Below are 72,089 nucleotides of genomic sequence, written 5' to 3'. Positions count from 1 at the left end.
AAAAATGACTTTTCCCAGTGATAGAGCCCCTTTAGAGTATTATAGCTGGCACTTTTCACTCTAGCCACTAAGACTCACCAATTCTGTGTTGGAGTTTCCATTGCAACAGTCACTTCATTTACATCACAGATAAGACAGAATTGCAATAGCAGATAACACCCAATGCAACCCATCATAGCTTACCCTATAGGGTTATATATGGGTTAAAATGTGACCAGTCTTTTTTTTTTTTTCTTATAAAAATACATCAGTTGTCATTTCTCTTCTGTACAAAAATGAAAGGCTGCATGTTCATTCAGCAGGAGTGAAACCCAGAAGATACTGATAGAGGTGCCACACACTGCCAGTCCAGGCAGTCGCCTTATTTTACAGTCATGCTTGACCAGTCTGTGAATGCAGAGGGTAACAGATGGCTAGTCGCAATATGCAAGTCATGAGGAATTTATTCAGTTCGTTGGTTAATCTGGAGATGACTGACTGCTAATGTCTAGTTATAAATGTGACCCAGCCCTGAATCTACTGCACAGGCAGACAAACGCAGATCTAAGTGTGCTGTACGGGCAGGCAAACGGACGTAGACCTGTATGGGCAGACTGACGAGGACCTGTATGGGCAAGCAGACGCAGATCTACATGTGATGGGCAGGCAAAGAGACACAGACCTGCATGTGCTGAATGGGTTGGCAGACAAAGACCTTGCATGTTCTATATTGGCAGACCTTGCAGGTATACTTCCAGCCTGTGAACTCCAACATTACAAACTTTAGTTATATTCTATTCTCCATCATTTTGGTGTTTTTTAGAATTCAGGTCTGCCATTTTTTATGCATTTGCTGTCATTTTTAGCCCTAGCCCTTTCATTCTCAAAATCCCTGGTGGTGACCATATAGACACTTGTAATGTGATTCTATGACATCACATCGTTTTTTTGGTGGCGTTAACTGGATGTCTAAAAATAAAAAAATATATATATAATACACTTACAAACCGTGAAGTGGTTTTTAAAGTTCTATATCCCCTTCCAGTCCTGGTACTTGCAGTACCTTGTAGGATACTGTCCGATCCCTTCCCAAGAATACATCTACTTTTCTCTTGAGACTGTAAGTAAGAGCAGGACTATATTGTGTTTTCTTCGTACAGATAGTGACCTTTTTATATGACTAGTTCATGTCCATGGTGCACCCTGTAGTAAATACAGTAGATCTTAAGTCTCTTCCATGTACTTGGCATGCGGCCGAGGACACAATGTTATGTTGCTGTGACGCGGATGTTGGAGACAATCTGCAGCATGTACTTGTTCCCTACATCCAGTGTAATCTTTCAGCCACATGAATTACTAAATATAGTCATCCATGATTTGATACAGTGCAGCTGCTGCATTGGTGTCATTCAGAGACCGTAAAAGACAGAAATATACCAACTGTGCGAGACGGATTAACCTGCAATGACACCAATCTTAGATGAATGAAAAGCGAAAAATCTATCCTAAAGTGACGAATCGCCTTACGTTTCCTGATGTCTGTTCTCATGGATCTCTATTAAATACTAGAATGAAAGATCCCTTGGAGCCTTATGCACATGACAGTGACATTTTTCATGGATCTATCATTTGTAAAACGCAGACATACATGAACATTTTTACCGACTTTTTTTGCATTTGTTCCAGTCCATTTTTGATGGCTGAGTTTAATCCACTTTGCATTAAACCCCCCCAAAAAAGATTGGTCTTTCTTTCTTGACCCGACCCTTAGATCTTTTTTTAATGGATGGAAAACGACGTAAAAAAAACAGATCCATTGATCCCATGTGTCCTTGAAAACAAAGATAGAGCATATCAGCTTGTTGGCCGCTATTAAAAACGGACATGTGAATAGGCACATTGAAATCATTGTATTTTCAAAATGGCCGCGTGACAAGCATTGCAATTCACTAATATAATCTTATTAAAGATTTTCTGTCGAGATCTCAATCAAAAGCATTGACCTCTCCTGTTTCAGATTAAATGGAGCTCCAATGTTGTAATGGCGACTCATAGAAGGTCATGTGATCAGACGCCAATGAAAAACACTACGTGAGGAGGTCGAGGAAGGGTCTGATCACAAGAATGTTTTATGTCACAATTTTTAAAGTATTTTCTGCAAAGAATATACATACAGTATGCTTTATGTTAGTGGGCATGCACCTTATATGGATTGCTACTTCTGACCCCCCATGTCTTGAAAGAATGTTGAAATTAAATGAAATCTGTCCCTGGGTAACTCAATACGAATCCAGCCATAATGCTTTGCAGGGGACATTATTCTGAGCACCATTGTACCTTTAAATAGTCCCATAGAGGCACTACTAAGATGTTCCTATAAATGCAAATGAGGCTCAAGTGCAATGTGGGTGGGTCACAAATTTATTATAATTTATAGCAGAAAGCTGGCATATATTTCAGATTCAGATGCATGGACATTCTGGGATGTGCTGAAGTTATTAAGACACATGCCTCTTAAAGCTCTATAAGGGTGCATTCACACGTAGATCATTGCTATATCCGGGCCATTGCCCTTTTTTTTTGGAAGCCACTCCTGAAACCTTCCATCCATTGATACTGCCATGGACGGCCAGCCATTGGATTTGAAACATGAACAAGATGCCCCCTCTATCATATCCATATGATAAATAAACATGTCAGTAAATTATATTGGCGCTAAGGGTACGATCACTTTGGTGCAGTCTCCATAGCACTCTCCGTCAGAAATCACTACTGCTGCAAATCCAACTGTTTCATCCAGCGACTTCACTTGGGGACATCCGACAGACACCATTACAGTCAATAGGGTCCCTTGGGCTCTGTTTGTGTCCGCTATATTCACAGTCAATTTTTTCACTCCTCTGGTTCTCCAAAGGACCAGAAAAATGGACTTTCTGTCACAAATGTAAAGATAGAAGAAATCAGAGCCCCTAAGAGGAAGTTAAGCACAATATACAGAGGATATATATATAGTACTTTGTTCTGACATTGGGCATCGACCTTCATATGGAAAACTTGTGCAGGTTTAGTTTTACATGTATACTGGCATAATATAGTTCCTCACAGAGATGCCATACTATTTCACGTAGTATCTACAGCATGTGATACATTGTGCTGAGTGATGTCATCTCCAGTGTCCATTTTTCAGGCATCGGAGCAAATCATCGGGTAAGGAAAAGGTCAAGCCACAGGAAAGCTCAGTAAAACTAACATCAAATAGTAGGGAAAAGGGTTTAATTAACCCCTGCATGAATAGACCACAAGTCCTGGGATTTCCATTGTCCCTGAAATCTCTTGAGAGAGTGGGACAGTGGAACAGCTTTTTATAAAAAGAGGAATAGTTCATCTAAACGACCAGTTTTACCTGGGTTAGATTTCCAGTGGCATGGTCCTAATGATATTAGAATGGTACTGGTATGTGAATCTATACCCATGTTCCAGATCTGGGATTTAGAAAGGTTAACTTAGTAATAGGAGACGTTCCCAAAGTTTCTTAGAACTTGTATCGCAGAGAGCGAGGACTTGTGTTTGGAGATGAATAGTAGAATATCGTCTAACACTATCAAATGGGTAGTGCTACCAATTGGACTACCATGAATGGCCAGTTGAAAAGCGATTTTCCCCAAAAAGGATAGATTACTGGACAATCCCACCATGGCTGGAGGTAAGATCCTCTGTGACTCTCCAGCACATGTCAGTAATATTAAGATTCATCATAGCAATTTGGACTGAGGACAAATACCAATGGAAAACCAGTTTCCTAGACTTATGTACTATACTTCTCGAGATTTTATTAGGTCATGACAGCACAGAAAACCATTGTTGCATGGAGAAGGTAGTTCTATAGTCAGACTTCCATGTAATCATATAAATACATTTTGTCAGAGTAGTGTATGCAGTAAAGAGATTATAAAACCAGGATATCCCCTTAGTTTTGGGAGGCGTGTTAGAGTATGTTTAGCCATACAGGAGGGGGACATGTCTATTCCAGGCATGTCTGATACAGAGATATTTATAGAAGTCAGCGTTGGCCAGCCTGAATCTTTGCTTGAGTCTGGAGAAGGGTCTGAGAGCAGCAACTGAGAAAAGGGAACCACTTGTGCTATGGCCAGTGCGATTCCAATCGTCAATATTAATACGGTATTATCCAATAAAGAATACAGACAGCAAAGGAGAAGCATGAAAACAGGAAAATCATGCCTCTGGGGCATAATATAACGCTTTAACTGATGCTAGCATACAGGATAAAAGAGACCACTTGGTGTCTTGAGATTGAGCAACAAATTTTGAGAGCTCAGGGAACGCCCCAGAGCTGAATGTTCAATATCCACCCATGTTTTGTCAGACGTGGGGACCCACCATTACTTCGCTTCCAAGAGATCACTATTTATAGATGTCTTGGACTCCCATTTTCCCTGTTGACCAAGAGCAAACCATTATAGATTCAAGAGATCTACAAGTATGTGAATCTACACCCATGTTCCAGATCTGGGATTTAGAAGGGTTAACTTTGTAATAGGAGATATTCCCCAAGTTTCTTAGAACTTGTATTGCAGAGAGCGACGACTTGTGTTTGGAGATGAATAGTAGAATATCGTCTAACACTATCAAATGGGAAGTGCTGCCAAATTGACTACCGTGAATATTGGGATTAGCCCGTAATGAAACAACCAAAGGTTCTTTCACGAAAATTATAGGGGAGAGCGGACAACCTTGTATGTTTCTATTCCGAGTACCAATACAATGACAGTATAGCAGATTGTCTCAGTTAGACAGTACCCCAGCCAGGTGTTCCCAATGGACCCCGTTGAACACTTTCTCGGCATCCAAAACTAGAAGCAGAGAAGGAAGGGGGTCAGCCATTTAGTGGACATTCTGCCAATAGACCAATGTAAAACATGGCAGATATCTGAGTGGCTGATAACAGAGAATACTGACTACATTCAACTACACAGCAAGTATGGGCAATATATAGTTTAGGGTTAGTGTCCCACAATTCTCTGTGATGTATGGGGCTATAATCCTGTGCCTATAGTTTATAGTAGGTTTTTCCTCCTCTGTTGTTCCCCTGCACAGTGACTCTTGTCACGCCACTGTGCCGAGAGCTGCAGCGTGAATGAAGTAAGCTGTAATGCCTTGGACAGAATTAGTTGGGGTATCAGAGATCAGAATTCTAGCAATATGCCAGATGTTACCTGAATCCTGCAGAACGAGCCTCTATCAGCTTACATATGAAGTCAGAATAATATATAGTAGGGCCTGTAGACTGCTGTAAGTGCTGCATGATGGCGCTGTACTATAGTCATGAGCATGAGCCCAAAGGCAAAGATGGCGCTTCCTCTGGATATCAGATATCATAGAATTCAACTTCACAGGGATTAATGATATAAACTCAGTAAATTATGCTAATAATCTTCTTGTCCATGGTAAAAAATTGTTCTTGGTGGGGCCACACGGTGGCTCAGTGGTTAGCACTGCAGCCCTGGAGTCCTGGTGTTCAAATCCCACCATGGGCAAAAAACCATCTGCAAGGAGTTTGTATGTTCTCCCCGTGTTTGCATGGATTTCCATCCCATATTCCAAAAAAAGACATACTGATAGGGAAAAATGTACATTGTGAGCTCTACAGTATGTGAGGATCACAATCTACATTTTAAAAAAAATTGTTCTTGGCAAATTATTACTAGACCAGGCATTTGTATCCGATAAGGTACTTTGCACAAGAGTTACATATGCAGACGATACCGGTAAGCATTGATTTTGCCATAATCTGGATATTTTCCCATGAGAAAATGATTCCAGTAACAGCAAAATACCTGTGCAAATATGTTCTTTAATGGCAAATGTTTGGCTATGAAAAAAGTATAGGAACACTCATTGGGATGGGGTAAATCAGTATTCCTACAGCAGGTTCAGTACAGGAGTGAGAGGTCCATGGCTTCTATACTTGATGTCTTTCTGCAAATTCAGAAAATACTTTTAATAACGCTGTATATTTTACATATTATACAAGCAAATGGCAACCGGGCAAGATACTAGGATCCTCCGTCCCGCTCTGTACTGACTGTCTCCTCCATTTTGCTATACTGCTGGACCTGTTGACATTTGCCCCTGTGGTCTGGGCCTCCTGAATCCGCCACCATACCTACCTCTGTAACCCGTAAAAAGGACGGCAGCGGGCTCTCTCGGATGAGTCGCCCGCAGTTGACCCCTGCCTCTGAGCGCCTACGGGGGTTCGCCAGGTCTGTTACCCCTCTGACCCCTGTCTCGCCTGCTGCCTCTCCTCCTGGCCTATCCATGGCGGACGCTGAACCTGAAGTTACGGCCCAATTGCTGGAAGCGATCCAGGCTGGTACTTCCTCCTTAACTGGTAAAATCAAGAAGGTTAAGATTGATCTTGGCTTACTTCGTCAGGACTTTCAAACTTTGCAGGGCAGAGTGGGCGAAGTGGAGGACCCCTTCCTGCTAAAATCCGTGAGTTGGAGCGGGCAGCGAACCTCTGGACACAAAGAGCTGATGACTTGGAGAACAGATTACGCCGCAACAATCTACAGATTATATAATATTAGTAGGATAGGATAGGATTATTGAACTCGGTGAAAGCAGTTAAACTGTCTCCTTGTAGTGAGCGACTCCTACTGGTGGTTGTAGGAATACCCTTGACTGAGTTTCGAAAAGTAGGCAAAGCAGTTACAGAGGACCATTGATGTCCTCATGGATGTGCGGTTTTATATACCGCTAGAAAGCCGACAGTGCACTTGTACACATTATATTATTTAAAATACTCCATAAATGATCCTTTGGCAAAAAGGTTCTTGCCCATTTTTTTTTATATACACCTGGTAGTTATACTGCAAAAAACAATGGTCTTATAGAGAAATTTAGCCAGTTTTGATGACTTTTAAGAGCTACGGGCTTGTTATATGGGACACTCAAATTTGTGTCTGTGTGCCTTATTGAAAAGTGATATAGAAGAAGGGGCAAAAAGCTGTCAAAAATTATCTCTTCATGGTAGTAAATGTGGCTGTGAAAGATACAATGGCACAGGTGTTTTGGGCTTGGGGACCTGTTGTTTTTTTTTTTATTTCTTCAGCACAAACAGCATCACTGTTTATTGGGGAACAGAAAAACCCCTCTTAACAAATGAAGAGTTTACAGAGAAGCTGGCTGTGTCACAGCGAAATCTGTGTTTTTGCCATTAGAACGGCAGTTTGTATGTACTTAATGAAAAAAAATAATTTCTTGTACGACAGAGGACAGTCACAGATCAAATATCTTTTTTGCAAAGCAAACTTAAGCAAAATTAGATTATTGGCAATGAAAGGGTTGACTGTCCAGTGTGTATATTGCAGCAGCAGTCTGTCTCACAGCATAGACAGTGCAGATATTCTCCATCACTCCTATCTATGTTTTCTATCACTTTCTGCCTGTAATTGAATAAGTCTGACAATTCTGGGTATAAATTTTATGATACTGTTATCCAATGGGGATGTGGGAGATCTGGTGCTGAACTTCTTCTTCCGCTTCCCAACATAGATCCATGGTGTTTACTTACAACTAGGAGGAAGTCAGTGCAAAGAGATTTTTACATGGAGTTCAATGGTAGTTGTATTAATTCCTATGTACTGAACTCCCCCTAGAGGTGACTTCAGGCAACAAGTTTTATCAATTACTAGGTACAATGTATTTATGCCAGTCTCCTGGTGTAAAGGCAATTGAATAGAGATGAGCGAACAGTGTTCTATCGAACACATGTTCAATCGGATATCACGCTGTTCGCCATGTTCGTGTGGTGTCCTGTAACATGTGGATGGAGCTTGGACAGATAAAGTTAGCCTGAAAAGACATCATATCATGTGGGGTAATGTAGGTGCGGGGACAGAGGAAGGTTAAATTTTGGGGATTCTAATTATAGTACGGAAGGGTTTACGTTAGAAATTGTGATAGGCCTGTCTGAAAAGATGTGTCTTTAGTTTGCGTTTGAAACTGTAGAAATTGGGAGTTAATCTGATTGTCCGGGGTAGAGCATTCCAGAGAAGTGGTGCAGCTCGGGAGAAGTCTTGTATACGAGCGTGGGAGGTTCTGATAATAGAGGATGTAAGTGTTAGGTCATTGAGTGAGCGGAGAACACGAGTTGGGTGGTAGACAGAGGTGAGAGAGGAAATGTAGGGAGGTGCAGCATTATGGAGAGCCTTGTGGATGAGAGTAATAACTTTATATTTTATTCTATAATGAATAGGCAGCCAATGTAGTGACTGGCACAGACCAGAGGCATCGCTGTAGCGTCTCGCCTGATAGATGAGCCTGGCCGCTGCATTCAGAATAGATTGTAGAGGGGAGAGTTTAGTGAGGGGAAGACCGATTAGTAAGGAGTTACAGTAGTCAAGGCGAGAATGAATCAGAGAGACAATAAGTGTCTTTAGTGTGAAGATATTAGCAGTTAACAGTCTACCTCTCATATAGAGAAAGCCCCAGTAGTGGCCTCCACATATTTTATTGTCCTGCTGGTGCCTCCACATTGTATAATGAAGCATTGTAATGTCTATGTGTGGATGGGGGCAAAAAAGAGCATTATACTGTGTGGCAAGAATTAAAAGGGCATTATACTTACTGTAGTCGGACACTAATGAAGCATTAAACTATGGGAGGGGCAATATGGAGCACTAAACTGTGTGTCAGGAACCAATGTGCATTATACTGTGTGGTGGGCACAAATGAGGCATTATACTGTATGGTGGGCACTAATAGGGCATTATACTGTGTGAGGGGCACTGATGAGGCATTATACTGTGTGAGGGGCACTAATGGGGCAATATACTGTGTGAGAGGCACTAATGGGGCATTATACTTTGTGAGGGGCACTAATGGGGCATTATACTGTGTGAGGGGCACTAATGGGGCATTATACTTTGTGAGGGGCACTAATGGGGCATTATACTGTGTGAGGGGCACTAATGGTGGCATTATACTGTTTGAGGGGCACTAATGGGGCAATATACTGTGTAAGGGGCACTAATGGCCAGTGCATTGAAGCAAAAAGGGATTTCAGTAGTGGGACAGGGAAAAAGAACACTACAGACATGTATTAGGGTATTAGTAGTTACTGTATACATGTAAAGAGTTAGAGAGTCAGTATATTCTTGAAGCACTATGATAGGGAAGTATTCTCCTCTCAAATTAATTGCTTCTTGTTTGGAAGTCAAGTACATACAGAGAAGACCAAAGACACTTGAAAGGAGATGCATTATGCTTCGTGCACCAGTTATCTGGGCTGGCATAGAGTTCAGTGCTGGTGCATGGTCGTGCAGAGGGTACTCCTAATTTATGAGGAGACTGGCACCTTATCATATATGAGGCACAACATCTGCCATTGCACAGGAGATATGAAGACTGGCATAGATTATATATCAAAACTCAAAATGGCCATGACAACCCACTGAGAACACCACCAAATTTTCGACATTTTTAACGCCTTATAATTTCACAATCACAACATATGGATGTGAGAATATATTGTATACTTGTATTTTACATATGTGCCTAAGTGCTTTGATGTTATTTTTAAGATATAATATTAAAAGCTAGCCTAGAACACCTGGTAGCCAAGTAAGAAAAATGGGCCAGTATCTAGGCTGTGGCCATTCAATACTGGACACAGCAATGGGTACATGGATGGAGCTGTGCCACTTACCACAGTGAAAGGTCTACAGTGGTCACATATCATTGGTGGTGAGGGGGTCGGAACCCCAATGATCACACATCAACTTTCTATCCATGAAACCCTTCTTGTGGAGTGAGATTATGAATAAACCATATTAAAAATATGAAAAGATCCATAATTAATAACATATGCCTGTGTAATGTGTTATGAGCAGCCGGCCATACGCATACCACTATCTTATCACATTGGGAATGTTTGTGTTACACCTTCTATTGGCAAAATGGAAGATGCTCTACGTGTAACCATTGTATGTGAGTCACATATTACTAAGGCAATGCTTATACTGATCCACCAAGGTAATATATTACTCTTCGGCTTTCTAATTTAACCTGTTGTGAGCCATAAAAAGACACTATGAGCAGCTGTTTAACAAATTTCAAAATGAGCTTTTATTTCACTGACATTTCCGAGTCACTGGGAACATAGATGGAACAATGCTCAAAGGTTACAGTGATTTAGAAATAGCCGTGGCTCAGAGCAGCCACCAGGACATTGACGAACTTCTCCCAGGAAGCATGGACCTGAGGGGTGAATGAGTTTCCCAACTTGGAGGCCAAGACGATGACCAGAACTTCTCCAAGACGCTGTGAATGGAAAAAGAAATTTGTTTTCAAATGGATATTTCCAAAGATAAATGAATGTAAGTATAAGATTATTAGCTATGAGTATATAGGTGAAGATAATGTCACAGTAAGATAATATTTTATGATGTTCTTTGTGTGATTTGTTGTTTTAAAATGAGTAAGTGATATCTTTATATCCCAAAAATGTACAGATACAAATCCAAAGTGTATGGAAAGTTGTAACATATGCTGTACCTTAAAGTTCTCAGGGTCCACATGGAGCTCCTGGGCATGGGACTTGCTGAGAGCGGCAAAGTGATGTTTCACATCATCCAGGTGCTGGATGGCACTGCCAACAGCAGACAGCACCTTCTTGCCATGGGCCCTGACCTTGGCATTACCAGAAACGGCGGTGACATTGGAAAGGTTTCCGAAGGAGCTGAAGTATCTCTGGGTCCAGGGGTACACAACCAGAAGCCTAAAGTTTAAAAGCAGAATAAAGCACACTTAAAGAGGACCTTTCACCACTTTTGGGCACATGCAGTGTTATATACTGCCAGAAAGCCGACAGTGCGCTGAGTTCAGCGCACTGTCGGCTTTCCCGATCTGTGCCCGATGTAAAGAGCTTACGGTGCCGGTACCGTAGTGCTCTATGGTCAGAAGGGCGTTTCTGACCATTAGCCAGAGACGTCCTTCTGCCTCGCAGTGCCTATCGCGCTGTACTGTGGAGCGGGGAGGAACTCCCCCCTCCCTCCCTGATAATGCTCGTCTATGGACGAGCTGTGTGAGCAGAGGGAGGGGGTGTTCCCGGGCACAGATCGGGAAAGCCGACAGTGCGCTGAACTCAGCGCACTGTCGGCTTTCTGGCAGTATATAACACTGCATGTGCCCAAAAGTGGTGAAAGGTCCTCTTTAATATTAGGCTGATTTCCCACATTTTCCTATAATCATTACTTGCCTCATTTAAATAGAATTGAGTCCAGTCTGCAGGCAACAGCTTACTGAGCCGGAGGAACTAAGAAGATTGATATATACTTTAGTGCCAAAAATTTCAGTATAACCTGTTATTTATTCATTCCTATCTTTGCTTCTTCTGGCTTGAGTTATCAAGTTGTCCGTTCCAATCAGCGATTGACAGTCAATTGCTGATAGGACCGCCCCCTTGACAGTTAAGCCCAGAATGAATAAATGACAAGTTATACTTAATCCTTTCCCATAAAACTATATATCAATCTGCTCAGCTCTTGCTCTATAACATGCCACCTGCATATTGCACTGCATTGTCAGTGTGTGACAGTAATATAATGCAATAGCTAAGGGAATAGATGTACAGCAGTATAGCTTATATGACCAATATGTTATATATATATATATATATATATATATATATATATATATATATATATAATTATATATACATGAACAATACAGCCCAATGTAACATTCTATAAAATATATTGAATACAAATGTATACATCTGAATATATATTGGTAATAATATGTTATGTATTTCGGTAGGAGTATTACCTGGTCAGAGCCTCATGACCGTCCTGTTCCGCATTGACCTTGGACCACACAGAGGTGATGGCGGATTTCTCTTCAGCAGTCCAATGAACCATGATGGCTGTCTAGTGCTGTTGGACACTGGGGATGACAGTGAAGCCATGCGGTACCTCTGCCTCTTTATAACAGGATTTCTCAAGGTCCACCCATTCCCAAATACTGCTGTGTCATTCTTGTGCCTCAGTCCAGGGAAATCTGATTGGCCTGAGAGTAAAAAGTAGAATTAAAGCAGTGAAAACCTGCTGAACACACAGGGATACCACTTATATACACAATGATAAGGTTTAATATGAAATATAGAGTAAGCAAATGTGCGATTTAGTGAGATTTTGTCAGTATATAGACATAGAGATAGGAATTGTCTTCATGAGGCGATCTCTCTGATCTACTAATCCTATCTGAGTTTACAATACCATTTCCTAATTTTTAATGCTTACTGTTTAACCCATTGATTTCTGGAACCTTTTCATCTCTCTGAGCAGTCACATTTTGCAGCATTCTTGCTAAAAGACTATGCAAGTCATTTTAATACTTTTTGGGGTTTTCTGCGATTCTTTTTAGCACTGATACATTTCTTAGAGTCTGTTCACACATCGCTTCAAATTGGTGATGGTTTAAAAAATAAATAAATAGTTCACACTAGGTTCACACTAGTTACGTCTTTTCCTTGTTCAGGTCCGTCAGGGGAATTAGACAACTGTGTGGGGTCACACAGAGCGCAGAAGCCGCCACTGATTATAATGGGGTCTATCAGGTGTCTGTCATTTTTTTACTCCTTCCCTACATCCGCCCCTATAGTACGGCTGATGTTGGATATTTGAATGTGATGGCCGCTCAGGAGCTGAGAGATCTCCATAGCTTCCATATCTGCTGTATTATAGAGACCCCATGCTAATACTTGCGATCAGTGCACGTACTGATCACGGGCATTAAGGCTCCCAGAGCCTCAGTCAAGGCTGATCAAGGCGCCATTTTGCCATGGATGACTGGGACATAGGGCAAGATCTGGAACCCACGTCCTGTTGTCTTGACACATGGGAGCCCATTGATGGCTCCCAAATTTGTCTTGCCATTTATTTGTATGTACAAATGCCAATATTTTGCATTGTATTATATACTTTAACAATACATATAAAAGTTATTGTGAAACACATGCACATTACATATCCCTGTGTTTAAAAACGCCTGGTCTACAAGCTTATAAATATTTTTCCTGTATTGTTAATGCAGTAGCAGGAAAAATAAAAATCTAAATTACTGAACCGCCATTTTTACGCTGTTTCGCTCCTGATAAAAATTTGAATAAAAAGTGATCAAAGCAATAGACATTCCCCAAAATGTTATAACTAAAAATTACATCCGTCCCCACAAAAATAAGACGTCCTTTGCATCCCTGTTCACAAAAACGTTACGGGTGTACATGGCAACTTTTAGAGAATACTTTATTGCAAAGTTTTACATTTTTGTTAAGGGTTAAAACTTAAATAAAATTATATAGATTTGGTTTCCCTGGAATTGTACTAAAATATAGAATACAGAAGATATGTCATTTTGGCAGCACGGTGAACGAAGAAAGTCGCACAAATGCACTTTTCTCCATTTCCACCCCATTCTGATTTTTTTTCCAGCTTCCCAGAATAATAATGGTATCATTATGAAGAACAATTTGCCCTGCAAACATTAAGCCCTAATCTGGCACTGTGAAGATGCGAGGAAGAAGTCCTTTTCCATAAACCATCGTTCACCACTAGGTGGTGTGGTAGAGCGCTACAAATATCTCTTACAGCTGATTTCCACATTTGTAGCTTCTTTCTTCAATGATACAATACAGGACGAGTTCACAATTTACATTTTGGTGCCTTTCAAGCGATCATTGGAGGTTGTTCAGCATTTTTCCATTTTTGCACCGTTTTTTGGCATGTGATTTTTTTTTATACCTCTGAACTTCACCCCTAATTTACTAAAAAGCTGCAATGGCATCAAACATTCTGCACATTATTTGCTTTGTGGAAATTGTGATTCAAATGTTATCAAATATGTCCATTTTATCTGCTACTCTGCTACTGAAGTGTAGCTTTTTTTTTTTTTTTTTTTTTTACATTTTTTACAAATAAAAACGGTTGCATTTCATAAATGTATAGTAAAATGTTACTGCAGATAAACCGCGCTCAGTTGCTGTTAGGCTGATGCCCCACGTTGCAGAAAAGCAGCTTCTTTTGTTGCAGATTTTGTTGCGTTTTTTGAGCCAAAGCCAGGAGTGGATAAAGTAGAAGATAGAAGTATAACTACTATCTATATATTTCCCATTCCTTTTGTAGCAATTCTTGGATTTGGCTCAAAAAAAGGCAACAAAATCTGCAACAAAAAAGCTGCGTTTCCGCAACATTGGGGCCTTAGCCTTAGAACCTTGTACAAAACTAAGGCTCCTCGTTGCAGAACGCTACTAAACAATGCTGCGGAAAAACTTACAGCAGGAACGCATTGCATTTTTTTCTGCAGTGTTTTGTATTGTGTATTTTTCTCTGTTTTTTCTTCCCTTATTAAATCAATAGTTAAAACGTAGGCTTTGCTGCAGGTAAAATTGACATGCTGCGTTTTTGATTATTCAGCTTTTTCCCCCCGCAATGTGTGGATGGGATTAGCCAAACTCCCATTCTTTTTGCTGGTTCTGCATTTCCACAACATGGTGTCTGAACCTAAAAGCCTTCAAAATAGGAGCAAACACGTGATAAATCATGTTCAGGCAACATTAAACTTAAAAAAGGGGCAGAATTTTAGAAAGATAGGTTTAAGAGACTTGATAAATGTTCCCCATTGTTTTGGGGTTTTTTTTAACTCATTTTTTATTTAAAAGGATGTATCAGAGCACAAATCCAGATTTTATATGTATATCGCAAAGATAGAATTGACATGTGCTCAGGCATGTACAGTGACATAGTATAAAATATGCAAAACAGTAGAAATGAACCAATATAGCAATCCACCATTGTCTTTATATCTGTTTTCTATGCTGAAGTTTTCTTCACTGAAGTTAATGTCTGAACCAAGTCTTACAGCTCATGCACATGGTAGACCTTTCTATGTGTAGCCTGTATAGATATACTGTAGTCACTCTGTGTACAGCATATATAGATTTTTATATCTGTTTATTATGCTGGTTTTCTGATGTTTTATGTATAGAGTTATTTAATCATTATATCATATTATTTAGACAAGTATATGTATACCAGCGTATGGTTTGATAAGAATACATAATATAAGTCTTTACATGCATATACACCTTAAATAAGTGCCCTCCCCACCCAATGCCTTTGTATATATCACTGCATAATGTTTATGTTCATTGAAGGTAAATCTATCCTTACAATTGTTATTTACTTCTCCGCTGACTTCTGCATCAAAGTTGCAAGTCAATGTATTCCTATTGATGTACATTATCTTGCTGACACTATTGGGTTTGTCCGGATGACTCATGAATTTTGGTAACTTTTTTGAAAACTTTTCCTTGCCCTCAGTCTAACTCTTTTCTCCTATCTGATCTGTTTTTACTGATACAAGTCCTGAGTCAGTTTTTTTTTCTGCGGTAATGTTTTTTTGTGTTTTTCTAGCTCTATTCTAGCTCTTGTATTGGTCATTGACTGTATATAATGCAGCCTATATAGTAATATTTCAACAGTATCCATAGAGGCATTTTTAGTAAAAATCTTACGTGCGTAGAGTGTCGCCCTTTAAATGCATTATTGCTGAGCAAGGTCTACACTTCATTGTGAATGCATCTAGAGTAATAATAGAAAGAGAATGGAGATATAGTAAAGTGATAACAGTTCAAGTCATTCATTATATTTTACAGGAGTGTTTATGAAGGGAGAACTATGGCTCTGTTCAGACTACATTACAGCCTTCTATCACATGCATTTATCATGAGGATATACCAATGTATAACTACAAATTAGTATTGGATTGGGATACCTAGGGCTCACCATTGGAATACATGCTGGGGCCAGTATACAGCTACATGAAAATATTAACTCCCATTTTTTTTTCTAGTATGAGCCACTGTCTTGGGCCCCTCAGGGTTGGTTCACACTAGCGCTTGTATTCCGTCCGCAAGGAGTCCGCATGGAGACCCCCCCATCCTGGACGGAATGCAATTGCAATTCTCCCGTTGCTCTGATGTCTCAGCTGCCTTAGGGCCTGTTCACACGGCGTAAATGCGCGTTTATTTTGGCAAAATACACATGTAAAAATAAGACTCCTGTTGGCTTCAATGACATTTTTTTACACGTGTAAAAAAACATGTCAAAATACTCGTCAAAATACATGTGTAAAATGTCATTAAAGTCAATGGGAGTCTTATTTTTACATGTGTATTTTTTACACGTGTATTTTTGGGCCCTTACATTTAGCCTGTCTCATCTGTTTCTTTTCAAGCTGCGAGTCACTTTGTTTACTTGTCTCAGCTCTTTGACACAATTTTGTGCTCTTCGCTTTTGGATAAATTTGCCCAATAGATGGTCATTTATTGGGCGGCATTTTATAAAACAGTCCTTAGTATTCTGAGCCTTTAGTATTCACCTGACACTGATAAGAGATGTAATAGGGTGAATAGTAATCCAGAGCGGTCATCACAGTATTACTAGGACCTGACACTGATAAGAGATGTAATAGGATGAATAGTAATACAGAGCCGCCCTCACAGTATTACTAGGACCTGACACTGATAAGAGATGTAATAGGATGAATAGTAATACAGAGCAGCCCTCACAGTATTACTAGGACCTGACACTGATAAGAGATGTAATAGGATGAATAGTAATACAGAGCGGCCCTCACAGTATTACTATGTCCTGACACTGATAAGAGATGTAATAGGATGAATAGTAATACAGAGCAGCCCTCACACTGTATTACTATGGCCTGACACTGATAAGAGATGTAATAGGATGAATAGTAATACAGGGCGGCCCTCACAGTATTACTAGGACCTGACACTGATAAGAGATGTAATAGGATGAATAGTAATACAGGGCGGCCCTCACAGTATTACTATGTCCTGACACTGATAAGAGATGTAATAGGATGAATAGTAATACAGAGCAGCCCTCACAGTATTACTATGACCTGACACTGATAAGAGATGTAATAGGATGAATAGTAATACAGAGCGGCCATCACAGTATTACTATGTCCTGACACTGATAAGAGATGTAATAGGATGAATAGTAATACAGGGCGGCCCTCACAGTATTACTATGTCCTGACACTGATAAGAGATGTAATAGGATGAATAGTAATACAGAGCAGCCCTCACAGTATTACTATGACCTGACACTGATAAGAGATGTAATAGGATGAATAGTAATACAGGGCGGCCCTCACAGTATTACTATGACCTGACACTGATAAGAGATGTAATAGGATAAATAGTAATACAGAGCAGCCCTCACAGTATTACTATGTCCTGACACTGATAAGAGATGTAATAGGATGAATAGTAATACAGAGCGGCCCTCACAGTATTACTATGTCCTGACACTGATAAGAGATGTAATAGGATGAATAGTAATACAGGGCGGCCCTCACAGTGTTACTATGACCTGACACTGATAAGAGATGTAATAGGATAAATAGTAATACAGAGCAGCCCTCACAGTATTACTATGTCCTGACACTGATAAGAGATGTAATAGCATGAATAGTAATACAGAGCAGCCATCACAGTATTACTAGGCCCTGACACTGATAAGAGATGTAATAGGATGAATAGTAATACAGGGCGGCCATCACACAGTGTTACTAGGACCTGACACTGATAAGAGATGTAATAGGATGAATAGTAATACAGAGCAGCCCTCACAGTATTACTAGGACCTGACACTGATAAGAGATGTAATAGGATGAATAGTAATACAGAGCGGCCCTCACAGTATTACTATGACCTGACACTGATAAGAGATGTAATAGGATGAATAGTAATACAGAGCGGCCCTCACAGTATTACTATGTCCTGACACTGATAAGAGATGTAATAGGATGAATAGTAATACAGAGCAGCCCTCACACTGTATTACTATGGCCTGACACTGATAAGAGATGTAATAGGATGAATAGTAATACAGGGCGGCCCTCACAGTATTACTAGGACCTGACACTGATAAGAGATGTAATAGGATGAATAGTAATACAGGGCGGCCCTCACAGTATTACTATGTCCTGACACTGATAAGAGATGTAATAGGATGAATAGTAATACAGAGCAGCCCTCACAGTATTACTATGACCTGACACTGATAAGAGATGTAATAGGATGAATAGTAATACAGAGCGGCCATCACAGTATTACTATGTCCTGACACTGATAAGAGATGTAATAGGATGAATAGTAATACAGGGCGGCCCTCACAGTATTACTATGTCCTGACACTGATAAGAGATGTAATAGGATGAATAGTAATACAGAGCAGCCCTCACAGTATTACTATGACCTGACACTGATAAGAGATGTAATAGGATGAATAGTAATACAGGGCGGCCCTCACAGTATTACTATGACCTGACACTGATAAGAGATGTAATAGGATAAATAGTAATACAGAGCAGCCCTCACAGTATTACTATGTCCTGACACTGATAAGAGATGTAATAGGATGAATAGTAATACAGAGCGGCCCTCACAGTATTACTATGTCCTGACACTGATAAGAGATGTAATAGGATGAATAGTAATACAGGGCGGCCCTCACAGTGTTACTATGACCTGACACTGATAAGAGATGTAATAGGATAAATAGTAATACAGAGCAGCCCTCACAGTATTACTATGTCCTGACACTGATAAGAGATGTAATAGCATGAATAGTAATACAGAGCAGCCATCACAGTATTACTAGGCCCTGACACTGATAAGAGATGTAATAGGATGAATAGTAATACAGGGCGGCCATCACACAGTGTTACTAGGACCTGACACTGATAAGAGATGTAATAGGATGAATAGTAATACAGAGCAGCCCTCACAGTATTACTAGGACCTGACACTGATAAGAGATGTAATAGGATGAATAGTAATACAGAGCGGCCCTCACACTGTATTACTATGTCCTGACACTGATAAGAGATGTAATAGGATGAATAGTAATACAGAGCGGCCCTCACAGTATTACTAGGACCTGACACTGATAAGAGATGTAATAGGATGAATAGTAATACAGAGCGGCCCTCACAGTATTACTATGTCCTGACACTGATAAGAGATGTAATAGGATGAAGAGTAATACAGAGCAGCCCTCACAGTATTACTATGACCTGACACTGATAAGAGATGTAATAGGATGAATAGTAATACAGAGCGGCCCTCACAGTATTACTATGACCTGACACTGATAAGAGATGTAATAGGATGAATAGTAATACAGAGCGGCCCTCACAGTATTACTATGACCTGACACTGATAAGAGATGTAATAGGATGAATAGTAATACAGGGCGGCCCTCACAGTATTACTAGGACCTGACACTGATAAGAGATGTAATAGGATGAATAGTAATACAGGGCGGCCATCACAGTATTACTATGTCCTGACACTGATAAGAGATGTAATAGGATGAATAGTAATACAGAGCGGCCCTCACAGTATTACTAGGACCTGACACTGATAAGAGATGTAATAGGATGAATAGTAATACAGAGCGGCCCTCACAGTATTACTATGTCCTGACACTGATAAGAGATGTAATAGGATGAAGAGTAATACAGAGCAGCCCTCACAGTATTACTATGACCTGACACTGATAAGAGATGTAATAGGATGAATAGTAATACAGAGCGGCCCTCACAGTATTACTATGACCTGACACTGATAAGAGATGTAATAGGATGAATAGTAATACAGAGCGGCCCTCACAGTATTACTATGACCTGACACTGATAAGAGATGTAATAGGATGAATAGTAATACAGGGCGGCCCTCACAGTATTACTATGTCCTGACACTGATAAGAGATGTAATAGGATGAATAGTAATACAGGGCGGCCCTCACAGTATTACTAGGACCTGACACTGATAAGAGATGTAATAGGATGAATAGTAATACAGAGCGGCCATCACAGTATTACTATGACCTGACACTGATAAGAGATGTAATAGGATGAATAGTAATACAGAGCGGCCATCACACAGTGTTACTAGGACCTGACACTGATAAGAGATGTAATAGGATGAATAGTAATACAGAGCGGCCCTCACAGTATTACTATGTCCTGACACTGATAAGAGATGTAATAGGATGAATAGTAATACAGAGCAGCCCTCACACTGTATTACTATGGCCTGACACTGATAAGAGATGTAATAGGATGAATAGTAATACAGGGCGGCCCTCACAGTATTACTAGGACCTGACACTGATAAGAGATGTAATAGGATGAATAGTAATACAGAGCGGCCCTCACAGTATTACTATGACCTGACACTGATAAGAGATAGAGATGAGCGAACAGTGTTCTATCGAACTCATGTTCGATCGGATATTAGGCTGTTCGACATGTTCGAATCGAATCGAACACCGCGTGGTAAAGTGCGCCATTACTCGATTCCCCTCCCACCTTCCCTGGCGCCTTTTTTGCTCCAATAACAGCGCAGGGTAGGTGGGACAGGAACTACGACACCGGTGACGTTGAAAAAAGTAGGCAAAACCCATTGGCTGCCGAAAACATGTGACCTCTAATTTAAAAGAACAGCGCCGCCCAGGTTCGCGTCATTCTGAGCTTGCAATTCACCGAGGACGGAGGTTTCCGTCCAGCTAGCTAGGGCTTAGATTCTGGGTAGGCAGGGACAGGCTAGGATAGGAAGGAAAAGACAACCAACAGCTCTTGTAAGAGCTAAATTCCAGGGAGAAGCTTGTCAGTGTAACGTGGCACTGACGGGCTCAATCGCCGCAACCCAGCTTTCCCAGGATCCTGAATGGAATACACTGTCAGTGTATTCCCGTATACCCGATATATACCCCGATACCCGTTCCAACGGTGTGCCCCCCCACCTTCACCCCAGAAATACCCTGCAAGTCCCCTAGCAATAGAATTGGGGCTATATACACCCACAATTTTTACTACTGGTATACAGTGCCATTGTCTGACTGGGAATTCAAAGAATATATTGGGAATACAAATACCCTCATTTCTTGCTACTGCCATATAGTGCCAGTGTCTGACTGGGAATTCAAAGAATATATTGGGGTTACGTGCACCCACAATTTTTACTACTGGTATACAGTGCCATTGTCTGACTGGGAATTCAAAGAATATATTGGGAATACAAATACCCTCATTTCTTGCTACTGCCATATAGTGCCAGTTTCTGACTGGTAATTCAAAGAATATATTGGGGTTACGTGCACCCACAATTTTTACTACTGGTATACAGTGCCATTGTCTGACTGGGAATTCAAAGAATATATTGGGAATACAAATACCCTCATTTCTTGCTACTGCCATATAGTGCCAGTGTCTGACTGGGAATTCAAAGAATATATTGGGGTTACGTGCACCCACAATTTTTACTACTGGTATACAGTGCCATTGTCTGACTGGGAATTCAAAGAATATATTGGGAATACAAATACCCTCATTTCTTGCTACTGCCATATAGTGCCAGTGTCTGACTGGGAATTCAAAGAATATATTGGGGTTACGTGCACCCACAATTTTTACTACTGGTATACAGTGCCATTGTCTGACTGGGAATTCAAAGAATATATTGGGGTTATAAATACCCTCATTTCTTGCTACTGCCATATAGTGCCAGTTTCTGACTGGTAATTCAAAGAATATATTGGGGTTACGTGCACCCACAATTTTTACTACTGGTATACAGTGCCATTGTCTGACTGGGAATTCAAAGAGTATATTGGGAATACAAATACCCTCATTTCTTGCTACTGCCATATAGTGCCAGTTTCTGACTGGTAATTCAAAGAATATATTGGGGTTACGTGCACCCACAATTTTTACTACTGGTATACAGTGCCATTGTCTGACTGGGAATTCAAAGAATATATTGGGGTTATAAATACCCTCATTTCTTGCTACTGCCATATAGTGCCAGTTTCTGACTGGTAATTCAAAGAATATATTGGGGTTACGTGCACCCACAATTTTTACTACTGGTATACAGTGCCATTGTTTGACTGGGAATTCAAAGAGTATATTGGGAATACAAATACCCTCATTTCTTGCTACTGCCATATAGTGCCAGTTTCTGACTGGGAATTCAAAGAATATATTGGGGTTACGTGCACCCACAATTTTTACTACTGGTATACAGTGCCATTGTCTGACTGGGAATTCAAAGAATATATTGGGGTTATAAATACCCTCATTTCTTGCTACTGCCATATAGTGCCAGTTTCTGACTGGTAATTCAAAGAATATATTGGGGTTACGTGCACCCACAATTTTTACTACTGGTATACAGTGCCATTGTCTGACTGGGAATTCAAAGAGTATATTGGGAATACAAATACCCTCATTTCTTGCTACTGCCATATAGTGCCAGTTTCTGACTGGTAATTCAAAGAATATATTGGGGTTACGTGCACCCACAATTTTTACTACTGGTATACAGTGCCATTGTCTGACTGGGAATTCAAAGAATATATTGGGGTTATAAATACCCTCATTTCTTGCTACTGCCATATAGTGCCAGTTTCTGACTGGTAATTCAAAGAATATATTGGGGTTACGTGCACCCACAATTTTTACTACTGGTATACAGTGCCATTGTCTGACTGGGAATTCAAAGAGTATATTGGGAATACAAATACCCTCATTTCTTGCTACTGCCATATAGTGCCAGTTTCTGACTGGGAATTCAAAGAATATATTGGGGTTACGTGCACCCACAATTTTTACTACTGGTATACAGTGCCATTGTCTGACTGGGAATTCAAAGAATATATTGGGGTTATAAATACCCTCATTTCTTGCTACTGCCATATAGTGCCAGTTTCTGACTGGTAATTCAAAGAATATATTGGGGTTACGTGCACCCACAATTTTTACTACTGGTATACAGTGCCATTGTCTGACTGGGAATTCAAAGAGTATATTGGGAATACAAATACCCTCATTTCTTGCTACTGCCATATAGTGCCAGTTTCTGACTGGTAATTCAAAGAATATATTGGGGTTACGTGCACCCACAATTTTTACTACTGGTATACAGTGCCATTGTCTGACTGGGAATTCAAAGAATATATTGGGGTTATAAATACCCTCATTTCTTGCTACTGCCATATAGTGCCAGTTTCTGACTGGTAATTCAAAGAATATATTGGGGTTACGTGCACCCACAATTTTTACTACTGGTATACAGTGCCATTGTCTGACTGGGAATTCAAAGAGTATATTGGGAATACAAATACCCTCATTTCTTGCTACTGCCATATAGTGCCAGTTTCTGACTGGGAATTCAAAGAATATATTGGGGTTACGTGCACCCACAATTTTTACTACTGGTATACAGTGCCATTGTCTGACTGGGAATTCAAAGAATATATTGGGGTTATAAATACCCTCATTTCTTGCTACTGCCATATAGTGCCAGTTTCTGACTGGTAATTCAAAGAATATATTGGGGTTACGTGCACCCACAATTTTTACTACTGGTATACAGTGCCATTGTCTGACTGGGAATTCAAAGAGTATATTGGGAATACAAATACCCTCATTTCTTGCTACTGCCATATAGTGCCAGTTTCTGACTGGGAATTCAAAGAATATATTGGGGTTACGTGCACCCACAATTTTTACTACTGGTATACAGTGCCATTGTCTGACTGGGAATTCAAAGAATATATTGGGGTTATAAATACCCTCATTTCTTGCTACTGCCATATAGTGCCAGTTTCTGACTGGTAATTCAAAGAATATATTGGGGTTACGTGCACCCACAATTTTTACTACTGGTATACAGTGCCATTGTCTGACTGGGAATTCAAAGAGTATATTGGGAATACAAATACCCTCATTTCTTGCTACTGCCATATAGTGCCAGTTTCTGACTGGGAATTCAAAGAATATATTGGGGTTACGTGCACCCACAATTTTTACTACTGGTATACAGTGCCATTGTCTGACTGGGAATTCAAAGAATATATTGGGGTTATAAATACCCTCATTTCTTGCTACTGCCATATAGTGCCAGTTTCTGACTGGTAATTCAAAGAATATATTGGGGTTACGTGCACCCACAATTTTTACTACTGGTATACAGTGCCATTGTCTGACTGGGAATTCAAAGAGTATATTGGGAATACAAATACCCTCATTTCTTGCTACTGCCATATAGTGCCAGTTTCTGACTGGTAATTCAAAGAATATATTGGGGTTACGTGCACCCACAATTTTTACTACTGGTATACAGTGCCATTGTCTGACTGGGAATTCAAAGAGTATATTGGGAATACAAATACCCTCATTTCTTGCTACTGCCATATAGTGCCAGTGTCTGACTGGGAATTCAAAGAATATATTGGGGTTACGTGCACCCACAATTTTTACTACTGGTATACAGTGCCAATTTCTAACTAGGAATTCAAAATGCGCAAGGCTCCCGGAAAGGGACGTGGACGAGGCCGTGGGCGAGGTCGGGGGAATGGTTCTGGGGAGCAAGGTAGCAGTGAAGCCACAGGGCGTCCCGTGCCTACTCCTGTGGGGCAGCAAGCATTGCGCCACTCCACAGTGCCAGGGTTGCTTGCCACATTAACTAAACTGCAGGGTACAAACCTTAGTAGGCCCGAGAACCAGGAACAGGTCTTGCAATGGCTGTCAGAGAACGCTTACAGCACATTGTCCAGCAGCCAGTCAGACTCTGCCTCCTCTCCTCCTATTACCCAACAGTCTTGTCTTCCTTCCTCCCAAAATTCCGAAGCTTTACAGAACAATAACCCAAACTGTCCCTGCTCCCCAGAGCTGTTCTCCGCTCCTTTCATTGTCCCTCAACCTGCCTCTCCACGTCACGATTCCACGAACCTAACAGAGGAGCATCTGTGTCCAGATGCTCAAACACTAGAGTCTCCTCCATCTCCGTTCGATTTGGTGGTGGATGACCAGCAACCCACCCTCATCGACGATGATGTGACGCAGTTGCCGTCAGGGCATCCAGTTGACCGGCGCATTGTGCGGGAGGAGGAGATGAGACAGGAGTTGGAAGAGGAAGTGGTGGATGATGAGGACACTGACCCGACCTGGACAGGGGGGATGTCAAGCGGGGAAAGTAGTGTGGATGTTGAGGCAGGTGCAGCACCAAAAAGGGTAGCTAGAGGCAGAGGCAGAGGTCAGCAGCTTAGGCGAAGCCAGGCCACACCCGGAATCTCCCAAGATGTTCCAGTTCGTACCCAGCCCCGAAAAACTCCCACCTCGAGGGCACGTTTCTCGAAGGTGTGGAGTTTTTTCAAGGAATGCGCCGAGGACAGATATAGTGTTGTCTGCACAATTTGCCTCTCGAAATTGATTAGGGGCTCTGAGAAGAGCAACCTGTCCACCACTTCAATGCGCCGTCATTTGGAATCCAAGCACTGGAATCAGTGGCAGGCAGCAACGGCAGGACAAAGGCCGCCTGCCGTTCACGCCACTGCCACTGCCTCTGCCTCTGCCACTGCCACTGCTGACTGTGCTGGCGATGCACTCCAGAGGACGAGCCAGGACACCACTTCATCTGCCTCCGCCACTTTGTTGACTTCTACCTCATCCTCCCCTGGTCCTGTCTTATCTCCTTCTCCTGCACCATCAAAGGCACCATCAGGCGTTTCTTTACAACAACCCACCATCTCTCAGACATTGGAGCGGCGGCAGAAATACACTGCTAACCACCCACACGCGCAAGCCTTGAACGCCAACATCGCTAAACTGCTGGCCCAGGAGATGTTGGCGTTCCGGCTTGTTGAAACTCCCGCCTTCCTGGACCTGATGGCAACTGCGGCACCTCGCTATGCCGTCCCTAGCCGTCACTACTTCTCCCGGTGTGCCGTCCCCGCCTTGCACCAGCACGTGTCACTCAACATCAGGCGGGCCCTTAGTTCCGCGCTTTGCACAAAGGTCCACTTGACCACCGACGCGTGGACAAGTGCATGCGGACAGGGACGCTACATTTCACTGACGGCACACTGGGTGAATGTAGTTGAGGCTGGGACTGCTTCCCAAACTGGCCCGGTGTACCTCGTCTCCCCGCCTAACATTCCTGGCAGGGACACGAGAAGAACACCCCCCTCCTCCTCCTCCTCTACCGCCTCCTCCTCCGCCACCGCCTCCTCCTCCGCCACCGCCACCGCCTCCTCCTCCGCTGTTAGATTGACCCCAGCTACGAGTTGGAAACGTTGCAGCACTGGCGTTGGTAGACGTCAGCAGGCTGTGCTGAAGCTGATCAGCTTGGGGGACAGACAGCACACTGCCTCCGAGGTGAGGGATGCCCTCCTCGATGAGACGGCAATATGGTTTGAGCCGCTGCACCTGGGCCCAGGCATGGTCGTTTGTGATAACGGCCGGAACCTGGTAGCAGCTCTGGAGCTTGCCGGACTCCAACATGTTCCATGCCTGGCCCACGTCTTCAACCTAGTGGTGCAACGTTTCCTAAAGAGCTACCCCAATGTTCCAGAGCTACTGGTGAAAGTGCGGCGCATGTGCGCCCACTTTCGCAAGTCGACAGTAGCCGCTGCTAGCTTAAAATCTCTCCAGCAACGCCTGCATGTGCCACAACACCGGCTTTTGTGCGACGTCCCCACACGCTGGAACTCAACGTTTCAGATGTTGAATAGAGTGGTTGAGCAGCAGAGACCTTTGATGGAATACCAGCTACAAAACCCTAGGGTGCCACAAAGTCAGCTGCCTCAGTTTCACATCCATGAGTGGCCATGGATGAGAGACCTTTGTGACATCCTACGGGTCTTTGAGGAGTCCACAAGGAGGGTGAGCTCTGAGGATGCGATGGTGAGCCTTACAATCCCGCTCTTGTGTGTTCTGAGAGAATCCCTGATTGACATCAGGGATAACTCAGATCACACAGAGGAGTTAGGGATAGCATCCGATCCGTCACAGCTGGAGAGTAGGTCCACACATCTGTCCGCTTCACTGCGTTTAATGGAGGAGGAGGAGGAGGAGGAGGAGGAAGAAGAGTTGTCCGATGATGTGATGGTGATACAGGAGGCTTCCGGGCAACTTCGAATCGTCCCATTGTTGCAGCGCGGATGGGTAGACATGGAGGATGAGGAGGAAATGGAGAGTGAACTTTCCGGTGGGGCCAGAGGAGTCATGCCAACTAACACTGTGGCAGACATGGCTGAGTTCATGTTGGGGTGCTTTACAACCGACAAGCGTATTGTCAAAATCATGGAGGACAACCAGTACTGGATCTTTGCTATCCTTGACCCCCGGTATAAAAACAACATCTCGTCTTTTATTCCGGTAGAGGGGAGGGCCAATCGCATCAATGCTTGCCACAGGCAATTGGTGCAGAATATGATGGAGATGTTTCCAGCATGTGACGTTGGCGGCAGGGAGGGCAGTTCCTCCAGTAGGCAACCAAGTTCTCACCGGTCCACACAAACGAGGGGCACACTGTCTAAGGTCTGGGACACCTTGATGGCACCCCCTCGCCAAAGTGCCGCCACGGAGGGTCCTAGTGTCACCAGGCGTGAGAAGTATAGGCGCATGTTGCGGGAATACCTTTCCGACCACAGCCCTGTCCTCTCCGACCCCTCTGCGCCCTACACGTATTGGGTGTCGAAGTTGGACCTGTGGCTTGAACTTGCCCTATATGCCTTGGAGGTGCTGTCCTGTCCTGCCGCCAGCGTCCTATCTGAGAGGGTGTTCAGTGCAGCCGGTGGCATCATCACTGACAAGCGCACCCGTCTGTCAGCTGAGAGTGCCGACCGGCTCACTTTGATAAAAATGAACCACCACTGGATAGAGCCTTCATTTTTGTGCCCACCTGTGTAAAGCACCCCAACATGAAACTCCATGTCTGTACTCAACCTCTCCAATTCCTCCGCATCCTCATACTCATCCACCATAAGCGTTGCACAATTCTGCTAATACTAGGCTCCCTCCAACATGATTTCCCCCAACTCTGCTGGTTAGAGGCTCCCTCCACCCTGATTTCCACCAACTCTGCTGGTTAGAGGCTCCCTCCACCCTGCTTTCCCACAACTCTGCTGGTTAGAGGCTCCCTCCACCATGAATTTGCCCAAACTGGGCTGTTTAGAGGCTCCCTCCACCATGAATTGGTCCAAACTGGGTTTTTTAGAGGCTCCCTCCACCATGAATTGGTCCAAACTGGGCTGTTTAGAGGCTCCCTCCACCATGAATTTGCCCAAACTGGGCTGTTTAGCGGCTCCCTCCACCATTAATTGGTCCAAACTGGGCTGGTTAGAGGCTCCCTCCACCATGAATTTCCCAAAACTTGGCTGTTTAGAGGCTCCCTCCACCATTAATTGGTCCAAACTGTGCTGGTTAGAGGCTCCCTCCACCATGAATTTCCCAAAACTTGGCTGTTTAGAGGCTCCCTCCACCATTAATTGGTCCAAACTGGGCTGGTTAGAGGCTCCCTCCACCATTAATTGGTCCAAACTGGGTTTTTTAGAGGCTCCCTCCACCATGAATTTGCCCAAACTGGGCTGTTTAGAGGCTCCCTCCACCATGAATTGGTCCAAACTGGGCTGGTTAGAGGCTCCCTCCACCATGAATTTCCCAAAACTTGGCTGTTTAGAGGCTCCCTCCACCATTAATTGGTCCAAACTGGGCTGGTTAGAGGCTCCCTCCACCATTAATTGGTCCAAACTGGGCTGGTTAGAGGCTCCCTCCACCATTAATTGGAGGTGCTGTCCTGTCCTGCCGCCAGCGTCCTATCTGAGAGGGTGTTCAGTGCAGCCGGTGGCATCATCACTGACAAGCGCACCCGTCTGTCAGCTGAGAGTGCCGACCGGCTCACTTTGATAAAAATGAACCACCACTGGATAGAGCCTTCATTTTTGTGCCCACCTGTGTAAAGCACCCCAACATGAAACTCCATGTCTGTACTCAACCTCTCCAATTCCTCCGCATCCTCATACTCATCCACCATAAGCGTTGCACAATTCTGCTAATACTAGGCTCCCTCCAACATGATTTCCCCCAACTCTGCTGGTTAGAGGCTCCCTCCACCCTGATTTCCACCAACTCTGCTGGTTAGAGGCTCCCTCCACCCTGCTTTCCCACAACTCTGCTGGTTAGAGGCTCCTTCCACCATGAATTTGCCCAAACTGGGCTGTTTAGAGGCTCCCTCCACCATGAATTGGTCCAAACTGGGCTGGTTAGAGGCTCCCTCCACCATTAATTGGTCCAAACTGGGCTGGTTAGAGGCTCCCTCCACCATGAATTTGCCCAAACTGGGCTGTTTAGAGGCTCCCTCCACCATGAATTTGCCCAAACTGGGCTGTTTAGAGGCTCCCTCCACCATGAATTGGTCCAAACTGGGTTTTTTAGAGGCTCCCTCCACCATGAATTGGTCCAAACTGGGCTGGTTAGAGGCTCCCTCCACCATGAATTGGTCCAAACTGGGGTGGTTAGAGGCTCCCTCCACCATTAATTGGTCCAAACTGGGCTGGTTAGAGGCTCCCTCCACCATTAATTGGTCCAAACTGGGCTGGTTAGAGGCTCCCTCCACCATTAATTGGTCCAAACTGGGCTGGTTAGAGGCTCCCTCCACCATGAATTTGCCCAAACTGGGCTGTTTAGAGGCTCCCTCCACCATGAATTTGCCCAAACTGGGCTGTTTAGAGGCTCCCTCCACCATGAATTGGTCCAAACTGGGGTTTTTAGAGGCTCCCTCCACCATGAATTGGTCCAAACTTGGCTGTTTAGAGGCTCCCTCCACCATGAATTGGTCCAAACTGGGGTGGTTAGAGGCTCCCTCCACCATTAATTGGTCCAAACTGGGCTGGTTAGAGGCTCCCTCCACCATTAATTGGTCCAAACTGGGCTGGTTAGAGGCTCCCTCCACCATGAATTGGTCCAAACTGGGTTTTTTAGAGGCTCCCTCCACCATGAATTTGCCCAAACTGGGCTGTTTAGAGGCTCCCTCCACCATGAATTGGTCCAAACTGGGCTGGTTAGAGGCTCCCTACACCATGAATTTCCCAAAACTTGGCTGTTTAGAGGCTCCCTCCACCATTAATTGGTCCAAACTGGGCTGGTTAGAGGCTCCCTCCACCATGAATTTGCCCAAACTGGGCTGTTTAGAGGCTCCCTCCACCATGAATTTGCCCAAACTGGGCTGGTTAGAGGCTCCCTCCACCATGAATTTGCCCAAACTGGGCTGTTTAGAGGCTCCCTCCACCATGAATTGGTCCAAACTGGGCTGGTTAGAGGCTCCCTCCACCATGAATTTCCCAAAACTTGGCTGTTTAGAGGCTCCCTCCACCATTAATTGGTCCAAACTGGGCTGGTTAGAGGCTCCCTCCACCATGAATTGGTCCAAACTGGGGTTTTTAGAGGCTCCCTCCACCATGAATTGGTCCAAACTTGGCTGTTTAGAGGCTCCCTCCACCATGAATTGGTCCAAACTGGGGTGGTTAGAGGCTCCCTCCACCATTAATTGGTCCAAACTGGGCTGGTTAGAGGCTCCCTCCACCATTAATTGGTCCAAACTGGGCTGGTTAGAGGCTCCCTCCACCATGAATTTGCCCAAACTGGGCTGTTTAGAGGCTCCCTCCACCATGAATTTGCCCAAACTGGGCTGGTTAGAGGCTCCCTCCACCATGAATTGGTCCAAACGGGTTTTTAGAGGCTCCCTTCACCATGAATTGGTCCAAACTTGGCTGTTTAGAGGCTCCCTCCACCATGAATTGGTCCAAACTGGGGTGGTTAGAGGCTCCCTCCACCATTAATTGGTCCAAACTGGGCTGGTTAGAGGCTCCCTCCACCATTAATTGGTCCAAACTGGGCTGGTTAGAGGCTCCCTCCACCATGAATTGGTCCAAACTGGGGTTTTTAGAGGCTCCCTCCACCATGAATTGGTCCAAACTTGGCTGTTTAGAGGCTCCCTCCACCATTAATTGGTCCAAACTGGGCTGGTTAGAGGCTCCCTCCACCATGAATTGGTCCAAACTGGGTTTTTTAGAGGCTCCCTCCACCATGAATTTGCCCAAACTGGGCTGTTTAGAGGCTCCCTCCACCATGAATTGGTCCAAACTGGGTTTTTTAGAGGCTCCCTCCACCATGAATTGGTCCAAACTGGGCTGGTTAGAGGCTCCCTCCACCATGAATTGGTCCAAACTGGGGTGGTTAGAGGCTCCCTCCACCATTAATTGGTCCAAACTGGGCTGGTTAGAGGCTCCCTCCACCATTAATTGGTCCAAACTGGGCTGGTTAGAGGCTCCCTCCACCATTAATTGGTCCAAACTGGGCTGGTTAGAGGCTCCCTCCACCATGAATTTGCCCAAACTGGGCTGTTTAGAGGCTCCCTCCACCATGAATTTGCCCAAACTGGGCTGGTTAGAGGCTCCCTCCACCATGAATTGGTCCAAACTGGGGTTTTTAGAGGCTCCCTCCACCATGAATTGGTCCAAACTTGGCTGTTTAGAGGCTCCCTCCACCATTAATTGGTCCAAACTGGGCTGGTTAGAGGCTCCCTCCACCATGAATTGGTCCAAACTGGGTTTTTTAGAGGCTCCCTCCACCATGAATTTGCCCAAACTGGGCTGTTTAGAGGCTCCCTCCACCATGAATTGGTCCAAACTGGGGTGGTTAGAGGCTCCCTCCACCATTAATTGGTCCAAACTGGGCTGGTTAGAGGCTCCCTCCACCATGAATTGGTCCAAACTGGGGTGGTTAGAGGCTCCCTCCACCATGAATTTGCCCAAACTGGGCTGGTTAGAGGCTCCCTCCACCATGAATTGGTCCAAACTGGGTTTTTTAGAGGCTCCCTCCACCATGAATTTGCCCAAACTGGGCTGGTTAGAGGCTCCCTCCACCATGAATTGGTCCAAACTGGGGTTTTTAGAGGCTCCCTCCACCATGAATTTGCCCAAACTCTGCTGGTTAGAGGCTCAATCCACCCTGATTTTCAAAACAAATGTTGGTGCCAACCTCAACTTACTACAAGGGCCAAATTCACTGCTGGTGACAAGCTCTCCTCACTGCAAGTGCCAAATACACATGTTTCAAGGTGTTTTCCTACTGTCAGAGAGGTGGTATTGAGTGTGTAAAGTGTGTAGTTGTTAGGCTGTGATGTTGGGGTAATAGAGGGTCTTTGGTGTGTTAGATGCCCCCAGACATGCTTCCCCTGCTGTCCCAGTGTCATTCCAGAGGTGTTGGCATCATTTCCTGGGGTGTCATAGTGGACTTGGTGACCCTCCAGACACGGATTTGGGTTTCCCCCTTAACGAGTATCTGTTCCCCATAGACTATAATGGGGTTCGAAACCCGTTCGAACACACGAACATTGAGCGGCTGTTCGAATCGAATTTCGAACCTCGAACATTTTAGTGTTCGCTCATCTCTAATAAGAGATGTAATAGGATGAATAGTAACACAGAGCGGCCATCACAGTATTACTATGACCTGACACTGATAAGAGATGTAATAGGATGAATAGTAATACAGGGCGGCCCTCACAGTATTACTATGACCTGACACTGATAAGAGATGTAATAGGATGAATAGTAATACAGGGCGGCCCTCACAGTATTACTATGACCTGACACTGATAAGAGATGTAATAGGATGAATAGTAATACAGGGCGGCCATCACAGTATTACTAGGACCTGACACTGATAAGAGATGTAATAGGATGAATAGTAATACAGAGCAGCCCTCACAGTATTACTATGTCCTGACACTGATAAGAGATGTAATAGGATGAATAGTAATACAGAGCGGCCCTCACAGTATTACTATGTCCTGACACTGATAAGAGATGTAATAGGATGAATAGTAATACAGGGCGGCCCTCACAGTATTACTATGTCCTGATGCTGATAAGAGATGTAATAGGATAAATAGTAATACAGAGCAGCCCTCACAGTATTACTATGTCCTGACACTGATAAGAGATGTAATAGGATGAATAGTAATACAGGGCGGCCATCACAGTATTACTAGGACCTGACACTGATAAGAGATGTAATAGGATGAATAGTAATACAGAGCGGCCCTCACAGTATTACTAGGACCTGACACTGATAAGAGATGTAATAGGATGAATAGTAATACAGGGCGGCCCTCACAGTATTACTAGGACCTGACACTGATAAGAGATGTAATAGGATGAATAGTAATACAGAGCAGCCCTCACAGTATTACTATGTCCTGACACTGATAAGAGATGTAATAGGATGAATAGTAATACAGAGCGGCCCTCACAGTATTACTATGTCCTGACACTGATAAGAGATGTAATAGGATGAATAGTAATACAGGGCGGCCCTCACAGTATTACTATGTCCTGATGCTGATAAGAGATGTAATAGGATGAATAGTAATACAGAGCAGCCCTCACAGTATTACTATGTCCTGACACTGATAAGAGATGTAATAGGATGAATAGTAATACAGGGCGGCCCTCACAGTATTACTATGTCCTGATGCTGATAAGAGATGTAATAGGATGAATAGTAATACAGGGCGGCCCTCACAGTATTACTAGGACCTGACACTGATAAGAGATGTAATAGGATGAATAGTAATACAGAGCAGCCCTCACAGTATTACTATGTCCTGACACTGATAAGAGATGTAATAGGATGAATAGTAATACAGAGCGGCCCTCACAGTATTACTAGGACCTGAAGGAGCCGCCTCACAGGCAGACTTGTGGAGTTGCCCATAGCAACCAATCAGAGGTCAGCTTTCACTTTACCTCAGCAGCTTCAGTGATGAAAGCTCCTGTATAGCACAGATTTCACATTTCCCCATTATATGTATAGGGACTAACTTCAGGGGGCCCAAATTCCATGATGGGGGGACGCTAGAAAGATGTAATGTGCGCAGTATTCTGCTCCTGTGCGGGGAGAGGGAACGTTCCAAATTTCACCCAAATCGGGCGAGAACTGTGGATTTGTATAGAGCAGACTACTACAGGATTTGAGTTTTATATATACAGATAATACAATACAGAGCTGTAGGCACACAACATTAGTAAATCTGGGCCTGTCTTATACCAATTCTGTCTATATAGTTCATTGTTAAAAAGACTGGGTGAAGTACAGAATATTCTGGTAAATTATTGGCCACTACCTATTGCGATAATACAATAGATAACAGCCTAACATATCACTGTGGAGGTCCAAGGAAAAAGAGGGGGTCATATACTGTGTGTGGGCCAATAAAAGGGGAGTTATATACTGTGTGTGGGCCAATAAAAGGGGGGGTTATATATTGTGTGTGGGCCAATAAAAGGGGGGGGTTATATATTGTGTGTGACCAATAAAAGGGGGGGGTTATATATTGTATGTGGGCCAATAAAAGGGGGGGGTTATATATTGTGTGTGACCAATAAAAGGGGGTTATATATTGTGTGTGGGCCAATAAAAGGGGGGTTATATATTGTGTGTGGGCCAATAAAAGGGGGGTTATATACTGTGTGTGGGCCAATAAAAGGGGGGGGTTATATATTGTGTGTGGGCCAATAAAAGGGGGGGGGTTATATATTGTGTGTGACCAATAAAAGGGGGTTATATATTGTGTGTGGGCCAATAAAAGGGGGGTTATATATTGTGTGTGGGCCAATAAAAGGCAATTTATATACTGTGTGTGTGCCATAAAACAGAGGGTTATATACTGTGGGGGGTACAAAAGGGGGTTATATGCTGTGGAGTGGCCATAAATGAGGACCATATACTGTGGGGAGGGACAAAAAAGGGTCATATACTGTGTGTGGGAAACCAGAAAAAGTGGGTCATATACTATGTGGGAGAATGTGGAAAAAGATGGAGGAGCCAGAAAAAAGGGGGTCATATGCTGTGGGTAGGCAGAAATGAAGGGGTCATATACTGTGGATTGCAGAAAAAGGGGCCTTATGCCAAATAAGGGGCTTTTTGATCTTTGAACGGGGTGGGGGCGTCTCCTACAGTTTTAATTAGGGGAGCCCTATAATGAAACCAAAGATAGCGGGTTTGGGTATCTTTTCTTTGGAGGGGTATCTTGAGTTCACCTCAGGCAGCAGAGAGGCCAGGTTCACCCTATGCACAGCAGTCACTAAACCAGGGGGCTCACAGGTCACCCCCACAATTCTGGTTATACATCATTCTGATTTCGTTGGATGGCTGACAATCTGTGAATTGTAACTGTATCACCCCTCCATCTGATGCATTACAACGAAACAAGTAATAAAAATTCATGTGACACAAAATTGGGCACAATTACTATGTGGGGTACCCACAGGAGATGAGAATGTTGTGAGCAAGTCTTCATGGGGGTCTGGGTAGATGTACAGATGGGTTTGGCTGATAGTTGTGAAAAGCTAAGCTATTGTACCAGGACCTGTGACCCTTTACACCCCTGGCTAAGAATATTGATATGCATTTCTGTGATAAAAGATGCAATACAACCTGTCATTTATGTACTGGAGTCTGTACTCTGTCTATAGTAAGAAGTCAATGAGACGGTGCTATCAGTGATTGACAACTATCTCTGAAAGCACAGTCATAAAGGGAAGACTGGCAATTACTGACCGACTCCTTGACTTCTCATCATAGAAAGATCAGAGATTTCAATACTGAATCTTCCCCAAAAACCTATAAATCAATCCATTCAATCCCTTCTGCTCTACATCATGTTTATTGTACAGCATTTTTCATATGACAGGTTCCCTTTAAGAGTTGCTTCTATATACAGTCCTATGAAAAAGTTTGGGCACCCCTATTAATCTTAATCATTTTTAGTTCTAAATATTTTGGTATTTGCTACAGCCATTTCAGTTTGATATATCTAATAACTGATGGACACAGTAATATTTCAGGATTGAAATGAGGTTTATTGTACTAACAGAAAATGTGCAATATGCATTAAACCAAAATTTGACCGGTGCAAAAGTATGGGCACCTCAACAGAAAAGTGACATTAATATTTAGTAGATCCTCCTTTTGCAAAGATAACAGCCTCTAGTCGCTTCCTGTAGCTTTTAATCAGTTCCTGGATCCTGGATAAAGGTATTTTGGACAAACAATTCGCGTTCAGTTCAGTTTGATGGTCGCCGAGCATGGACAGCCCGCTTCAAATCATCCCACAGATGTTCAATGATATTCAGGTCTGGGGACTGGGATGGCCATTCCAGAACATTGTCATTGTTCCTCTGCATGAATGCCTGAGTTGATCTGGAGCAGTGTTTTGGATCATTGTCTTGCTGAAATATCCATCCCCGGCGTAACTTCAACTTCGTCACTGATTCTTGAACATTATTCTCAAGAATCCGCTGATACTGAGTGGAATCCATGCGACCCTCAACTTTACCAAGATTCCCGATGCCGGCATTGGCTACACAGCCCCAAAGCATGATGGAACCTCCACCAAATTTTACAGTGGGTAGCAAGTGTTTTTCTTGGAATGCTGTTTCTTTTTGGACGCCATGCATAACGCCTTTTTGTATGACCAAACAACTCAATCTTTGTTTCCAAAATGAAGTTGGCTTCTCCAAATGTGCTTTTGCATACCTCAGGCAACTCTATTTGTGGCGTACGTGCAGAAACGGCATCTTTCTCATCACTCTCCCATACAGCTTCTATTTGTGCAAAGTGCGCTGTATTGTTGACCGATGCACAGTGACACCATCTGCAGCAAGATGATGCTGCAGCTCTGTGGAGGTGGTCTGTGGATTGTCCTTGACTGTTCTCACCATTCTTCTTCTCTGCCTTTCTGATATTTTTCTTGGCCTGCCACTTCTGGGCTTAACAAGAACTGTCCCTGTGGTCTTCCATTTCCTTACTATGTTCCTCACAGTGGAAACTGACAGGTTAAATCTCTGAGACAACGTTTTGTATCCTTCCCCTGAACAACTATGTTGAACAATCTTTGTTTTCAGATCATTTGAGAGCGGGCTGTCCATGTTCGGCGACCATCAAACTTAACTGAACTTGAATTGTTTTGTAGAAAGAAATGGTCCAAAATACCTTCATCCAGGATCCAGGAACTGATTAAAAGCTACAGGAAGCGACTAGAGGCTGTTATCTTTGCAAAAGGAGGATGTACTAAATATTAATGTCACTTTTCTGTTGAGGTGCCCATATTTTTGCACCGGTCACATTTTGGTTTAATGCATATTGCACATTCTCTGTTAGTACAATAAACCTCATTTCAATCCTGAAATATTACTGTGTCCATCAGTTATTAGATATATCAAACTGAAATGGCTGCTGCAAACACCAAAATATTTAGAACTAAAAATGATTAAGATTAATAGGGGTGCCCAAACTTTTTCATAGGACTGTATTTTATACTCATTGCTGACCCTTGAAATGTATGTCATTGAGTTAAAGGACAGATGGTATCTTGGTTTTTACGCCAAGTCAAACACAAGTTACTAATGCATACACATACAGCTCATGACCACAACCGTGTATTTACTTATAAATATTTTATTTTTCATTTAATGAGACAAAACTTTTAATAATAGACATTGTTGTGTTGACTTAGAAATAGCCATGGCTCAGAGCGGCCACCAGGACATTGACGAACTTCTCCCAGGCAGCCTGGACCTGAGGGGTGAATGCATTTCCAAACTTGGCGGCCAAGACGATGACCAGGACTTCTCCAAGACGCTGTAGAGGAAATGAAAAATAATCAGTAAATGAAGGTCAATAGTTATAAGACCTGGACATGGCAACTGTAACCATTTCTCACACTATAGTGCAGATGTTGATATCTTACACATAGAGTTGTTCAGTACTGTAGTCTGGTATATACACACACAATATATATATATATATATATATATATATATATATATATATATATATAGTAGAATAATATTTAATATATTAGTATCTGGGTCTGTTACATTATTAATAGTTAATTAGTAGTTAATATTTTTCAAAAGAATTGTCAGCACAATAATTTAGAATAGGAAACCGAATGTTACTGCTGTACCTTGAAGTTCTCAGGGTCTACATAGAGTTCCTGGGCATGGGACTTGCTGAGGGCAGCCAGGTGATGTTTCACACTATCCAGGTGCTGGACAGCACCACCAACAGCTGTGAGCACCTTCCTGCCATGGGCATGGACCTTGGCATTGCCAGTGATGGCAGTGACAGTGGACAGGTTTCCAAAAGTGCTGAAATATCTCTGGGTCCAGGGGTACACAACCAGAAGCCTGAAAATAATGTGTATATTATAATAATGTCATAGGATAAAACATCATTGTTTAGTGTACTATTATAACAGCAGACCAGATATCTATCTAGGTTAGGGTTACCTGCAAACACTGCTTTCCCCTTGCAAATCAATGCCTCTATTGATGAAATATCACTGTGTTTGTCAATGTACAAATGAGATCTTTAGACCAAGGAGGGCGTTGCTCCAAAAAAGTATGCAGCAATGACTTCATTGCTCCAAAGGGCTCATTTACATATTGACAAAAATATCAATACCTTGGAAACAGAAGGAGAACACTGTTTGATTCAGGTGGCCCTAACCTATCTGCGGGGCTAGGTTGATATGTTGGGTGCAGGGGACAGACTCCCTTTAAATTCAACTATGGTTTTGCTAAGACTTTTTGTTATTTAACAATTTACTGATATAATACAGTAGAGAGTAACAAAGTCATCCACTATATACTATAATTTGTACTATAATATATACATGATATATCTTGTATCATAATATATGTAATATGATATATTAACAATATAATAATCATTGTAACCTGTCTGTAGCTTTATATAAAAATGAATAAAATATATTCTGTCATAGATGAAGCTAGTCGTAAAAGGTATAGGATACAATAAATATTACAGTAATGAAATGTAACTCAATAATTGTAACATTTCTGCATTTCTTTACCTTGTCAGGGCTTCATGGCCATCCTGGTCAACATTAACCTGGACCCAGGTGGAGGTAATGGCAGCTTTCTCCTCAGCAGTCCAGTGCACCATTGTTGCTTTTGAGTTGGAGTTTGTTAGAGATGAATCTCTTGTGTTGTGCTGTACATCTGAGTGTCCATTTTATAGTGACCATCGTACAGTCCACCCATGTACACTTCTGCTGTGTCATCCTCCATAGAATTGATGACACTGGACAAAGTGGACAATTTAGTACTGACAACTCTCCATTAAGATAACCAAACATCCCTGCACATATTACTCAGCATTGACATTTTCTACTGTATCTTATGAATGTAATAATTGTGACATTTGGTGATATCTCCTTTTCAATAATTTTGGCCCTGAAATAAGTAGAAGAGATATTTAACAACCATTATTTTGTCATACAGGCTACTGTCTATGTACCAGGATCTCTAAATACCGACCTCAAAGCAACCAGGTCCGGGAGGTAACAGATGTATTATAGTAATATAACATTCGAAGGGTAGTTTTGAGATGCTATTGAACATACCCCATGTACATTTCAATATTGAATATCCAACAAAATAGAAATTATTTTGCTGATATTTTTATTCAAAGGGGTAAAACGTTCCAGCCAACCATTAAGCATTGTATGTTCTGTGATATCTGCTCCACATTACCATATTATGTGTGGAATAGAAACTCTTGACAAAGAGACACCTTATATACATGTACCCCTATTTGTGTTTTTTTAATTATATATATATGGTTTGGTGATGTAATGTAACAATGTAAATGTTGAAATATAAATACACTTCAGTTGAATCTGATGGTCCATACATATAAAATATTCCATATATTCAGGGTTTCTTAGAGCTAGCCCTGGTTTTTTCCTGTTTTTTATGTTCCCTCACCTCCCCTGGACCTCCTATCATTATACACGGGGTCTGACCCCCCCCCCCTGAGTATAATGATAGCTGCATTTGTGGGGTTCGTGGGCTCGCGGCCTCACTTATCTATCCTGGCTCCTGCTCCCAGCCGTCTCCGCAGAAGGGGAAGTGCAGGTGGCCATTAGCAGGAGCCAGGATCGGTAAGTAAATAGGGCCCATTACCTAGCAACTGCAGCTGGGCCCCCTAATGTCCCGGGCCCTGTGGCAAGCGCTACTGCTGCTACCCTGGTAGTTATGCCCCTGTGTTCTTCACTAGAGATGAGCGAACAGTGTTCTATCGAACACATGTTCGATCGGATATCAGGGTGTTCGCTATGTTCGAATTGAATCGAACACCGCGTGGTAAAGTGCGCCAAAATTCGATTCCCCTCCCACCTTCCCTGGCGCCTTTTTTGCACCAATAACAGCGCAGGGGAGGTGGGACAGGAACTACGACACCGGGGGCATTGAAAAAAATTGGAAAAAGTCATTGGCTGCCGAAATCAGGTGACCTCCATTTTAGACGAATAGTGGATTTCAAATCCGGGTCATATGAGAATGTGAACTTTGTGACTATGAGACAGGGATAGCTGTACAGGCAGGGATAGCTAGGGATAACCTTTATTTAGGGGGGAATGTTATTAAAAATAACTTTTTGGGGCTCTATCGGGTGTGTAATTGTGATTTTTGTGAGATAAACTTTTTCCCATAGGGATGCATTGGCCAGCGCTGATTGGCCGAATTCCGTACTCTGGCCAATCAGTGCTGGCCAATGCATTCTATTAGCTTGATGAAGCAGAGTGTGCACAAGGGTTCAAGCGCACCCTCGGCTCTGATGTAGGAGAGCCGAGGGTGCACTTGAACCCTTGTGCACCCTCAGCTCTGCTACATCAGAGCCGAGGGTGCGCTTGAACCCTTGTGCACACTCTGCTTCATCAAGCTAATAGAATGCATTGGCCAGCGCTGATTGGCCAATGTATTCTATTAGCCTGATGAAGTAGAGCTGAATGTGTGTGCTAAGCACACACATTCAGCTCTACTTCATCGGGCTAATAGAATGCATTGGCCAGCGCTGATTGGCCAGAGTACGGAACTCGACCAATCAGCGCTGGCTCTGCTGGAGGAGGCGGAGTCTAAGATCGCTCCACACCAGTCTCCATTCAGGTCCGACCTTAGACTCCGCCTCCTCCGGCAGAGCCAGCGCTGATTGGCCGAAGGCTGGCCAATGCATTCCTATGCGAATGCAGAGACTTAGCAGTGCTGAGTCAGTTTTGCTCAACTACACATCTGATGCACACTCGGCACTGCTACATCAGATGTAGCAATCTGATGTAGCAGAGCCGAGGGTGCACTAGAACCCCTGTGCAAACTCAGTTCACGCTAATAGAATGCATTGGCCAGCGCTGATTGGCCAATGCATTCTATTAGCCCGATGAAGTAGAGCTGAATGTGTGTGCTAAGCACACACATTCAGCACTGCTTCATCACGCCAATACAATGCATTAGCCAGTGCTGATTGGCCAGAGTACGGAATTCGGCCAATCAGCACTGGCTAATGCATTGTATTGGCGTGATGAAGCAGTGCTGAATGTGTGTGCTTAGCACACACATTCAGCTCTACTTCATCGGGCTAATAGAATGCATTGGCCAGCGCTGATTGGCCAGAGTACGGAATTCGGCCAATCAGCGCTGGCTCTGCTGGAGGAGGCGGAGTCTAAGATCGCTCCACACCAGTCTCCATTCAGGTCCGACCTTAGACTCCGCCTCCTCCAGCAGAGCCAGCGCTGATTGGCCAGAGTACGGAATTCGGCCAATCAGCACTGGCTAATGCATTGTATTGGCGTGATGAAGCAGTGCTGAATGTGTGTGCTTAGCACACACATTCAGCTCTACTTCATCGGGCTAATAGAATGCATTGGCCAGCGCTGATTGGCCGAATTCCGTACTCTGGCCAATCAGCACTGGCTAATGCATTGTATTGGCGTGATGAAGCAGTGCTGAATGAGTGTGCTTAGCACACACATTCAGCTCTACTTCATCGGGCTAATAGAATGCATTGGCCAATCAGCGCTGGCCAATGCATTCTATTAGCGTGAATTGAGTTTGCACAGGGGTTCTAGTGCACCCTCGGCTCTGCTACATCAGATTGCTACATCTGATGTAGCAGTGCCGAGTGTGCATCAGATGTGTAGTTGAGCAAAACTGACTCAGCACTGCTAAGTCTCTGCATTCGCATAGGAATGCATTGGCCAGCCTTCGGCCAATCAGCGCTGGCTCTGCCGGAGGAGGCGGAGTCTAAGGTCGGACCTGAATGGAGACTGGTGTGGAGCGATCTTAGACTCCGCCTCCTCCAGCAGAGCCAGCGCTGATTGGTCGAGTTCCGTACTCTGGCCAATCAGCACTGGCCAATGCATTTCTATGGGGAAAAGTTAGCTTGCGAAAATCGCAAACTGACAGGGATTTCCATGAAATAAAGTGACTTTTATGCCCCCAGACATGCTTCCCCTGCTGTCCCAGTGTCATTCCAGGGTGTTGGTATCATTTCCTGGGGTGTCATAGTGGACTTGGTGACCCTCCAGACACGAATTTGGGTTTCCCCCTTAACGAGTATATGTTCCCCATAGACTATAATGGGGTTCGAAACCCATTCGAACACTCGAACAGTGAGCGGCTGTTCGAATCGAATTTCGAACCTCGAACATTTTAGTGTTCGCTCATCTCTATTCTTCACAAATCCACAAAGCAAGAAAGAGGCATGCTGATACTAAAGAACTTGCTGAAATCACATGCGTTTGGGCCCAATGTCAGCTATAAATAACACAGACTGTAATATAGGTGTAGTTATAAATGCTGACCTAGTAGAATCTGTTTCACATAAAGTATGCCATAGCCAAATAACACAGGATTATTTATAGAAAGTGCACAGGTAAGGGGAAGGCCTAATTCTTTGCAATGTAAAAGTTGCAGATGTCAAGTCAAGTCCTTCTAAAAAGCTCTTCTTTATCATCTATGTAAATCTTAAAGTTATGCGCTCACTCAACAAAATGGCACAAAACTGCAAAAACTGCATTTCCAAGGTCAGATATGTTTCTAACTACTTTACTAACATGGCTGATGACTTCTGCTGTATTCAAGGGCCTAGCTATAAGGGGTCCTAGGAGTATATGGTGTATCATTTGCAACCCAGACCCTTGTGCTTGAAAATAAAGAGGAAATAAATAATTCAATATATTTATATGGAACTTTAACCCAAAGTAGAGGTTAACCACTTCATGAACAAACTTTTTTTTTGGACTATGGGGTTTGAAGGCTATAACTTTTTTTTTTTGGCTTGGTCAAGTTATTTTTGTGTCTTTTTTCTATGATTCATAGCATTTTATTCAGATACAATTTTTATTTATTCATTCTTTTTTCTTTGTTTTGTTAATATCTAGACAAATATAAAAGAAAGGGGGTCATATTTAGCGATGAGCAAGGCTATGAAAATTTGTTTTGTCCCATGTTCAGTTGAAGCAATCCTCCAGCTTGTTTTGGTCTGAATTTGTTCGGACAGAACTAAAAGTGAAATTATTATACAGTGTGAGAAGGTGACAGGCAAAGTGCTGGAGTCCCACATTATTAGCCCCAGGGTTCTGACCTACCGTATGTGTGGTCCAGGGCTGGTCTGGAGTGGTCCTTAGCCCAGGTGTGGGTCATAGGATCATTACTAGCTCATAAAAGACTGAAGAGTCTTCACTTCAGGGCCGATCCAAGGAGTGAGAGGAGGCCAGTGAGACTGTATCTTGCTTATTGTTTTGTTCATGTGGCTGTTAGTAAGGTACATGCATAGTTAGTTGATTATTACCATTTAGTTAGTTGCTCAGACGAGCAGGATTTTGTTTCTTATTGTTTTGCCTGAAGTTAAGGCTGTATTTTGTTTTGCTCATTTTGTGCCTCTGTAAAGGTTTATATTTTTCCTGTTTTTCTAAATAAACCTGTTTCCTGCATATTTTGTGTCCCTGTCTTTGACTGTTTGGGTCCGCACCACTGCTGCTGCTAAGCTACCTTACCCCACAACAGATATAGACATTGCCAAACAAATTGGTAAGGTGCGCTTCTGCGCTACCAGTGCCCTTCATCAACTTGTTCCTTCTCCCTCCTCCTTGCAGGGCTGGCTTTTTAACTACGAGAGATAAGTGACGACTATTGTGTAGCCTTTCACGAAACTAATTGATTTTCTGCAACCAGAACCATGTGATTTATATCACTTGACCCTGTCCGAACAAGGGGACAATGAAATCCTAGGAAGGATGCTAGGAAGAGTTATTTGTGGTCATCAGCTGATAACTGCGAGTAGCTTTTGTAATACATTGCCCCCCCCCCCAATAAACATGACAGGAGAGGCCTTATATTAGGGGTTCCCATTCCTCCCTTTTCCCTGGATGATATCAGTTTTTGCAACTTAATCCTGGGCTTCTTATTATGCCACAAAAACTCAGAGATCATATCTGGTCAATTGATTAATGTTGATTTGTTGCAAAAGGAGGGGAAGTGTTTGTAGGGGGATAGAGAAATCTGGGCATGCTTATGATTTTTAATAAGTTATTCCTTGCCAATAGGGACAGCAGGAGCACCCTCCAGATCCTCAGTGCTACAATTATTTTATCTATTAGTGGGGGATGGTTGAACCAATATACTGACTCCTGATTGCGACCCAATTTAATTCCCAAATATTTGATGTTATGTTGTGATCTTCTCACAGCTGCTCCATAAACAACAATATGTCATCAGCAAAAATCATTTCTATGCAAGCGTGCTGTTCGGATTGGCTGATCGTACTCGCTCATCTCTATTAAGTACCACTGGACTAGAGCATGTACCAGACATGTGTATATGATGTCTATATATGTATATGATGTGCTTCTGATTTTATATAAAATAAATAGTATTGTCATGTGTGCTGTATTTAATATGTAGTAGCATAACTTAGAGTTTAACATCATAGTAACATTCTGGATACAAGGACCAGGGGCATATGGAAGAAACTGACTGATATATAATTTACACAGTTTTGTTCTACATATGCAACATCCCACTCTGTGAATACAAGCTATATGAAATGCTGCAGATACTGTCACCTATGAGAGTCACGTGCTTAGTTTGTGCTTGTATATTTATTTAACTGCATAGGTTGCTACAAGTTGTCATGATAGGAAAGACCACAAATATAACATTGCTGTGGTTCTGAAAAGAATTTTTATTATAAGTCTACAGACTTTTTCACAAAAAAACCATATTGATGACTTAGTAATAGCCGTGGCTCAGAGCAGCCACCAAGACATTGACAAACTTCTCCCAGGCAGACTGGATCTTAGGGGTGAATGCATCCCCCATCTTGGTGGCCAAGACGGTGACCAGGACTTCTCCAAGACGCTGTGGATGGAAAAAGAAATTTGTTTTCAAGTTGATGTTTCCAAAAATAAATGAATATAAGATTTTTAAATAAGAGTATATAGGTGAAGTTAATACCACACTAAGATAAGATTTTACTATATTAACTGTTCTTAGTGTGATTTGTTGTTTTAAAATTAGTAAGTAATATTTTTATAGCCCAAAAATGTACAGATACAAATTTAAAGTGTATGGAAAGTTGTACCTTGAAGTTCTCAGGGTCTACATAGAGCTCCTGGGCATGGGACTTGCTGAGGTCAGCCAGGTGATGTTTCACACCATCCAGGTGCTGGATGGCACTGCCAACAGCAGACAGCACCTTCTTGCCATGGGCCCTGACCTTGGCATTGCCAGAGATGGCGGTGACATTGGACAGGTTTCCGAAGGAGCTGAAGTATCTCTGGGTCCAGGGGTACACAAGCAGAAGCCTAAAGAAAAGAGATCAATTTATTCTTATATACAAATCAATAATGTAAAAAGAGATGGAAGGAATTTCACTTCATGTATTACAATAGTTTATTGAATATCTCAGTTTCTCACCACTTTTAGCATCTGCTTATTATATATGATTGGAAACAGTTCTATTTGCTATTTATGAATGGAATTATTCCTGTTTAATCTCTGTGGATGGAAATATTCATATTCACTCAGGCTGAGAATCTGTTTATACCTTCATAGAATTATCACTGCTTGTGCGATAGTTGTTCCCAGTATCCAGTATCCTGGCTGATACATTGTAACAAATTACTGTATCAGGATAAGGTAAACAGTGATGAATAATATAGCAGTGACAGGATATATATACATATATATATATATATATATATATATATATATATATATATATTATATATATATATTCATGTCCTTACCTTGTCAGGGCATCATGGCCATCCTGCTCAACATTGACCTTGGCCCAGGTGGAGGTAATGGCAGCTTTCTCCTCAGCAGTCCAGTGCACCATTGTTGCTGTTGGGTTGAAGTTTGTTAGAGATGAAGGTCTTGTGTTGTGCTGTACATCTTGGCCAATGAGTGTCCTTTTTATAGTGACCATCGTACAGTCCACCCATGTACACTTCTGCTGTGTCATCCTCCTATTGACCACAACAATCTGATAATGGTCAATACATTGACTATTGTCCTCTCTGCACTTTGTGATGCAGCAACTCATCAATAATAATATACATTTTATACAATGTTGAATTAAATTAATACTTGTCATATTTCTATAGCATAAAACCGAGAGGAGCCTGGATGCCTTTCTTGGAGGTAAGATTAGCACAGGTTATGGGTTCTAGAAATTATAGGTCTGATGGGACAACTGCCACCAACTCATAGGGTGTTTTTTCCATCAATGGTGGGTTTATAGGTTGTTTTTTGTATGATTTTTCCAATGTTGCATTGAAACATGGAAGTTTGGTAAAAAGAACTGTCCATCTAGTCTGCCCTTATATTATTTCCTTTATATTTGTGCCTATCTCAGGTATGTATAAAATCACTTACTGTTTGCTAACCAGTTCTGCTGAAAGTATTTTCCAAGCCCCTACCATCACTAACATTTTGTGGACATTGCTTCAAATCTTCCCATTCCCCACTTATTTCAGAGTGTGCCCCCTTTTTCTTGTGTGTAGGTTCTTATTAAAGGGAGTATATCAGTTTGCTGTGAAAATGCAATGATAGGGAGCCTTCACACGGAGTTTACGCTCCGCTCATTCAAACACGTAAACACGTGTCAAAGTGACCGCTGTAAAACACAATCCCATAGACTTTTGATCACTTTTTGTAAAAAAAATTTAAACAGGCAAATCAGCGAAAAATCATTTTGATTTTTTCCTCCTGCTATGTCGTTTACTATATGGGACAAATGTTTTTATATTTTAGTAGTTTGGCCATTTTTAGACTTAGGGATGTCTAATGTGTTGTTTATCTTTATTAATATTTATATGTGATCTAGGGATAGGGGTGTGTGAAACAGCACAGACCCGACAGCTATTTCGTCTGCTTCAGAGTGGACGTCATAGTTAGTCACATGCACCAGGATTTACATGTATGTTCTGGTGCGCATAGGGGTTAAAAACACTTCACTTCTGAAATGTGATGAGGAATCAAGAGAAGACTGCTATCCCGTCAAGGCTTCAAATAAAATTTAACTTTTAATCCATAATGTTTAAAAGATACAGCACCAAACAGGTAAGTGAAAAAGTCAGAAAAACATGTGAATACATTATGGATTAAAAGTTAAATTTTATTTGAAGCCTTGACGGGATAGCAGTCTTCTCTTGATTCCTCATCACATTGCTGTAGCCTCTTGAAGTCTGGAGGTGTAGGACGTTGCACCCTGAAGACTTCCTAGGATCAGGTGAGCAGTATCCAAGAATTGCTTTTCTTTGTATGTTTGCAACTTTTTCATATTTAAAGTTTTCCATCATGCTTTCTCATCGTTCCTTCAGGTTATACAGATTCAGCTTTTTTTTAACCTTTGCTTTTTTTTTCCCTTTGTGTTCTTCAGTCAATATAGTCATAGGTACTAAAAAGGAACATGTCCACAATGCACAAAGAATAACACACCCCAATCCTCAATTCTTATCACTCTCTCCACATGCCCTGAACACATGAATATTTTCTTACTCGCACATCCTGTAGATGTCATGACCCTCAAAGAAACATCTCCTCATCTTCTAACAATCTTTCCTTTGGCATCCTTTTATATACAGCACATCCAACCGTTCCAAGGTGAAGAAGGATCTCAGTATGTTCCTGTTACTGTATCTGTAACCAAGAGTTCATAATGGTCTTCTTAACACATAAAAGTAGCAAATGTATAATTTTTATTATATTTGATTTTTTTTTAAATGTTTTTTTTTGTAAATGGGTCTTCAATTAACATATCCTTAAATGTATAGATCTCATCCCAAAACTCTGAAACAACTGAACGTTTCTATATATTGTGCAATAATCCAGCATTTACAAAAGCTACATTTGCAACATTTAGTCCAAAGAAGTAGGTCCCTTTCTGATCCCTTTTCTGTATAGACTAAGTTCCTTATATCTATAACTAGCTGTTACCCGCGACTTCGTCTGCGGTGATTGTAGAAGTGGGTATATACAGGTTCGGGTAAGGGTTTCGTACTATGTATAAGGGATGGGATATGAAATGTAAGTTTGTATCTTGTTTTTGCTGAATTCTGAGAATACGTGAGACTTTTGTGTTGCAGTTACTTTGTATTTGAGCTGCTATATATACGGTGTTGTGAGAAACTTTACATAGTGACTTTGGGACAGAAGTATTTGAAGTTAACCCTTTCCCGTCGATGGCATTTTTTGATTTTCGTTTTTCGTTTTTGACTCCCCTCCTTCTAAACCCCATAACTTTTTTATTTCTCCGCTCCCAGAGCCATATGAGGTCTTAATTTTTCCTGGGACAAATTTTTCTTCATGATGCCACCATTATTTATTCTATATAATGTACTGGGAAGCAGGAAAAAAATTCTGAATGGGGTGGATTTGACGAAAAAATGCATTTCTGCGACTTTCTTACGGGCTTTGGTTTTACAGCGTTCACTGTGCAACCAAAATGACATGTCCCCTGTATTCTGTGTTTCGTTACGATGCTGGGGATACCAAATTTATAGGATTTTATTTACATTTTGACCCCTTAAAAAAATCCAAAACTGTGTTAAAAATTTTTTTTTTGAAAAGTCGTTATATTCCGACAGCCGTAACTTTTTTATACATCTGTGTACGGGGATGTATAGGGCGTCTTTTTTTGCGGGGTCGGGTGTACTTTCTAGTTCTACCATTTTCGGGAAATGTTATTGCTTTGATCACTTTTTATTCAAATTTTTATCAGAATCAAAACAGTGAAAAAACGGCGGTTTGGCACTTTTGACCATTTTTCCCGCTACGGCGTTTACCGAACAGGAAAAATATTTGTATAGCTTTGTAGAGCGGGCGATTTCAGACGTGGGGATACCTAACATGTATGTGTTTCACAGTTTTTAACTACTTTTATATGTGTTCTAGGGAAAGGGGGGGATTTAAACTTTTAATCCTTTTTATTTGTTTTTATATTTTTTTTTAACTTTTTTTTTTGCATTTATTAGACCTCCTAGGGGTATTGACATGGGTGGGTGGTGTCGCAGATTGTCAGAGCGGTGGGGGTCGGCAAACATGGCTGCTCCGGAGCGTTAAAGAGAACCTCCTGGAGTATCGTTAAGGTGAGGAGCAAAGTGGTAAAGTATATGTATATGTGATTGTGTGGGGTTAGGGGCGAGGCTGTAGAGGGCAATATGAATTTTGTGGCTTGCTATGGTCCAAAGTGTGTGAGATTGCAGAGATGGTGGTGTGAGTTTGGGTTTTGTGGGGGTCCTGGCACAAACGTATGTGCGCTATTGTGATGAAAAGTAGCCTATTGCGCAATCGGGTGTATTAACTATGTTTGTGTAAACTTTCAGCCAAATCGGTCGAGCGGGTTTTGCGTGATTGACTAACAAACATCCAAACATCCAAACCCACAAACATTCAAACTCACAAACTTTCACATTTATAATATTAATAGGATGATAAATGTTGTGCTTTTGATTTATGATTTTTGGGCATGTATTTCTACTACTAACACACACCTACAAGTGTCCTCCCTGTTTTTAGCACTTCTGTAGCATTAAACAATGCACTTTCATCCATTAACTTTCCAAGTGTCTGGGATAGTCAAACACTCATTGGACGGTTTGTGGATGTTCTTGTGTTTGGAATAATTCACCGAAGAACCAACCAACTACAATTCATTTCAGACGAGTGATGGCAGTCTAAAATATAGAGTCCTGAGAAGTGGATACAATTGTATCAGCTCTAGGCAATACTTGGCAAGCATAACTGCCTGGATGTCCGAGTGATACATTGTAGCAAAGTGGCATAGAAATGTGTAGAGCTGCTGATGTATATATAGTCCTATGAAAAAGTTTGGGCACCCCTATTAATCTTAATCATTTTTAGTTCTAAATATTTTGGTATTTGCAACAGCCATTTCAGTTTGATATATCTAATAACTGATGGACACAGTAATATTTCAGGATTGAAATGAGGTTTATTGTACTAACAGAAAATGTGCAATATGCATTAAACCAAAATTTGACCGGTGCAAAAGTATGGGCACCTCAACAGAAAAGTGACATTAATATTTAGTAGATCCTCCTTTTGCAAAGATAACAGCCTCTAGTCGCTTCCTGTAGCTTTTAATCAGTTCCTGGATCCTGGATAAAGGTATTTTGGACAAACAATTCAAGTTCAGTTAAGTTAGATGGTCGCCGAGCATGGACAGCCCGCTTCAAATCATCCCACAGATGTTCAATGATATTCAGGTCTGGGGACTGGGATGGCCATTCCAGAACATTGTAATTGTTCCTCTGCATGAATGCCTGAGGATTTGGAGCGGTGTTTTGGATCATTGTCTTGCTGAAAATCCATCCCCGGCGTAACTTCAACTTCGTCACTGATTCTTGAACATTATTCTCAAGAATCTGCTGATACTGAGTGGAATCCATGCGACTCTCAACTTTAACAAGATTCCCGATGCCGGCATTGGCCACACAGCCCCAAAGCATGATGGAACCTCCACCAAATTTTACAGTGGGTAGCATGTGTTTTTCTTGGAATGCTGTTTCTTTTTGTACGCCATGCATAACGCCTTTTTTTTTATAACCAAACAACTCAATTTTTGTTTCCAAAATGAAGCTGCCTTGTCCAAATGTGCTTTTTCATACCTCAGGCAACTCTATTTGTGGCGTACGTGCAGAAACGGCTTCTTTCTCATCACTCTCCCATACAGCTTCTATTTGTGCAAAGTGTGCTGTATAGTTGAACGATGCACAGTGACACCATCTGCAGCAAGATGATGCTGCAGCTCTTTGGAGGTGGTCTGTGGATTGTCCTTGACTGTTCTCACCATTCTTCTTCTCTGCCTTTCTGATATTTTTCTTGGCCTGCCACTTCTGGGCTTAACAAGAACTGTCCCTGTGGTCTTCCATTTCCTTACTATGTTCCTCACAGTGGAAACTGACAGGTTAAATCTCTGAGACAACGTTTTGTATCCTTCCCCTGAACAACTATGTTGAACAATTTTTGTTTTCAGATCATTTGAGAGCGGGCTGTCCATGTTCGGCGACCATCAAACTTAACTGAACTTGAATTGTTTTGTAGAAAGAAATGGTCCAAAATACCTTCATCCAGGATCCAGGAACTGATTAAAAGCTACAGGAAGCGACTAGAGGCTGTTATCTTTGCAAAAGGAGGATGTACTAAATATTAATGTCACTTTTCTGTTGAGGTGCCCATATTTTTGCACCGGTCAAATTTTGGTTTAATGCATATTGCGCATTTTCTGTTAGTACAATAAACCTCATTTCAATCCTGAAATATTACTGTGTCCATCAGTTATTAGATATATCAAACTGAAATGGCTGTTGCAAACACCAAAATATTTAGAACTAAAAATGATTAAGATTAATAGGGGTGCCCAAACTTTTTCATAGGACTGTAGCTTACATGGCATTGCCTAGACTAGATACAGTGGTATCCACTTCTCAGCTGAGAGGAGAACCGGATATCTATGGGATTTTTATCTTTGAGTGTGGCCCTAAAGTTGATTTGTATACAAATACATGGAAATGAGAGCACTATATATAACATAGTTCATTTCTGATCACTGGCAAGCAAAATATAAAAACCATAAAACAATATGTACTTACTTACCATGATGTTAGTCTCTTTGTTTACTGTATTTCTGCATACGTTACAAAAGTATTAGGCAAAGGCCCAATGGGACGATCCGCAGAAAGAAAGCACTGTGGGAAAAGCTGCGGTGGTAACGTCTCACGGTTCTTCCTGCAGCGCTTTAAACAGAAAGTTTGTGGAGTTTTTCTCCGTGGACTTTCTGTTACAGTTATATCTATGGGGAATCCACCAGCATTTTCTTAGATATAATTGACATGCTGATATTTCCAAAACCGCGCAGATGTTATGTTGCCCTCTGCACTCTTTCTTACGGACTCATCCACAGGATAAGTCATTTGTATCGGATCAGTGACGCTCTAACACCCAGACCCCACTGATCAGTTGATTTATGTGCCACTGGGCATAGGAAGTCATACAGAAGGGTGAAGCTGGCAGCCACTCAGCTCCTATTTAAAGGGGCTCTATCAGCAAAATTATGCTGTATAAGCCCCACATATTCCTGAATAGCCTTTATAAAGGCTATTCAGGCACCGCTAATCTTATTTTAAACCCCACCCCCGTTTTAAAATAATACCCTAAAAACGAGTATGCAAATTATACTTATCGTGCACGATGGGCGGTTGTGCACTGTCCGACGTCATCTTGCTGTCACACCTTCCTCTTCTTTCTTCTTCCAGCGGCGCCCTCTTGTCCTGGCTCTTTCCCGCCTTGATCTTCTGTTCTTCCGGCGGGTTTAGTTCAAATTCCGTGCGTGCGCAGTAGCGCTCTGGAGGGAGCGCTACTGCGCAAGCTCTGGAGACATTTTTGTAGTAGTTCTAAGTTTCCCTTAGAATTATGTGAGCGTACTGCACATGCGCAGTTGCTCGTAAACCTCTTCATTCCTGAAGAACAGAAGATGAAGGCATGGAAGTGCAAGGACAGGAGGACATCGCTGGAAGAAGAAAGAAGAGGAAGGCATGAAAGCAAGATGACGTTGGACAGTGCACGACCGCCCATCATGCATGATAAGTTTCACTTGCATATTTGTTTTAAGAGTATTATTTTAAAACGGGGGTGGGGTTTAAAATAACATTAGCAGTGCCTGAATAGCCTTTTTAAAGGCTATTCAGGCGTATGTGGGGCTCATATGGCATAATTTTGCTGATAGAGCCCCTTTAAATGATAGGTGCAGAGCTGCAGCCCCAGCCATGGTATACCAGTGGTAATGGGAATGCAGTTGTTTCCAGCTCTGTCTGTCTGTAAGTTCAGGGGTCAGATGACTGTTGTAGCAATGGTAAATAAAAAACCTTCCAGCGCCAAAAAATATTTAAATAAAACTTGACTTTTACTTCATGCAATTAAAATTGTAAATACAATGGATCCATATGAAATACAAATAAGAGTAGCTTACGCGTTTCGGGGCTACGAAACATGCCCCTTACTCATGGCTATGAGTAAGGGGCATGTTTCGTAGCCCCGAAACGCGTAAGCTACTCTTATTTGTATTTCATATGGATCCATTGTATTTACAATTTTAATTGCATGAAGTAAAAGTCAAGTTTTATTTAAATATTTTTTGGCGCTGGAAGGTTTTTTATTTACCATTGCTACATATCTCATCCTCTTCAGTCGGGGATTTATCCGGAGCAGCCAACTCAAGTGTTTTTTCCATTCCTTTTCTATATATTTGTTTGGGGTTTGCGCGGCTTTTGAAAATATATTTATCAGATGACTGTTGTGGTGGTCCTGCGGGACAAGTATAGCATGCACTAGCATTGAATGTTTTTATTTTCTGTGGAGTAGGTAAGTTGCTGATACACCGATATACATTTGCATGTGTCTGGACTGTGTTTTTATTCATTCAATTCCAATATGCATATCAACCATAAGCCCTGAATACAGCTAGTGTTTCAGTATCAATTGCTTTTGGTTTTCAGGCTGTCCCATTGATTTAAGTGATTATGATCCTATAAAGTGAATATGATATTGTTAGTATGTGAAATCACCTTATGAATGAGAGGAAGGTTTGGCTTCTGGGTCCTCTCGTACGTAGTCCATGCACAGCAGTGCTCCTGTCCATGTGACTGCGCAGGGATCTGTAGCCAGCCTCTTTTACTTGGACCTTGGCATTGCCAGTGATGGACGATGACATTGGACAGGTTTGCTGAAAGTTGCTGAAATATCTATGGGTCCAGGGGTACACAACCAAAAGCCTAATGGGAAGACTACACGTTATTCTTTCATACAAAATCAGTAATGTAAAAATATAAATAAATTTTATATGTTTTTGAATAGTTTTTTGAGGACATTAAAGTTAATTATTGTATATGGTAAAAAAAAAGTGTACAACTTGCTTATTTTGTGTCTGAATTTTTATATTGACCTTCCTTAGTCTACCCATGTACATTTCTGTTGTGTCATCCACCTTAATAACCACAATAATCTGATAACTTTCAGAAAGTGGGCTATACATTGACTATGGTATTAGGGATACAATGAGTCATCAATAATATACCATATATATTATTATATACCATGTTATAGTCTATTTTTCACCCCTCAGACCTCTGTGTTGCAGCAAACAATGATATGGAGATAGTAAAACTTTATTGTCCCATATTGTAGCTCCATGTGGGTCAGCATGCTGAAGTTTTCACCCCATATTTTATTGTAAAGGTCTTCCCTGTTCATTCAATCAAACATCCAGGAAGGCCACACATCAGTGCAGATTTTGATGCAGTTTTTTGAGCCGAAGTCAGATAGACTATGGATGTGAGATGGGCATGCTGAACAACATGACATCATGCCGCTTGGTGTGCTGATGTCATCACTGAGGCCAAATCACTATCCTTATCAGTGACCACAGCACATGACGTCTCCAGGAGGGCACCAAGTGCCTCAAGGAGGCTCAAAAGAGGTGAGGGAAAGAGAGTATAATTTTTTTTTTTGGCTCCCTTGGACCTCCACCTATTATTCTAAGGGGTCTAATATCCTGCAATTTTAGTTTGTCCGAGACAAATCCACAATGGTTTGGTTTCATTAAAATCCAGAAAATTTGGTATAACTGGTCAATTGTGCCAAAGTCAATTGTGCCATCTTTAGTCCTTACCTTTATATTGTTTTTGTGCTATTTTCAACAAGGTTGCATGGCTTAGTAGGAAAGGGGAGTGAATTAGAGAAATTGGCAGTGTGTCTAAAATAAATTACAGATCTTACATCTGTGCTCAGATCTTTCGGTAATTTCATATACTTCAAAAGAAACAGTTGCAGACAAGCATTATCATGTCATTCATGAAGAAGAATTTGTTGAAAATTGGTAATAAAGGGGGAAAGTGGGGAATAAGATTTTGGCACACTCCTCTAGAAATAACCTGGAAACAAAAAGATCATATATATATATATATATATATATATATATATATATATATATGATCCAATATAATCAGTCATCCTTCCTTTGATATCTAAAACAAAACTCTTTGGATAATTGTCCATTATTTCAAAAACAAACAGATTCAGGTGATTTTCATGTGTTTAGCCATCCTAACGCTTGGTTCACATTTGTGTTGGTATTCCGTCAGGGGGAGTCCGCATGGGGACCCCCAAACAGAATACCAAATCCAATTGCAAGCGCTGTGCAGTAAAAGCACACGGACCCCACAGACTATAATGGGGTCCATGTGCTTGCCACGTGCTGCCCGCACAACTCATGCGGATAGGAAAGTAGATTTTGAACTATTTTCCTGTCCGCATGATCTCTGTGGAGATCTGGCGGCAAGCATACAGACCCCATTATAGTCTAGGGCGCCATGTGCTTTGACTGGCACACCGCTTGCAGTTGCGTTCGGTATTCCGTTCAGAGGGGTCCTCATGCGAACTTCCCCAGACGGAATACCAACGCAGATGTGAACATCATATCATATTGTGTATACATCAGAACCACTTAGTCACGTGTGTATACATTTTTACTGACCAAACATATGTCAATAGAATTTCATTTTGCATTTGGCCACAATAGATTACATTATTATGTAATCTATTATAATTGATGCATTATTAAAGGGACACCCAGACCCCACATCAATTAGCTAATCCGGCTTCTCCCAGGAGATAAGAGATGGACGGAATTGGATGAAGCTCTGCTACTATTGAAGTGATAGGTAGATAGCCCATCCATCTCTATACCATCACACTAGAGGAAGCAGGATCAGCTGATCATTACATTGTCTGGATAGCAGACACCCACCAATCAGATACCCATAGCCCATCTTGGGGGGGGGGGGGGGTTATATATGTTTATATATATATATATATATATATATATATATATATATATATATATATATATGTTTTTATCCAGCACAGAACTGAGTTGGGGAAATGTTCTTGCAATTTCAGAAAATTACACTTCTAGGCCTGCTAATGTCCAAAATAAATTGACGGACAATTAAAAGTTATTGCCTACACAAAGCAGAAATGTGGTAGAGAATATACAAGGTGTCCAGAAAGTAAGTACACAAAATGAAAGGGTGGACTTTAGCCGGTATATGAAGCATTTTTTATTAATGAACATATGACCATATGAGTGCTGTCCGCCATTTTATACACCTCAGGATTGCAAGGAATTAACCCCACTCATCCCAAATACCTGTATTGGCTGAATGGAGTAGAGGCACAGCTATCTCTCCCTACTCCAGAAGCCAAACCTTTTACCAGGGTTTTGGTAAAACCCTTGAGCAAGGAACACAGCTTTTCTTGCTACAAACTTTACCAGCCAATTTTAGAACAAATATGAGAGTTATCAATATACTGTATGTATACTCTTTCTAACACTTTCCCCTTGTCCTGTCACAATATATATATATGTGTGTGTATGTATCTGTGTGTATTTATAAAGCACTTATTTTCCAATGTGCAGATCAACCTTAGGCCCTAAATACAGGGGCTGTTAAGTTTTAAACTTCCTTTTGTTTTTCATGTTCTCTACAGGGGTTTTCCCATTTCCTTGCATGATAATGAACTTATTATGACATTATGACTTTGGTGGGATAAGCCATCAATTTCGGATCTTTTAGGTGTTCTATTTACAGTGGTGTTCCTGGTCACTTGGCTATGTAGGCCTGATTCACTTGAATGGCCTGGGCCCCATGTGGAGAAGAACAGTTCCAGCACAGAGACCCCAGTCACAAAAGTCAGATCCCCACTGTCATAAAGTGATGGCATATTCTAGCAATATGCCATCACTTTACACAATGGAAAACTGCCTTTACATCGGAACCATCTTGTCATTTTTCTGGTTATGAGTTGGGCATACAATTTCACTGCCCAAGATACAATACTGATCCTGTGACAACCGAGCACCTGAGTGATCTACACATAACCAGGACAGATTGAACAAACAAAATAAGGAGGAAAAAAAGTCACATTTTTACAACTTATTTTTATTTTCCTTATTGCAAGTTGTTTTTCAAACATTTTCACAAGAAATGTCTTGGTGATTTAGAAATAGCCGTGGCTCAGAGCAGCAACCAAGACATTGACGAACTTCTCCCAGGCAGCATGGACCTGAGGGGTGAATGAGTTTCCCATCTTGGAGGCCAAGACGATGACCAGAACTTCTCCAAGACGCTGTGGAAAAAAAGTTTAGAATTAGTTTAGTAATTTAACCTATGTGCCATTGCTATGCATTTTTGCATGTACAAATAGGCATCCATTTCATTTCTATGAGACAATCACATACATATAGGACCGTAAGCAACAATAACAGCTTTTCACAAGCACTGAAAGAGAAAGCTGGTTAAAGGTTTTAAGTAGACGTGCAGAGGCACACAGGGGACAGGTAAATGCCCTGGTAGGCCCTTGACCCAGAGGGGCTAGTCTGCCGACCCTTACTCCGCGACCTCAGCAAGAATGGTTCAAAGCATAGCACACTCAGTAAACTACATACAGGTAACATAGAGGATGTCATACATCTGCCCATACAAGAACTGGGTAAAATATTTCACAAACTACCAAGTTTATTATATTTAGATGATTTGGGTGGCTGTATAGTGGTCCTTCATCATGAGTTGTACTTGTGGGCCCTGGACAAACCACGTAGACACTGGTGGCAGCTATGTGAACTTCTATCAAAACAAGCAGTTAGACTAGGGCTACATGGCGAGTTCTGCAACTACCATCGTACAACCAAAGACCTCTTTCCTAATGTAAGTGAATGGATTTGCACTGCAACCTCAAGGGTGCTGCTACTTCTAGTCACAAACAGACTAAGCATTGTGCTTTTTATATTTGTGGTGACTAAAAGTTGTAGTCAGAATAGAGTGGCAGAGTGACACAATAATGTATGGGCACATGGTCGGAGTCGTGACCAAAGTCGCCATGTAACCCTATAGCCCTATACTTATGCTACAATTTTACATTAGTACTTTCAAAACATTCACCTCCCTGTAGTATTAAAGACAAGTATTTGCATGGAAAAACTTAAAATGAATGTCTTCTTATATTGTTGTTCTTTACCTTGAAGTTCTCGGGGTCCACATTGAGTGTCTGGGCATGGGACTTGCTGAGGTCAGCCAGGTGATGTTTCACACCATCCAGGTGCTGGATGGCACCACCAACAGCAGAGAGCACCTTCCTGCCATGGGCCCTGACCTTGGCATTGCCAGAGATGGCGGTGACAGTGGACAGGTTGCCAAAGTTGCTGAAATATCTCTGGGTCCAGGGGTACACAAGCATAAGCCTAAAAAGAAAAGCATAACTCATTCTCATATGTTTCCATAATGTAAAAAACTAACAGATTGAATATTGCTTTATATGAATTTACATTTGAAAGCCGTAAAGAATTATTGAATATTGTCAACAGTGTAGAAATGTTTTGTTATTTAGTATCTGCTTGCCTACTATAATATGAATGGAAATATTCATATTCATTCTACTGATAACTGCTGTGTGTCACAATTGTTCCCAGTATCCTGGCTAATATATTTGATACATTGTAAACAAATTATCAGGATAAGGTCAATAGTGATGATGTATTTAGCAGTGCAGGATATATATACATATATTCATGTCCTTACCTTGTCAGGGCATCATGACCATCCTGCTCAACATTAACCTTGGACCAGGTGGAGGTAATGGCAGCTTTCTCCTCAGCAGTCCAGTGCACCATTGTTGTTGTTGGGTTGAAGTTTGTTACAGATGAAGGTCTTGTGTTGTGCTGTACATCTTGTCCACTGAGTGTCCTTTTTATAGTGACCTTCCTACAGTCCACCCATGTACACTTCTGCTGTGTCATCCTCCTACTAACCACAACAATCTGATAACATTCAGAAAATGGTCAATACATTAACTATTGTTCTTAGTCATACCATGAGTCATCAATAATATCCCAAGTTATATTAATATTTTATCATCTTTTTATATTTATGTCGTATCAATCATGCATTGTACCAGGTTAAGCATAATAAGTCTTCATCCCATATTTTATTATGGAGGTCTTCTTCCCTAGAATCATTCACTAACCTTTCTATGTCTAATTGTAAAAATATATTTATATTGGCATCCTATATTACCGTATTTTTCGGACTATAAGACGCACTTTTTTTCCCCAAAATTTTGGGGGAAAAGAAGGGTGCGTCTTATAGGCCGAATGTGGCGCCTGGCACCCGCTCTAATAGAGAGGCGGAAGCCGGCAAGTGATAGACGCCATTACAGGTGCCGGGGCCTGAGACATCGCTGCCCTGCCCTGCATGAAGCCAGCAGCGGGAGGAGTGATGCTATTCCGCTCCTCCGTCCCCCCGCCGCTGGCTTCATGCAGGGCAGGGCAGCGATGTCTCAGGCCCCGGCGTCTATCCCTCCCTGGCATCCGCCTCTCTAGTACAGCGGATGCCGGGTCAGTATCAGCGGCCCCTTCTCCCCCGGGGCCGGTCCCCACCGGCCCCGTACCTGTAAAGTTGCAGGCCGGCTCCTGCGTGGCGATATCGCAGGAGCCGACCTGTTCGGGTGACAGCCGGGAGCCTAATGAGGCTCCCAGGCCTGTCACTGCTGTATTAGTATTGCGGCTGGTCTCTATGACCAGCCGTAATACTAATAGACAGAATGTCCCATAGACGGCAATACAGTTGTATTGCCGTCTATGGGACTTGCGATCAAGTGACCGCAGGTTCAAGCCCCGGGAGGGGAATAAAATAGTAAAAAAAAAAAAAAAAAGCTTTAAAAATATATAATAAAAATATGAAATAAATAAAAGTTCTAAATCACCTCCTGTCCCTAGAATATATATATAAAAGTAGAAAATCATATATCATAAACCACCGTTTTTTTTTTTCAATAAAAGGTGATCTAAGCAATAGATATTCCCCAAAATGGTATAACTAAAAAGTACTTCTGGACCCGCAAAAAAAACCACTCTATGCATCCCCGTACAGCTGCAGGGTCACCTGTCAATGTGGCCTTGCAGCTGTTGCAAAACTACAACTCCCATATATTAAATATTTTACTAGTTTTTGCTTCAAAATTTTTTTCCCCTATTTTCCTCCTCTAAAACCTAGGTGCGTCTTATAGTCCGAAAAATACGGTATATACAGTAAACTGGTGTGATTTGCACAGATACACTTGAATAACAATGGAAAGAGGTTGTTTAAAGTTAGAAGTATCTAAAGATGTACTAAATTTCTCATCCAGAGTGTACTGTGATAAATTTGGCGCATCTAGTCCAGTTTCTAAGCTATTTACTTATAAGATAGTAATAGTAAATTTGCCTCAGAGTTGTTTTTTTTTTTTGTTAAACCAGACCATAACTATAAGAAATACAGATGTATACTGAGGCATAGTTGTTTCTGTGTTTCAGTTACTGTATATGCTGACAAGGGTCTAGAGTCTAAACCCTGTTTTCAGGCCTTTACTACCCTCAGGTATATAATTTTATTATTTTCACTCCTTTGACTCCCTTACACCTGTAACTTATGGGATGACCAAGCTAGTCAGATCTCACAAAAACCTATTTATAAAACCGTTCATTTTTTTGTAGCATTTTCCAATTGCATATGACTTCTGATGCATAGACAAGATATAAGTTACTTCTAATAACCCCTTACAATAAGTGAATGTTGAAAAATTTGTGTGTGATTAAAATGACTAAAATTTGATATTGAATTATGGATAGTTTGTGCAACCTGTGTCTAGCACAGTGCCTCATCTGCTAATATGTCATCACTGACCACATACAGGTGTAGGAACTGTATTTATTTCTAATGTTTTCACATACCCCACGATGAGTGTGGAAAGAAGACCAGCTTAAAAAAAAAAAAAAAAAAGTTTACTCACAATTAGAGATTGGTGAAGTGGTCGGTAATGAATCAAGTTCATTGTGGATTTTCCAAAAATTTGAGGTTTGACCGATCCTGAAATTTTTGGGGGTGTGCACTAGTCAACACCACCAAAGTTGATTATTCTTTGGGGTTTCTATAGAGTATATTCAGAGGCCAGGGAGGTTGTGTAGACATGAAGAAAAAAAAACCCCTAATTGTAAGTTTACACTGAGATTTTTGGTCAGGATTTTGAGGCCGTATCCGCTTCAAAATCCTGACCAAAAAGATGGCTCCCATTGAAATGAATGGGAGCCGCTCAGGAGTTTTTTCCCGGGAGCCTTTTCTACCAGCTCCCGGAAAAAAGAAGCGAGGTGTTCATTCTTCAGGCTGAGTCGCCTCGAAATTCAGCCTGAAGACACTCCCTCCTTCAGACTAGGCCCATTCATTGGGCCTAATCCGGAGCGGAGTGCATGGCTGGATGCTGGTGCAGTGCATTGTCTTTCACTCGCAGCTACCCGGTTTTTGGTCCGGAACTTGAGGCGACCAAAAAACCCTGTCTGAACTTACCCTTACCCTCCCTGGAATCTGCTGCAGCATCCTCTGACATTCTGGTGTAACTACTGGCCGCCTGACATGTCCTCCTGCCCCAAGGTCTCCACTGAGGCCTGTGATTAGGCATCAGCAGTCACATGGAGACCATCAATGCCATCACACTTTAATGATCCAGCATACGTATATACAGTGTATCACCAAAGTATAATGACTTCGACACCCCTATATGACGTGGGGGCCATAAGACATGATGGACAGCCAGAAGAAAACCTGAACACCGATAAATGCTTGGTTTGGGGGTTTTTTTTGCTCATCCTCTCTGGCTTCCTATTATTATACTCTGGGGCGTGTAGAGACCCCAAGTATGACCAACTTTACCTGCAATTCCAATTCAATTCAACTTTTTTTTATTAGTAAACAAAGTCATTGTCTCACATTCACGAATGAATTTGTGCCTGGTCAGAGGTTTGAGAGGTTGACTTTAATAAAGTTATTCCTAGGAATACCACAGGCAATGGCATAACTGGGAGGAGGGGGAACTATGCGCTAAATCTATATGGGATCTTTCTTTATGTTATGAATACTGCATGAGCTTTGCATCCATGATGAAACAGTGACTTCAGAAATACATTAGGTATGCTTTTACACTTGCAGAGGACCTGGCTAGCTCATAAATAATGGGATCATATATATATATCAGTATGCTAGGTCATATGGATTTTACAGATCCCAGTAGTAATTTACCCCATGATTAGTGATCCAGACATGAGTCATTATAGCTGAGCTTCAGTATTTTTGCTGCCATAGGCTGTTTTTGTGTTGTTTTCACTACAGTCCTGAGAGTCAGCGATATTAGTCTTACTAAATAGGCTGACAGCTATCTTAACCTTAACCACCAGTGTGAGTCTCTATGGAGGGGACTTTGTGTGGCTGTAACTGAGACTAATCAATGGCGATGTTAATGTAAAAATCGGTAGTAACCTGGCTATTGTACACTAATGCAAGGCCCATTGATGTAATAGATACATTGTAGGAAATAATAATTACTGTAAATGAATGGGGCTATAGATCAGCAATCTTTCATTGAGGAAGTGTCAATACACTATTAAATATATACCCCCCAATTTATTTTTCTGAGTTTTGTAATATTTATATAGGCATCTTTTCATAGGTATTCATAAAGATTATGTTTATAGCATCCTGTTATAAGGTAAAGGGATTCTCCTATTTCCTGTTTTTTTTGGTACATTTTCATTAACCAAACCTGTGGTTTTCCAGCCCCCCCAGCATTTTCCATACTGATGACTTGTCCAGAGAATAGCTCAACGGTAGAGATGAGCGAATCATTACATAACAAACCAGGTTCAACCAGAATATTCAACATTGTTCGGTTTTTAACAACTTGGGATTGTTCTCATACAAACTAAAAGGGTTGCTGCGACATTCATTGCGCTGAAGAGACATCAGAGTATAACAATTTCACTTCTGGAACTATCTGAACAAGTTCAGACCGAAGCAAACCTGGAGGATCACTTTGTCCGAATATGGGACTAAACAAATCCTTAGAAGTTCACCACCATCTTTACTTATCATTATCCCATCAGTAGAGGTCCAATACCTGGAACCAAAATGATCAACTGATCCAGCTGCCTACAAGTGCTAGAAGCTAAATAGTTAGAAGAAGACACAACTCTGCTCCTATTCAAGAAATAGATGCAGAGCTGCCTTTGGGTTATGTTCATCTCTATAGCTTTGCAGACCAAGAGAGCTGATTGTTGCTGAATTTTTTACCCCAACCAATCAGATACTGATGGCCTATCTTTAAGGGGGTTGACTTGTCTAGCCTCTTATAAGTTTACCATGCTCTCCATGGTGTTCCTGGTCACCTGACTGTGCAGAGAAATGCAAAAAGCTACATTTACTTGAAGAGGGGGGCTTGAAAACACCCTTTAAATATATATATATATATATATATATATATATAATCCTTTAATAGTCTCACAGTGGGGAAATGTGTGTGTGTGTGTGTGTGTATATATATATATATATATATATATATATATATATATATATATATATATGGCAAAATTCAGACAGTAGCTTGCACCTGTCCACAGTGGGAGGTGCTGTTTGAAGTGACTTGTATGTATATAGCAAGAGGAGTGTGTTCCCCTCAATTGGACTTTCACTTCCATTCAATTGCACAGGTCTCTTTATTTGGAAAAAAGGATGTCTTTCAGTTCCCCATCTCCCCAAGGCTATTTAAGTAGATTATGCTTTGGATCCTGTTTTCCCTGTATTCACACTGTTGACCTGTTCTGGGTCCAGGAGAGGAATGTTAATTGCCCTGTGTTCACACTGTAGACTCCATATTTGGGTCCAAGACAGGTATTATTGTAGGGTCCTACCTTAATGTGTTTGCCTTGTCGGGACAAGTGGGCTTCCTACTGTTTGATCACATATGTACAACAAAGAACCTCAAATTTATATATTTAGTCTGTAGACCTTATTATTGTTATTATTATTATTACTATTATTATTGTTTATTTATATAGCACCATTAAATCCATGGTGCTTTACATTTGGGGGTTTACATACAATACACAAAATATACAGGTAGATATAATACTAACAATGACCGACTGGCACGGTGGGGTAGAGGGCCCTGCCCACAAGGGCTTACAATCTATGAGGGAAGGGGGGTAGAGACAGAAGGAGAGGGGAGACTGTACAGATGGTGGTGCGGTGATAGTGTTATTGGAGGTTGTAGGCCTTCCTGAATAGGTGAGTCTTCAGGGCCTTCTTGAAGCCTGTGATTGTGGGGGTCAGTCTTATGTGTCGTGGTAAGGAGTTCCAGAGTATGGGGGATGCACGGGAGAAATCTTGGAGATGGTTGTGTGAGGAGCGGATGAGAGCGGAGTAAGAGGTCATTGGAGGAGCTGAGGTTACGTATGGGCAGGTAGCGGGAGATTAGGTCAGAGATATATGGAGGGGACAGTTTGTGGATCGCTTTGAATGTTAACGTTAATAGCTTGAACTCAATTCGCTGGGCTATAGGTAGCCAGTGGAGGGACTGGCAGTGGGGAGCAGCCGATGAAGATCGGGGGTGAGGTGGATTAAGCAGGTAGAGCAGTTTAAGGTGGACTGGAGGGGGGCGAGGGTGTTTGCTGGGAGTCCATGGAGGAGGGTGTTGCAGTAGTCTAAGCAGGAGATTATGAGGGCATGGACAAGCATCTTGGTAGTTTCAGGGGTGAGGAAGGAGCGGATTCGATAGATGTTTTTGAGCTGGAGGCGGCAGAAGGTGTTGAGGGTTTGAACCTGTGACTTGAAGGATAGGTCAGAGTCCAGGGTAACCCCAAGACATCGGGCCTGTGGGACAGGGGAAAGTGGGGTTCCGTTAACTTTGATAGATCTGTCAGGTGGAGGGGCCATACAGGGTGGGGTGAAAATGATGAACTCCATTTTTTCCATGTTCAGTTTGAGAAAGCGGGAGAAGAGGAAGGAGGCTACAGCTGCTAAACAATCTGGAACTCTGGCCAGCAGGGAGGTAATGTCTGGTCCAGAGATGTAGATTTGAGTGTCGTCGGCATAACAATGGTACTGGAAACCATGAGATTCTATGAGTTGGCCCAGGCCAAGGGTGTAGAAGGAGAACAGGAGGGGTCCTAGGACGGAGCCTTGGGGGACACCTACAATAATAGCAATAATGCAGTTTTTATCTCTGTTTTTTATATTCTTTGTGCTGTGTCAGAGTGCTGCAATACTTTTTTAGTAATATATATATATATATATATATATATATATACATATCTTTGTTATATACATTACTTTTATATATTTTTAGAAAAGCAACTTTGAAGTTAATGCAAATGAGGCAGTTGAGGCACTAGGGGCAGGCGTTCACCTTATTTCACCTCAGACCCTTGCCATGTCCAACTTGCACTACCCTGTTTGAAGAGAGTTGATCCTCCTGCTGATATGATATCACCCATTGTATAGGAGCACAATAAGAGCAGTTCTCCTAGGGCTGAAGGCCCGCCCCTGTGCATCAACTGTCTCATTTGTATATCACTTCAACTGTGACATATATAACAAAGGTATATTGTTTATCACTGTAATGTGTTCTATAATATGGTGGTAGCAGTTACATATGCTGGGGAGAGGTGGTAGACTGCCGTTAAGCCCTGTATATGGGGGTGTTACACTTTTTGTATTAATTCCTTTTGATTTTCTCATTTGTTTTAGTAATTATGATCTTATAGAGTAATTATGACATTGCTAGGATATGCCACCACTTTATGATCTCCTAAGTTGTCCATACATAGTGTTATTCAATACCACAATATCTGTCCTGTGACAACCGAGCATCTGCGTGATCTACACACGATCAAGACCGACTGAATAAACATAATAAGGAGGAAGACAATTCTAACTTTCACAAGTTATTTTTATTTTATTTTCTGCAAGTTTTTCAAACATCTTCACAAGAAATGTCTTGGTGATTTAGAAATAGCCGTGGGTCAGAGCAGCAACCAAGACATTGACGAACTTCTCCCAGGCAGCATGGACCTGAGGGGTGAATGAATTTCCCATCTTGGAGGCCAAGACGATGACCAGAACTTCTCCAAGACGCTGTGGAAAAAAAAGTTTAGAGTTAGTTTAGTAATTTAATGTATGTGTCATTGCTATACATTTTTCATGTAAAAATAGGCATCCATTTCATTTCTATGAGACAATCACATATGTATAGAACAGTAAGCAACAATAACATGGCTGTTGATAAAGTGCACTATTACACAGGGTGGATCTATGGACGCTTGATGTGTAACCCCAGACTTATGCTACAGTTTTCCAACAGTGATTTTATAGCATTCATCTCCTTGTAGTACACTAGACAAAGTATTTGCATAGAAATAAACTGACAATGAATATCTTGTTATACTAGGAAGTTCTCTCTACCTTGAAGTTCTCGGGGTCCACATTGAGTGTCTGGGCATGGGACTTGCTGAGGTCAGCCAGGTGATGTTTCACACCATCCAGGTGCTGGATGGCACCGCCAACAGCGGAGAGCACCTTCCTGCCGTGGGCCCTGACCTTGGCATTGCCAGAGATGGCGGTGACAGTGGACAGGTTGCCGAAGTTGCTGAAATATCTCTGGGTCCAGGGGTACACAAGCAGAAGCCTAAAGAAAAAGCGCAATTTATTATTACGTACAGTTTCAATAATGTAAAAAACTAACAGACTGAATATTACTTTACAGGTAGTTATATAGTTTTTTTGAGAAAACAGTAAAGAATTATTGAATATTGTGAAAAGTGTAGAAACGTTTTGCTACTTAGTATCTGCTTCTTCACTATATATGAATGGAAATAGTCATATTCAATCTTTTTATATCTCATACTTATCACTGTTGTGTGTTACAATTGTTCCCAGTATCCTGGCTGATATATTTGATACATTGTAACAAATTATCAGGATAAGGTCAGTAGTGATGATGTATTTAGCAATGTAGGATATATATACACATATATGCATGTCCTTACCTTGTCAGGGCATCATGGCCATCCTGGTCAACATTAACCTTGGCCCAGGTAGAGGTAATGGCAGCTTTCTCCTCAGCAGTCCAGTGCACCATTGTTGCTGTTGGGTTGAAGTTTGTTGCAGATGAATCTCTTGTGTTGTGCTGTACATCTTGTCCACTGAGTGTCCTTTTTATAGTGACCTTCCTACAGTCCACCCATGTACACTTCTGCTGTGTCATCCTCCTACTAACCACAACAATCTGATAACATTCAGAAAATGGTCAATACATTGACTATTGTATTTAGTGATCCATCAACCCAACAACAATATCCTATGTTTTATTAATAACTTCCCATCACTAAGGCCTTATCTGTTTTGTATTAATCTATGGAGATAATAAAATTCTATTGTCCCAAAAAGTCTAAAATTTCACTAACCTTTCTATGTGTAATTGTAAAAATTTTATATCTCTACTAGAGATGAGCGAACACTAAAATGTTCGAGGTTCGAAATTCGATTCGAACAGCCGCTCAATGTTCGTGTGTTCGAACGGGTTTCGAACCCCATTATAGTCTATGGGGAACAGATACTCGTTAAGGGGGAAACCCAAATCCGTGTCTGGAGGGTCACCAAGTCCACTATGACACCCCAGGAAATGATGCCAACACCTCTGGAATGACACTGGGACAGCAGGGGAAGCATGTCTGGGGGCATCTAACACACCAAAGACCCTCTATTACCCCAACATCACAGCCTAACAACTACACACTTTACACACTCAATACCACCTCTCTGACAGTAGGAAAACACCTTGAAACATGTGTATTTGGCACTTGCAGTGAGGAGAGCTTGTCACCAGCAGTGAATTTGGCCCTTGTAGTAAGTTGAGGTTGGCACCAACATTTGTTTTGAAAATCAGGGTGGATTGAGCCTCTAACCAGCAGAGTTTGGGCAAATTCATGGTGGAGGGAGCCTCTAAAAACCCCAGTTTGGACCAATTCATGGTGGAGGGAGACTCTAAAAACCCCAGTTTGGACCAATTCATGGTGGAGGGAGCCTCTAAAAACCCCAGTTTGGACCAATTCATGGTGGAGGGAGCCTCTAACCAGCCCAGTTTGGGCAAATTCATGGTGGAGGGAGCCTCTAACCAGCCCAGTTTGGACCAATTAATGGTGGAGGGAGCCTCTAACCAGCCCAGTTTGGACCAATTAATGGTGGAGGGAGCCTCTAACCACCCCAGTTTGGACCAATTCATGGTGGAGGGAGCCTCTAACCAGCCCAGTTTGGACCAATTCATGGTGGAGGGAGCCTCTAAAAAACCCAGTTTGGACCAATTCATGGTGGAGGGAGCCTCTAAACAGCCCAGTTTGGGCAAATTCATGGTGGAGGGAGCCTCTAACCACCCCAGTTTGGACCAATTCATGGTGGAGGGAGCCTCTAAACAGCCAAGTTTGGACCAATTCATGGTGAAGGGAGCCTCTAAAAACCCGTTTGGACCAATTCATGGTGGAGGGAGCCTCTAAACAGCCCAGTTTGGGCAAATTCATGGTGGAGGGAGCCTCTAACCAGCCCAGTTTGGACCAATTAATGGTGGAGGGAGCCTCTAAACAGCCAAGTTTTGGGAAATTCATGGTGGAGGGAGCCTCTAACCAGCCCAGTTTGGACCAATTAATGGTGGAGGGAGCCTCTAACCACCCCAGTTTGGACCAATTCATGGTGGAGGGAGCCTCTAAACAGCCAAGTTTGGACCAATTCATGGTGGAGGGAGCCTCTAAAAACCCCAGTTTGGACCAATTCATGGTGGAGGGAGCCTCTAACCAGCCCAGTTTGGGCAAATTCATGGTGGAGGGAGCCTCTAAACAGCCCAGTTTGGGCAAATTCATGGTGGAGGGAGCCTCTAACCAGCCCAGTTTGGACCAATTAATGGTGGAGGGAGCCTCTAAACAGCCAAGTTTTGGGAAATTCATGGTGGAGGGAGCCTCTAACCAGCCCAGTTTGGACCAATTCATGGTGGAGGGAGCCTCTAACCAGCCCAGTTTGGACCAATTCATGGTGGAGGGAGCCTCTAAACAGCCCAGTTTGGGCAAATTCATGGTGGAGGGAGCCTCTAACCAGCCCAGTTTGGACCAATTAATGGTGGAGGGAGCCTCTAAACAGCCAAGTTTTGGGAAATTCATGGTGGAGGGAGCCTCTAACCAGCCCAGTTTGGACCAATTCATGGTGGAGGGAGCCTCTAACCAGCCCAGTTTGGACCAATTCATGGTGGAGGGAGCCTCTAACCAGCCCAGTTTGGACCAATTCATGGTGGAGGGAGCCTCTAACCAGCCCAGTTTGGACCAATTCATGGTGGAGGGAGCCTCTAAAAAACCCAGTTTGGACCAATTCATGGTGGAGGGAGCCTCTAAACAGCCCAGTTTGGGCAAATTCATGGTGGAGGGAGCCTCTAACCACCCCAGTTTGGACCAATTCATGGTGGAGGGAGCCTCTAAAAAACCCAGTTTGGACCAATTCATGGTGAAGGGAGCCTCTAAAAACCCGTTTGGACCAATTCATGGTGGAGGGAGCCTCTAACCAGCCCAGTTTGGGCAAATTCATGGTGGAGGGAGCCTCTAAACAGCCCAGTTTGGGCAAATTCATGGTGGAGGGAGCCTCTAACCAGCCCAGTTTGGACCAATTAATGGTGGAGGGAGCCTCTAACCAGCCCAGTTTGGACCAATTAATGGTGGAGGGAGCCTCTAAACAGCCAAGTTTTGGGAAATTCATGGTGGAGGGAGCCTCTAACCAGCCCAGTTTGGACCAATTAATGGTGGAGGGAGCCTCTAACCACCCCAGTTTGGACCAATTCATGGTGGAGGGAGCCTCTAAACAGCCAAGTTTGGACCAATTCATGGTGGAGGGAGCCTCTAAAAACCCCAGTTTGGACCAATTCATGGTGGAGGGAGCCTCTAACCAGCCCAGTTTGGGCAAATTCATGGTGGAGGGAGCCTCTAAACAGCCCAGTTTGGGCAAATTCATGGTGGAGGGAGCCTCTAACCAGCCCAGTTTGGACCAATTAATGGTGGAGGGAGCCTCTAAACAGCCAAGTTTTGGGAAATTCATGGTGGAGGGAGCCTCTAACCAGCCCAGTTTGGACCAATTCATGGTGGAGGGAGCCTCTAACCAGCCCAGTTTGGACCAATTCATGGTGGAGGGAGCCTCTAAACAGCCCAGTTTGGGCAAATTCATGGTGGAGGGAGCCTCTAACCAGCCCAGTTTGGACCAATTCATGGTGGAGGGAGCCTCTAACCAGCCCAGTTTGGACCAATTCATGGTGGAGGGAGCCTCTAACCAGCCCAGTTTGGACCAATTCATGGTGGAGGGAGCCTCTAACCAGCCCAGTTTGGACCAATTCATGGTGGAGGGAGCCTCTAAAAAACCCAGTTTGGACCAATTCATGGTGGAGGGAGCCTCTAAACAGCCCAGTTTGGGCAAATTCATGGTGGAGGGAGCCTCTAACCACCCCAGTTTGGACCAATTCATGGTGGAGGGAGCCTCTAAACAGCCAAGTTTGGACCAATTCATGGTGAAGGGAGCCTCTAAAAACCCGTTTGGACCAATTCATGGTGGAGGGAGCCTCTAACCAGCCCAGTTTGGGCAAATTCATGGTGGAGGGAGCCTCTAAACAGCCCAGTTTGGGCAAATTCATGGTGGAGGGAGCCTCTAACCAGCCCAGTTTGGACCAATTAATGGTGGAGGGAGCCTCTAACCAGCCCAGTTTGGACCAATTAATGGTGGAGGGAGCCTCTAACCTGCCCAGTTTGGACCAATTAATGGTGGAGGGAGCCTCTAACCACCCCAGTTTGGACCAATTCATGGTGGAGGGAGCCTCTAACCAGCCCAGTTTGGACCAATTCATGGTGGAGGGAGCCTCTAACCAGCCCAGTTTGGACCAATTCATGGTGGAGGGAGCCTCTAAAAAACCCAGTTTGGACCAATTCATGGTGGAGGGAGCCTCTAAACAGCCCAGTTTGGGCAAATTCATGGTGGAAGGAGCCTCTAACCAGCAGAGTTGTGGGAAAGCAGGGTGGAGGGAGCCTCTAACCAGCAGAGTTGGTGGAAATCAGGGTGGAGGGAGCCTCTAACCAGCAGAGTTGGGGGAAATCATGTTGGAGGGAGCCTAGTATTAGCAGAATTGTGCAACGCTTATGGTGGATGAGTATGAGGATGCGGAGGAATTGGAGAGGTTGAGTACAGACATGGAGTTTCATGTTGGGGTGCTTTACACAGGTGGGCACAAAAATGAAGGCTCTATCCAGTGGTGGTTCATTTTTATCAAAGTGAGCCGGTCGGCACTCTCAGCTGACAGACGGGTGCGCTTGTCAGTGATGATGCCACCGGCTGCACTGAACACCCTCTCAGATAGGACGCTGGCGGCAGGACAGGACAGCACCTCCAAGGCATATAGGGCAAGTTCAAGCCACAGGTCCAACTTCGACACCCAATACGTGTAGGGCGCAGAGGGGTCGGAGAGGACAGGGCTGTGGTCGGAAAGGTATTCCCGCAACATGCGCCTATACTTCTCACGCCTGGTGACACTAGGACCCTCCGTGGCGGCACTTTGGCGAGGGGGTGCCATCAAGGTGTCCCAGACCTTAGACAGTGTGCCCCTCGTTTGTGTGGACCGGTGAGAACTTGGTTGCCTACTGGAGGAACTGCCCTCCCTGCCGCCAACGTCACATGCTGGAAACATCTCCATCATATTCTGCAC

The 72,089-nt window shown here is 42.5% G+C and overlaps 4 protein-coding genes across 4 annotated transcripts; all 4 read right to left on the bottom strand.

Moving 5' to 3' along the window:
- Positions 1-10,108: 10,108 nt before the first annotated feature.
- On the bottom strand, positions 10,109-11,952 carry LOC142216937 (hemoglobin subunit beta-2-like). The gene is made up of 3 exons (XM_075285053.1): positions 11,830-11,952; positions 10,558-10,780; positions 10,109-10,323 (listed from the first exon to the last, which is right to left on the bottom strand). The coding sequence occupies exons 1-3, from the start codon at positions 11,919-11,921 to the stop codon at positions 10,195-10,197; spliced, it is 444 nt and encodes a 147-aa protein (XP_075141154.1). The 5' UTR covers positions 11,922-11,952; the 3' UTR covers positions 10,109-10,194.
- Positions 11,953-37,520: 25,568 nt separating this feature from the next.
- Positions 37,521-39,006, bottom strand: LOC142217696 (hemoglobin subunit beta-2-like). The gene is made up of 3 exons (XM_075286042.1): positions 38,891-39,006; positions 37,979-38,201; positions 37,521-37,650 (listed from the first exon to the last, which is right to left on the bottom strand). Exons 1-3 carry the CDS (start codon positions 38,980-38,982, stop codon positions 37,522-37,524), a joined length of 444 nt encoding a protein of 147 aa, XP_075142143.1. The 5' UTR covers positions 38,983-39,006; the 3' UTR covers position 37,521.
- Positions 39,007-45,104: 6,098 nt separating this feature from the next.
- Positions 45,105-46,255, bottom strand: LOC142217698 (hemoglobin subunit beta-2-like). Its single transcript, XM_075286044.1, has 3 exons — positions 46,124-46,255; positions 45,457-45,679; positions 45,105-45,233 (listed from the first exon to the last, which is right to left on the bottom strand). The coding sequence occupies exons 1-3, from the start codon at positions 46,213-46,215 to the stop codon at positions 45,105-45,107; spliced, it is 444 nt and encodes a 147-aa protein (XP_075142145.1). The 5' UTR covers positions 46,216-46,255.
- Positions 46,256-57,400: 11,145 nt separating this feature from the next.
- Positions 57,401-67,478, bottom strand: LOC142217252 (uncharacterized). The gene is made up of 7 exons (XM_075285447.1): positions 67,363-67,478; positions 66,779-67,001; positions 66,334-66,451; positions 61,841-61,932; positions 59,036-59,274; positions 58,476-58,698; positions 57,401-57,587 (listed from the first exon to the last, which is right to left on the bottom strand). The coding sequence occupies exons 1-7, from the start codon at positions 67,452-67,454 to the stop codon at positions 57,459-57,461; spliced, it is 1,116 nt and encodes a 371-aa protein (XP_075141548.1). The 5' UTR covers positions 67,455-67,478; the 3' UTR covers positions 57,401-57,458.
- Between the last annotated feature and the right edge of the window lie 4,611 nt (positions 67,479-72,089).

Source organism: Leptodactylus fuscus, chromosome 8 (assembly GCF_031893055.1).
Source record: "Leptodactylus fuscus isolate aLepFus1 chromosome 8, aLepFus1.hap2, whole genome shotgun sequence".
NCBI classification, from domain to species: Eukaryota; Metazoa; Chordata; class Amphibia; order Anura; family Leptodactylidae; genus Leptodactylus; species Leptodactylus fuscus.
This window is presented reverse-complemented; position numbering and strand designations above follow the sequence as displayed.

Excerpts from the sequence above, each read along its gene's own strand:
- LOC142217252 (XM_075285447.1), bottom strand. The coding sequence starts at position 67,454 with ATGGTGCACTGGACTGCTGAGGAGAAAGCTGCCATTACCTCTACCTGG. Across the intron at positions 61,933-66,333 it reads GGTTGCTGCTCTGACCCACG|GCCTCAGTGGAGACCTTGGG; the intron begins GCTATTTCTAAA and ends GCCTAATCACAG. Across the intron at positions 59,275-61,840 it reads TGCAGCAGATTCCAGGGAGG|ATTGTTGTGGTTAGTAGGAG; the intron begins GTAAGGGTAAGT and ends GAATGTTATCAG.
- LOC142217698 (XM_075286044.1), bottom strand. The coding sequence starts at position 46,215 with ATGGTGCACTGGACTGCTGAGGAGAAAGCTGCCATTACCTCCACCTGG. Across the intron at positions 45,680-46,123 it reads GGCCATGATGCCCTGACAAG|GCTTCTGCTTGTGTACCCCT; the intron begins GTAAGGACATGA and ends TCTTTTCTTTAG. Across the intron at positions 45,234-45,456 it reads TAGACCCTGAGAACTTCAAG|CGTCTTGGAGAAGTCCTGGT; the intron begins GTACAACTTTCC and ends TTCCATCCACAG.
- LOC142216937 (XM_075285053.1), bottom strand. The coding sequence starts at position 11,921 with ATGGTTCATTGGACTGCTGAAGAGAAATCCGCCATCACCTCTGTGTGG. Across the intron at positions 10,781-11,829 it reads GGTCATGAGGCTCTGACCAG|GCTTCTGGTTGTGTACCCCT; the intron begins GTAATACTCCTA and ends TTTAAACTTTAG. Across the intron at positions 10,324-10,557 it reads TGGACCCTGAGAACTTTAAG|CGTCTTGGAGAAGTTCTGGT; the intron begins GTACAGCATATG and ends TTCCATTCACAG.
- LOC142217696 (XM_075286042.1), bottom strand. The coding sequence starts at position 38,982 with ATGGTGCACTGGACTGCTGAGGAGAAAGCTGCCATTACCTCCACCTGG. Across the intron at positions 38,202-38,890 it reads GGCCATGAAGCCCTGACAAG|GCTTCTGGTTGTGTACCCCT; the intron begins GTAAAGAAATGC and ends CATTATTTTCAG. Across the intron at positions 37,651-37,978 it reads TAGACCCTGAGAACTTCAAG|CGTCTTGGAGAAGTCCTGGT; the intron begins GTACAGCAGTAA and ends TTTCCTCTACAG.